The sequence below is a fragment of the Nerophis ophidion genome, linkage group LG19, assembly GCF_033978795.1.
Source record: "Nerophis ophidion isolate RoL-2023_Sa linkage group LG19, RoL_Noph_v1.0, whole genome shotgun sequence".
Taxonomy (NCBI): domain Eukaryota; kingdom Metazoa; phylum Chordata; class Actinopteri; order Syngnathiformes; family Syngnathidae; genus Nerophis; species Nerophis ophidion.
Window position 1 is genome coordinate 3,782,119 of NC_084629.1, and position 72,089 is coordinate 3,854,207.

At 39.9% G+C, this 72,089-nt stretch overlaps 3 protein-coding genes across 6 annotated transcripts in view; 1 reads left to right on the top strand and 2 right to left on the bottom strand.

Moving 5' to 3' along the window:
- The first annotated feature begins 29,168 nt into the window (after positions 1-29,168).
- Positions 29,169-49,156, top strand: LOC133537881 (polypeptide N-acetylgalactosaminyltransferase 5). 2 transcript variants are annotated; one of them, XM_061879000.1, is made up of 11 exons: positions 29,169-29,595; positions 29,692-30,279; positions 31,779-31,945; positions 37,160-37,279; positions 38,372-38,507; positions 38,584-38,703; positions 38,788-38,905; positions 41,784-42,113; positions 42,192-42,272; positions 43,525-43,677; positions 48,391-49,156. In XM_061879000.1, the coding sequence occupies exons 1-11, from the start codon at positions 29,585-29,587 to the stop codon at positions 48,529-48,531; spliced, it is 1,965 nt and encodes a 654-aa protein (XP_061734984.1). In that variant the 5' UTR covers positions 29,169-29,584; the 3' UTR covers positions 48,532-49,156. The 2 variants fall into 2 exon arrangements, with proteins under 2 accessions (XP_061734984.1, XP_061734983.1); XM_061878999.1 differs by having other exon boundaries at positions 29,169-30,279.
- Positions 49,157-52,620: 3,464 nt separating this feature from the next.
- Positions 52,621-55,411, bottom strand: LOC133537882 (uncharacterized). The gene is made up of 2 exons (XM_061879002.1): positions 54,231-55,411; positions 52,621-54,161 (listed from the first exon to the last, which is right to left on the bottom strand). The coding sequence occupies exons 1-2, from the start codon at positions 54,625-54,627 to the stop codon at positions 53,854-53,856; spliced, it is 705 nt and encodes a 234-aa protein (XP_061734986.1). The 5' UTR covers positions 54,628-55,411; the 3' UTR covers positions 52,621-53,853.
- A 10,726-nt stretch (positions 55,412-66,137) lies between these two features.
- cytip (cytohesin 1 interacting protein) overlaps positions 66,138-72,089 on the bottom strand; it is a 32,530-nt gene continuing 26,578 nt past the window's right edge. Inside the window, exons 8-9 of one of the 3 annotated variants that reach the window (XR_009802877.1) lie at positions 70,132-71,437; positions 66,138-69,796 (exon numbers count right to left, since the gene is read on the bottom strand). Coding sequence is in view for 2 of the 3 variants with exons in the window: in XM_061879004.1 (XP_061734988.1) it covers positions 70,998-71,437 (440 nt within the window). In the remaining variant the exon portion in view is untranslated. Of the gene's footprint in view, positions 69,797-69,816; positions 71,438-72,089 lie in introns of those variants that run through there. The other 2 variants (XM_061879004.1, XM_061879003.1) reach the window with 2 other exon arrangements.

Consider the following 72,089-nt stretch of genomic DNA (forward strand, 5'->3'; position numbering starts at 1 on the left):
TCAACTTTTATTACGTTGAAAATCTACTTTTGTCTAGAAAATCAACTTTTGTCTTGAAAATAATTTTTACCGTGAAAATCAGTTTTTGTCTTGAAAATCAACTTTTGCCGTAAAAATCAACTTTTGTCTTAAAAATAAACTTTTACCTTCAATAATTTTTTTGTCTTGATAATCAACTTTTACCTTGAAAATAATGTTTTGTCTTTAAAAATCAACTTTCACCTTGAATATTATTTTGTCTTGAAAATCAACTTTTGCCGTAAAAATCTACTTTTGTCTTAAAAATAAACTTTCACCTTCAATAATTTTTTTGTCTTGATAATCAACTTTTACCTTGAAAATATTTTTTTGTCTTTAAAAATTAACTTTCACCTTGAATATTATTTTGTCTTGAAAATCAACTTTTGATGTAAAAATCAACTTTTGTCTTGTAAATCAACTTTTGTTTTGAAAATAATTTTTTGCTGTAAAAATCAACTTTTGCCGTAAAAATCAACTTTTGCCTTGAAAATCAACTTTTATTACATTGAAAATCTACTTTTATTACGTTGAAAATCTACTTTTGTCTAGAAAATCAACTTTTGTCTTGAAAATAATTTTTACCGTGAAAATCAGTTTTTGTCTTGAAAATCAACTTGTACCTTGAAAATCAGTTTTTGTCTTGAAAATCAACTTTTGCCGTAAAAATCAACTTTTGTCTTAAAAATAAACTTTTGCATTCAATAATTTTTTTGTCTTGATAATCAACTTTTACCTTGAAAATAATTTTTTGTCTTTAAAAATCAACTTTCACCTTGAATATTATTTTGGCTTGAAAATCAACTTTTGCCGTAAAAATCAACTTCTGTCTTGTAAATAAACTTTTGTCTTGAAAATAATTTTTTGCCGTAAAAATCAACTTTTGCCATAAAAATCAACTTTTGCCTTGAAAATCAACTTTTGCCGTAAAAATCAACTTTTGCCGTAAAAATCAACTTCTGTCTTGTAAATCAACTTTTGTCTTGAAAATAATTTTTTGCCGTAAAAATCAACTTTTGCCTTGAAAATCAACTTTTGCCGTAAAAATCAACTTTTGCCTTGAAAATCAACTTTTGCCTTGAAAATCAACTTTTGCCTTGAAAATCAACTTTTGCCTTGAAAATCAACTTTTGCCGTACTAATAAACTTTTGCCGTAAAAATCAACTTTTGCCTTGAAAATCAACTTTTATTACCTTGAAAATCAACTTTTGTCTTGAAAATCAACTTTTGCCGTAAAAATCAACTTTTGCCTTGAAAATCAACTTTTGCCTTGAAAATCAACTTTGGCCGTAAAAATCAACTTATGCCTTGAAAATCAACTTTTATTACCTTGAAAATTTACTTTTGTCTTGAAAATCTACTTTTATTACCTTGAAAATCTACTTTTGTCTAGAAAATCAACTTATGTCTTGAAAATAATTTTTACCTTGAAAATAATTTTTTGGTTGAAAATCAACTTTTATCTTGAAAGTAATGTTTTTGGCCGGAAAAATCATCTTTTAGCTTGAAAGTCATGTTGAAATATATGTTTCATATTGCAAGTGTGTCCTTAAATAAAATAGTGAACATACAAGACAACTTGACTTTTAGTAGTAAGTAAACAAACAAAAGCTCCTAATTAGTCTGCTGACATATGCAGTAACATATTGTGTCATTGTTATACCTATTATTTTGTTAACATTATTAAGTTATTATGAAGTAATTATGAATCTACTTGTTCATTTACTGTTAATATCTGCTTACTTTTTCTTTTAACATGTTCTATCTACACTTCTGTTAAAATGTAATAATCACTTATTCTTCTGTTTGGATGCTTTACATTAGTTTTGTATGATACCACAAATTTGGGTATCAATCTGATACAAAGTAGTTACAAAACAAAAGATGATACCAAAAAAATAACATAATCATTGTAGTATTGCCTTGATAGGCTCCTGTACTTATTACAGTGGATGTGAGGTGTAGATCCACCATGGGGCAGGGGTGGCGGACCTGAATTTTTCAAATGTGGTATAGTACCGAATAAGATTCATTAGTATCGCGATACTATACTAATACTTGTATACTGTACAACTCTACTCATAGCACAACATTAAAAACACTTGCACAGTCTAATAATACCAGCCGATAGTATAGTATTGTAATACCCAAACTTATACTCTTACTTCTAAATTTTGAAGGATGATTCCGCCACAGTCGAAATCAATGTTTGTGTTTATGGATCCCGAAAAACTCTCCTTCTGGGAGTGGTCATCTATATCTGTCTGTCTGCTCTTTGGTTGACTGGCTTTCTGTCCGCAGTGTGACCCTTAATCAGCGGGAATTCATTTTCAGGCTTTCGGTTATTTTTAAATCAAGAAGCTTAAACATGCTACAGCAACTGCTTTACTTCTACATTTTAAATTTGATTCTAAATATAAAGGAGAGGTTTTCACTATTATGTTAGATCCACTATGGACTGGACTCTCACAATATGTTAGATCCACTATGGACTGGACTCTCACAATAGTAGGTTAGATCCACTATGGACTGGACTCTCACTATTATGTTAGATCCACTATGGACTGGACTCTCACTATTATGTTAGATCCACTATGGACTGGACTCTCACAATAGTAGGTTAGATCCACTATGGACTGGACTCTCACTATTATGTTAGATCCACTATGGACTGGACTCTCACTATTATGTTAGATCCACTATGGACTGGACTCTGACAATATAATGTTAGATCCACTTTGGACTGGACTCACACACTATTATGTAAGAGTCAAGTGTTGTCTTCATTATAACACTTATATATGACTTTTAGTCATTTTGATAGTAGGCTAATAAGACACCTACATCACGTGTTGTCGTCATCATAACACTTAAGACTTTTAGTTATTCATTACAACTGCTTCATAAGACTTTTAGTCATTTTGATAGTAGGCTTGTGTATTACATCATCTGTTGTCTTCATTATAACACTTCTAGAAGACTTTTAGTCATTTTGATAGTAGGCATGTGTATTACAAACGTACATCATCTGTTGTCTTCATTATAACACTTATTGAAAACTGTCATTTTGATAGTAGGCTAATATAGACACTTACATCATGTGTTGCCTTCATTATAACACTTATATAAGACTTTTAAAGTCATTTTGATAGTAGGCTAATATAACTAATATAGACGCTTACGTCATGTGTTGTCTTCATTATAACACTTATATAAGACTTTTAAAGTCACTGTGATAGTAGGCTAATATAGACACATCATGTGTTGTCTTCATTATAATGCTTAGACAAGACTTTTAAAGTCATTTTGATAGTAGGCTAATATAACCAATATATAGACTTAAATCATGTGTTATCTTCATTATAACACTTATATAAGATTTTAAAGTCATTTTGATAATATAGACACTTACATCATGTGTTGTCTTCATTATAACACTCATATAAGACTTTTAGTCATTTAGATAGTAGGCTTGTGTAGTCCATCATCTGTTGCCTTCATTATAACACTTATATAAGACTGTCATTTTGATAGTAGGCTAATATTGACACATCACATTTTGTCGTATAACACTTATATAAGAATTTTTGTCATTTTGATAGTAGGCATGTGTATTACAAACATACATCATCTGTTGTCTTCATTATAACACTTATAGAAGACTGTCATTTTGATAGTAGGCTAATATAGACACTTACATCATGTATTGTCTTCATTATAACACTTATAAAACACTTAGTCATTTTGATAGTAGGCTAATATTGACACATCACATTTTGTCGTACAACACTTATATAAGAATTCTAGTCATTTTGATAGTAGGCATGTGTATTACAAACGTACATCATCTGTTGTCTTCATTATAACACTTATAGAAGACTCATTTTGATAGTAGGCTAATATAGACACTTACATTATGGGTTGTCTTCATTATAACACTTATATAAGACTTTTAGTCATTTTGATAGTAGGCTTGTGTAATACAAACATACATCATCTGTTGTCTTCATTATAACACTTATAGAAGACTATCATTTTGATAGTAGGCTAATATAGACACTTACATTATGGGTTGTCTTCATTATAACACTTATATAAGACTTTTAGTCATTTTGATAGTAGGCATGTGTATTACAAACATACATCATCTGTTGTCTTCATTATAACACTTATAGAAGACTATCATTTTGATAGTAGGCTAATATAGACACATCATGTATTGTCTTCATTATAACACTTATAGAAGACTATCATTTTGATAGTAGGCTAATATAGACACATCATGTATTGTCTTCATTATAACACTTATAGAAGACTATCATTTTGATAGTAGGCTAATATAGACACATCACGTGTTTTCTTCATTACAACACTTATAGAAGACTCATTTTGATAGTAGGCTTTTGTATTACATCATCCGTTGTCTTCATTATAACACTTATAGAAGACTTTTAGTCATTTTGATAGTAGGCTAATGTAGACACTTACATCATGTGTTGTCTTCATTATAACACTTATAAAACACTTAGTCATTTTGATAGTAGGCTAACATAGCTAATACGGACACTTACATAATGTGTCGTCTTCATTATGACTCGTATATAAGACTTTTAAAGGCATTTTGATAGTAGGCTAATATAGACACTTACATCATGTGTTGTCTTCATTTTAAGACTTAATTTGTGGCTCTGGACTGATTTTGATCATATTTATATTTTGGTCCATTATGGCTCTTTCAACATATTGGGTGGCGACCCCTGCCCTAGGGTAAGACGCTCTCTGGTGTCTTTTCCGGTCTGAATTAGAACACACCTCAACTTTAGGTGTGCTAATAGATGCAAATGGCGTCCACAAGAGCAAAGTGGGTGTGTCCAAATGGCTGTGGGCTACGGAGCCAGCCAGTGGGCATCCCAGGTGCCAGCGGGCACGGTCCTGACTGTGTACCTTTGGCCAGAACTCATTACAGGCTGACATTTAGGCCGGCTGCTGTCCGTGCCAAGTCAGCCTTCTGGACGCAGACAAATTATGTAGTTTTTTTTTTTATTTTTTATGTCGGACATTAAGTCGTGTCCGGTGGGGAAGCAAATTAGTATCACCTTCATGTCACCTGAAAGGAAAGTGACAAATGCGAGGGTGGGTTTTTTTTTTTTTACATTTATTTTTATTTATTTTTTTTGCTTACTGTGTAAAACATCTTCATCCTGCAAAAATGAGAAAAGTGCACTAAGAACCATAACATATTCCAACAATGCTCACTTTTTGTTAATGTTGTCATTGCAGAGTGCGGTCATGCACTTCATGAGGAAGACTTTGAGGAGGGGGTTCTGTTTAGTGTCTCACAATAAATGGGATCCGCATTTTAGTATGAGTACTTTAGAGTAGTCAGGGTACAGCTTGCATGGCAGTTTTCATGTACAGTCCAACAACACTTATATTAATAAATCAATGTTTATTCATATAGCCCTAAATCAAGCGTGTCTCAAAGGGCTGCACAAGCCACGACGACATCCTCGGCTCAGATTACACATCAGGGCAAAGAAAAACTCAACCCAATGGGATGGCAATGAGAAACCTTGGAGAGGACCGCAGATGTGGAGACCCCCCCAACTCTAGGGTAACTGGTGCAATGGACGTTGAGTGGATCTAACATAATAATGTGAGAGTCCGGTCCATAGTGGATCTAACATAATAGTGTGAGAGTCCGGTCCATAGTGGATCTAACATAATAGTGAGAGAGTCCAGTCCATAGTGGATCTAACATAATAGTGTGAGAGTCCAGTCCATAGTGGATCTAACATAATAGTGTGAGAGTCCAGTCTATAGTGGATCTAACATAATAATGTGAGAGTCCGGTCCATAGTGGATCTAACATAATAGTGTGAGAGTCCGGTCCATAGTGGATCTAACATAATGTGAGAGTCCGGTCCATAGTGGATCTAACCTAATAGTATGAGAGTCCAGTCCATAGTGGATCTAGCATAATAGTATGAGAGTCCAGTCCATAGTGGATCTAGCATAATAGTGAGAGAGTCCAGTCCATAGTGGATCTAACATAATAGTGTGAGAGTCCAGTCCATAGTGGATCTAACATAATAGTGTGAGAGTCCAGTCTATAGTGGATCTAACATAATAGTGTGAGAGTTCAGTCCATAGTGGATCTAACATAATAGTGTGAGATTCCAGTCCATATTGGATCTAACATAATAGTGAGAGTCCAGTCCATAGTGGATCTAACATAATATTGTGAAAGTCCAGTCCATAGTGGATCTAACGTAATAGTGTGAGAGTCCAGTCCTTAGTGGATCTAATAGTGAGAGTCCAGTCCATAGTGGATCTAACATAATAGTGTGAGTCCAGTCCATAGTGGATCTAACATAATAGTGTGAGAGTCCAGTCCATAGTGGATCTAACATAATAGTATGAGAGTCCAGTCCATAGTGGATCTAACATAATAGTGTGAGTCCAGTCCATAGTGGATCCAACAGTGTGAGAGTCCAGTCCTTAGTGGATCTAATAGTGAGAGTCCAGTCCATAGTGGATCTAACATAATAGTGTGAGTCCAGTCCATAGTGGATCTAACGTAATAGTGTGAGAGTCCAGTCCATAGTGGATCTAAAATAATAGTGGGAGAGTTCAGTCCATAGTGGATCTAACGTAATAGTGTGAAAGTCCAGACCATAGTGGAGCTAACAATAGTGTGAGAGTCTAGTCCTTAGTGGATCTAATAGTGAGAGTCCAGTCCATAGTGGATCTAACATAATAGTGGCTGTCCAGTCCATAGTGGATCCAACATAATAGTAAGAGTCCAGTCCATAATGGATCCAACAGTGTGAGAGTCCAGTCCTTAGTGGATCTAATAGTGAGAGTCCAGTCCATAGTGGATCTAACATAATAGTGTGAGAGTCCAGTCCATAGCTGATCTAACATAATAGTGTGAGAGTCCAGTCCATAGTGGATCTAACATAATAGTAAGAGTTCCCCACTCATTTTATGAGTGGGGAACCTTTCGGATCTCAAATATATTTAGTAGGATTATATTCAACTTTTGACTGTGATTACTCAAAAATATTAAATCATTAAAATCAATGGTGTCCTGCATTATTGATCTTTTAGGGCTCTAACAACTAAATACTGCATATTTCGTTTTACTTTTAAAAAAACAAAGATGTTTTTGACAGAAAAGCCATAAAAGCTTCTTTTTTTATTTTGAGTTAGAGATTTACTGTAAGCCTTAAATAAAAAATAATACATATTTTACTTAACATTTTAAGAATTTTTATGGTCCCCTGGAGCCCTAAAAGGTAAAATACATTTTAAAAATATATTTTGTTAGGGTTTGAAAATGAAAAATATCAAAAGAGCGCCCGCGTGCTTTAATAATTTCTATGTGCGGCCCTCAGTGGAAAAAGTTTGGACACCCCTGCATTAACAAGTGTCCTTGAATTAATGTAAGCAATTAAAAAAAATGTAAAATTAAAATATTGTTTATATTATATGTCACACAGAAATTGCTCTTTCCTGCTATTAAAAAAAGGTTGTTTTCATCATTTTATAGAAAAAAAAAAAGGGTTTGCCTTATGTGGCCACTGCAGCTTGACCAAAACAGGAATAGAGCTAAAGCGCCATCTGGTGGAGAGTGAAAAGCACAACAGCAGCTTTGTATTTTTTTAATTTTTTTTTTATGTGGCCTCTTGCTGGCCATGGAAATGATGAGCCTGTAGAAAAAGTTTGTTCAACTATCAGTGCGAGGGAGCGATAAAAGCAAGACGTTAAATAAAAACGTGTCACAATCAAAGTCGCAGTAAAGGACTTACGACGTCGGGAGATGTTGGAGCCCATTAGGGGGACAATTAACGTCGGAAGGGACTAATAAGCGAGCGGACCCCGTTTGCTCGCAGGTACCGACTAAACGAATCAAAAAGTTGTTTGTCCCTTTTGCTTTATTGGCTGTGTTAGGGATAATTGCTCATTTGAAGTGCGCCGCGTTCTTATATTTTCTAACTTTGATGACACAAACAAACAGGATGTCATCGATTAGAAGTTAATTGTGCAAAGGTCTGCCTGGTGGGAGGGGGGAACCATCTGTCAAATTCCACATTCCCTAATTCTAAATCATATTTCATTAAAAGTGCTAACAAATTGCATGCATCATAGTTAGAAGGGAACTGTTAGGAAACAAATTAGATTTTTTTTTTTTTTTTTTTTTTACAATGAATGGAAATTACATCACTAAAATATCATAGTCGCCTCCCCCCCAGCCGTGTTTCTTAATGAATCCTCTAATGAATTTAATTTGCACATTGTGCATAATTTGGAGAGGAAAATGTCAGTGGGTCAGACTTAACCGTGTTGTTGCTGGCCGTCCGTATCCACGGCAGAGGCGGAAACATGACCCCGGTGCAAATGACAACCTTGTGAACGTGATCGCGGGATCTAATTAGCATGTTGTAAAAAGGTATCTTATGAGTACATTTAGCTCCGTTTAGCATCAATGCACCATTTGCCGCCACCTTTTAATATACAAGCCCCGTTTCCATATGAGTTGGGAAATTGTGTTAGATGTAAATATAAACAGAATACAATGATTTGCAAATCTTTTCCAACCCACATTCAGTTGAATGCACTACAAAGACAAGATATTGGATGTGCAAATAATTAACTTTGAATTTCATGCCAAAGTAGTTAGGAAAGGGCATGTTCACCACTGTGTTGCATCACCTTTTCTTTTAACAACACGCAATAAACGTTTGGGAACTGAGGAAACTAATTGTTGAAGCTTTGAAAGTGGAATTCTTTCCAATTCTTGTTTTATGTAGACCTTCAGTCCTTCAACAGTCCGGGGTCTCCGCTGTAGTATTTTAAGCTTCATAATGCGCCACACATTTTCCATGGGAGACAGGTCTGGACTGCAGGCGGGCCGGGAATCTACCCGCACTCTTTTACTACGAAACCACGCTGTTGTAACACGTGGCTTGGCATTGTCTTGCTGAAATAAGCAGGGGCGTTCTGGATAACATTGCTTGGATGACAATATATGTAGCTCCAAAACCTGTAAAGACCATTCAGCATTTATGGTGCCTTCACAGATGTGTAAGTTAACATAAATTTGGGGTTCTAGCTTTGACAAAAGTCTGTATTTTTGTAAATGTGAGTTGTTTTTGATGACTGTTTGTTTCCCAAATACAAAACCTGTTTCCATATGAGTTGGGAAATTGTGTTAGATGTAAATATAAACGGAATACAATGATTTGCAAATCCTTTTCAACCCATATTCAGTTGAATGCACTACAAAGACAAGATATTTGATGTTCAAACTCATAAACTTGTTTTTTTTTTGCAAATAATTAACTTAGAATTTCATGGCTGCAACACGTGCCAAAGTAGTTGGGAAAGGGCATGTTCACCACTGTGTTACATCACCTTTTCTTTTAACAACACTCAATAAACGTTTGGGAACTGAGGAAACTAATTGTTGAAGCTTTGAAAGTGGAATTCTTTCCCATTCTTGTTTTATGTAGAGCTTCAGTCGTTCAACAGTCCGGGGTCTCCGCTGTCGTATTTTACGCTTCATAATGCGCCACACATTTTCGATGGGAGACAGGTCTGGACTGCAGGCGGGCCGGGAATCTACCCGCACTATTTTACTACGAAACCACGCTGTTGTAACACGTGGCTTGGCATTGTCTTGCTGAAATAAGCAGGGGCGTCCTGGATAACATTGCTTGGATGACAATATACTGTATGTTGCTCCAAAACCTGTAAAGACCATTCAGCATTTATGGTGCCTTCACAGATGTGTAAGTTAACATAAATTAGGGGTTCCAGCTTTGACAAAAGTCTGTATTTTTGTAAATGTGAGTTGTTTTTGATGACTGTTTGTTTCCCAAATACAAAACCTGTTTCCATATGAGTTGGGAAATTGTGTTAGATGTAAATATAAACGGAATACAATGATTTGCAAATCCTTTTCAACCCATATTCAGTTGAATGCACTACAAAGACAAGATATTTGATGTTCAAACTCATAAACTTGTTTTTTTTTTGCAAATAATTAACTTAGAATTTCATGGCTGCAACACGTGCCAAAGTAGTTGGGAAAGGGCATGTTCACCACTGTGTTACATCACCTTTTCTTTTAACAACACTCAATAAACGTTTGGGAACTGAGGAAACTAATTGTTGAAGCTTTGAAAGTGGAATTCTTTCCCATTCTTGTTTTATGTAGAGCTTCAGTCGTTCAACAGTCCGGGGTCTCCGCTGTCGTATTTTACGCTTCATAATGCGCCACACATTTTCGATGGGAGACAGGTCTGGACTGCAGGCGGGCCGGGAATCTACCCGCACTATTTTACTACGAAACCACGCTGTTGTAACACGTGGCTTGGCATTGTCTTGCTGAAATAAGCAGGGGCGTCCTGGATAACATTGCTTGGATGACAATATACTGTATGTTGCTCCAAAACCTGTAAAGACCATTCAGCATTTATGGTGCCTTCACAGATGTGTAAGTTAACATAAATTAGGGGTTCCAGCTTTGACAAAAGTCTGTATTTTTGTAAATGTGAGTTGTTTTTGATGACTGTTTGTTTCCCAAATACAAAACCTGTTTCCATATGAGTTGGGAAATTGTGTTAGATGTAAATATAAACGGAATACAATGATTTGCAAATCTTTTCCAACCCACATTCAGTTGAATGCACTACAAAGACAAGATATTGGATGTGCAAATAATTAACTTAGAATTTCATGCCAAAGTAGTTAGGAAAGGGCATGTTCACCACTGTGTTGCATCACCTTTTCTTTTAACAACACGCAATAAACGTTTGGGAACTGAAGAAACTAATTGTTGAAGCTTTGAAAGTGGAATTATTTCCCATTCTTGTTTTATGTAGAGCTTCAGTCCTTCAACAGTCCGGGGTCTCCGCTGTCGTATTTTACGCTTCATAATCCGCCACACATTTTCCATGGGAGACAGGTCTGGACTGCAGGCGGGCCGGGAATCTACCCGCACTCTTTTACTACGAAACCACGCTGTTGGCATTGTCTTGCTGAAATAAACAGGGGCGTCCTGGATAACATTGCTTGGATGACAATATATGTTGCTCCAAAACCTGTAAAGACCATTCAGCATTTATGGTGCCTTCACAGATGTGTAAGTTAACATAAATTAGGGGTTCCAGCTTTGACAAAAGTCTGTATTTTTGTAAATGTGAGTTGTTTTTGATGACTGTTTGTTTCCCAAATACAAAACCTGTTTCCATATGAGTTGGGAAATTGTGTTGGATGTAAATATAAACGGAATACAATGATTTGTAAATCTTTTCCAACCCACATTCAGTTGAATGCACTACAAAGACAAGATATTGGATGTGCAAATAATTAAGTTAGAATTTCATGCCAAAGTAGTTGGGAAAGGGCATGTTCACCACTGTGTTACATCACCTTTTCTTTTAACAACACTCAATAAACGTTTGGGAACTGAGGAAACTAATTGTTGAAGCTTTGAAAGTGGAATTCTTTCCCATTCTTGTTTTATGTAGAGCTTCAGTCGTTCAACAGTCCGGGGTCTCCGCTGTCGTATTTTACGCTTCATAATGCGCCACACATTTTCGATGGGAGACAGGTCTGGACTGCAGGCGGGCAGGGAATCTACCCGCACTATTTTACTACGAAACCACGCTGTTGTAACACGTGGCTTGGCATTGTCTTGCTGAAATAAGCAGGGGCGTCCTGGATAACATTGCTTGGATGACAATATATGTTGCTCCAAAACCTGTAAAGACCATTCAGCATTTATGGTGCCTTCACAGATGTGTAAGTTAACATAAATTAGGGGTTCCAGCTTTGACAAAAGTCTGTATTTTTGTAAATGTGAGTTGTTTTTGATGACTGTTTGTTTCCCAAATACAAACCCCGTTTCCATATGAGTTGGGAAATTGTGTTAGATGTAAATATAAACGGAATACAATGATTTGCAAATCCTTTTCAAGCCATATTCAATTGAATGCACTACAAAGACAAGATATTTGATGTTCAAACTCATAAACTTGTTTTTTTTTTTGCAAATAATTAACTTAGAATTTCATGGCTGCAACACGTGCCAAAGTAGTTAGGAAAGGGCATGTTCACCACTGTGTTACATCACCTTTTCTTTTAACACTCAATAAATGTTTGTGAACTGAGGAAACTAATTGTTGAATCTTTGAAAGTGGAATTTTTTCCCATTCTTGTTTCATGTAGAGCTTCAGTCCTTCAACAGTCCGGGGTCTCCGCTGTCGTATTTTACGCTTCATAATGCACCACACATTTTCCATGGGAGACATGTCTGGACTGCAGGCGGGCCAGGAAAGTACCCGCACTCTTTTACTATGAAACCACGCTGTTGTAACACGTGCTGAATGTGGCTTGGCATTGTCTTGCTGAAATAAGCAGGGGCGTCCTTGAAAAAGAAGGCAGCATATGTTGTTCCAAAACCTGTATGAACCTTTCAGCATTAATGGTGCCTTCACAGATGTGTAAGTTACCCATGCCTTGGGCACTAATGCACCCCCATACCATCACAGAGGCTGGCTTTTGAACTTTGCGTCGATAACAGTCTGGATGGTTCGCTTCCCCTTTGGTCCGGATGACACGATGTCGAATATTTCCAAAAACTCGTTAGACCACAGAACACTTTTCCACTTTGTATCAGTCCATCTTAGACAATCTCGGGCCCAGAAAAGCCGGCGGAGTTTCTGGATGTTGTTGATAAATGGCATTTGCTTTGCATAGTAGAGCTTTAACTTGCACTTACAGATGTAGCGACAAACTGTATTTAGTGACAGTGGTTTTCTGAAGTGTTCCTGAGCCCATGTGGTGATATCCTTTAGAGATTGATGTTGGTTTTTGATACAGTGCCGAAGGTCACAGTCATTCAATGTTGGTTTCCGGCCATGCCGCTTACGTGGAGTGATTTCTCCAGATTCTCTGAACCTTTTGATGATATTATGGAGCGTAGATGTTGAAATCCCTAAATTTCTTGCAATTGCACTTTGAGAAAGGTTGTTCTTAAACTGTTTGACTATTTGCTCACGCAGTTGTGGACAAAGGGGTGTACCTCGCCTCATCCTTTCTTGTGAAAGACTGAGCATTTTTTGGGAGGCTGTTTTTATACCCAATCATGGCACCCACCTGTTCCCAAATAGCCTGCACACCTGTGGGATGTTCCAAATAAGCGTTTGATGAGCATTCCTCAACTTTATCAGTATTTATTGCCACCTTTCCCAACTTCTTTGTCACGTGTTGCTGGCATCAAATTCTAAAGTTAATGATTATTTGCAAAAAAAAAAATGTTTATGAGTTTGAACATCAAATATGTTGTCTTTGTAGCATATTTAACTGAATATGGGTTGAAAATGATTTGTAAATCATTGTATTCTGTTTATATTTACATCTAACACAATTTCCCAACTCGTATGGAAACAGGGTTTGTACACTATATTGCCAAAAGTATTTGGCCACCCATCCAAATGATGAGAATCAGGTGGCCCGGCCTCAGGTGTATAAAATCAAGCACTTCGCCATAGAGACCGTTTTTTACTAACATTTGTGAAAGAATGGGTTGCACTCAATGATTTCCCAGCGTGGAACTGTCATAGGATGCCACCTGAAATTTGGTGGAGGAGGAATTATGGTGCGGGGTTGTTTTGTCACGAGTTGGGCTTTGACCCCTTAGTTCCAGTGAAAGGAACTTTGAATGCTCCAGGATACCAAAAACATTTCGGACAATTCCATGCTCCCAACCTTGTGGGAAGAGTTTGGAATGGGCTCCTTTATCTCTTCATTCCACCCCATTTATTTATTTATTTCAGGCAATGACATAAAGATTTTTTTGTTTTTTTTCAAGTACAAAGTTGACAACACATATCAATATAAATTGATATAGTGCTAAAGGTAATGTGTAGTATGTAATAGGGTTGTCCCGATCCGATATTTGGATCGGATCGGCCGCCGATATTTGCCAGATCCAGTTTTAATTAAAAAAAACTCCCGTCCGTGTTTTCCAACGCACCAATTTAAATAATACATTCCACTCTTCTGCTGCTCCCTATACTCCGTTCCGCATTTTCCAGAACACCTTCAAAACATCTACAAGTCTGTGTTCTAACCGTTCAGACGGCCATGCGAATTAAAAGTTACGGTAAAAATGTCAGCTGTGTGGGATTATTTTACTTTACAAAATGAAAAAGATGAAGAGGTGGAGTGCAAAACATGCCACAATGAAGTCAAGTGTGCTGGTAAAGTTGTAAGACATTTTAATGACTCTTGCGAGTGAGAGGCTTTTTAGCACTCATCAGGAGCAGGCTAACACCTGGGCATCTTTAAGTGATCGTCTTTGTTGGAAAGAATCTCCCCATTATGCTTGGACTTCAATTGTTTGCCCCCCCCCCTGACTGGGGCAAACAATTGAATGGAGTGTGTAGATATATATATATATTTTTTTAAGTTTACCCTTGTTCAAGAGCAAGTATTGATGCTGAGTTATAGATATTTTATCCCACTCAGGTTGTTTGTGTGTTTTGCTTTTTTAAATAATGTTTACAGCATTATTTGCACTTTATACTGTTCTCTTTTTTACTGTTTAATGGTGCCAATTCTGTTTTAATTTGTGATATTTTGTGTTTATCCTTGAATACCAACTATTGTGTATTATTCAAACTCACCTAATTCAGCTGGCTAGTTGTTATCAAGAGTACTAAAATCCTTTTCAGCATGAATCTGACAACTAAGTAGGCTAAATAACTTTAGACTTTAATACATGCTCGGATAGGCCAGTATCGGATCGGAAGCGCTAAAACAATATCGGTATCGAATCGGAAGTGCAAAAAACTGGATCGGGACATCCCTAGTATGTAATACATGATTGTCCAGTTTTGGCTGAAAGGGAGTGGGAAGAAGATAATTTATTTAATCCCACCCCCAATTCTCTAATCAGTGATTAGTCAAATGAGTTTCACTGTTACTTTCTTCAAGGATTATAATACAAATATCATACTGGCATTACCACAGGTAACAATAATTATTACACTCTAACAATACATTTAATCAACAATGTAGGAATAATTAATATACCAACAATGGTAATAGACAACATAGCAATAATGGTAAAGTAAACATTAAGCACAAGTTAACACTTTGAGACAGAGTACAACAGCAGGTCAAATTAAAGACCCTCATCTCTATATTTGAGTCTACAAAACATGACTATGCACCAGTGCACAAAGCAAGGTCCATAAAGACATGGATGACAGAGTCTGGTGTGGATTAACTTGACTGGCCTGCACAGAGTCCTGACCTGAACCCGATAGAACAATGTTGGGATGAATTTTGGGATGTGCAACAAATCCAGTAGTGAAATTTCCTCGCTCCTAAATATTCCAAAGTCAACTTTATTATCAGAAAAATGAAGAATTTGGGAACAACAGCAACTCAGCCACCAAGTGGTAGGCCAGGTAAACTGACATAGAGGGGTCAGCGGATGCTGAAGAGCATAGTGCAAAGACTTTCTGCACGGTCAGTTGCTACAGAGCGCCAAACGTCATGTGACCTTCCAATTAGCCCACGTACAGTACGCAGAGAGCTTCATGGAATGGGTTTCCATGGCCGAGCAGCTTCATCTAAGCCATACATCACCCGAGTCCTTTTTTCCCGTTTTCCTGTGTGTGGTGTATGTTCTCGTCTTGCGCTCCTATTTTGGTGGCTTTTTCTCTTTTTTTTGGTATCTTCCTGTAGCAGTTTCATGTCTTCCTTTGAGCAATATTTCCCGCATCTACTTTGTTTTTGTCACGGCCAGGGAACTTAGTTTCTGGATGGTAAACCCGTTTTTCTTTCCGTTGCCCTGGATCTCGACTGCCTCCCTCGATCCTCGACCCCCACCTGGACACGGACCTTGTCGCCTCTCTTTCTGCCCCACGGACCTCACTTGGATCACGGACCCCTTTCGCCGAGCTCCTATTTTCGTGGCTTTTTCTCTTGTTTTTGTATTTTCCTGTAGCACTATCATGTCTTCCTTTGAGCGATGTTTCCCGCATCTACTTTGTTTTTGTCACGGCCAGGGAACTTAGCTTCTGGATGGTGAACCCATTTTCCTTCCGTTGCTCTGGATCTCGACTGCCTCCCTCGATCCTCGACCCCCGCCTGGACACGGACCTCGTCGCCTCTCTCTCTGCCCCACGGACCTCACTTGGATCATAGACCCCTTTCGCCAAGCTCCTATTTTCGTGGCTTTTTCTCTTGTTTTTGTATTTTCCTGTAGCACTATCATGTCTTCCTTTGAGCGATGTTTCCCGCATCTACTTTGTTTTTGTCACGGCCAGGGAACTTAGCTTCTGGATGGTGAACCCATTTTCCTTCCGTTGCTCTGGATCTCGACTGCCTCCCTCGATCCTCGACCCCCGCCTGGACACGGACCTCGTCGCCTCTCTCTCTGCCCCACGGACCTCACTTGGATCATAGACCCCTTTCGCCCAGCTCCTATTTTCGTGGCTTTTTCTCTTGTTTTTGTATTTTCCTGTAGCACTATCATGTCTTCCTTTGAGCGATGTTTCCCGCATCTACTTTTTTTTTGTCACGGCCAGGGAACTTAGCTTCTGGATGGTGAACCCATTTTCCTTCCGTTGCTCTGGATCTCGACTGCCTCCCTCGATCCTCGACCCCCGCCTGGACACGGACCTTGTCACCTCTCTTTCTGCCCCACGGACCTCACTTGGATCACGGACCCCTTTCGCCGAGCTCCTATTTTCGTGGCTTTTTCTCTTGTTTTTGTATTTTCCTGTAGCACTATCATGTCTTCCTTTGAGCGATGTTTCCCGCATCTACTTTGTTTTTGTCACGGCCAGGGAACTTAGCTTCTGGATGGTGAACCCATTTTCCTTCCGTTGCTCTGGATCTCGACTGCCTCCCTCGATCCTCGACCCCCGCCTGGACACGGACCTCGTCGCCTCTCTCTCTGCCCCACGGACCTCACTTGGATCATAGACCCCTTTCGCCGAGCTCCTATTTTCGTGGCTTTTTCTCTTGTTTTTGTATTTTCCTGTAGCACTATCATGTCTTCCTTTGAGCGATGTTTCCCGCATCTACTTTGTTTTTGTCACGGCCAGGGAACTTAGCTTCTGGATGGTGAACCCATTTTCCTTCCGTTGCTCTGGATCTCGACTGCCTCCCTCGATCCTCGACCCCCGCCTGGACACGGACCTCGTCGCCTCTCTCTCTGCCCCACGGACCTCACTTGGATCATAGACCCCTTTCGCCCAGCTCCTATTTTCGTGGCTTTTTCTCTTGTTTTTGTATTTTCCTGTAGCACTATCATGTCTTCCTTTGAGCGATGTTTCCCGCATCTACTTTTTTTTTGTCACGGCCAAGGAACTTAGCTTCTGGATGGTGAACCCATTTTCCTTCCGTTGCTCTGGATCTCGACTGCCTCCCTCGATCCTCGACCCCCGCCTGGACACGGACCTCGTCGCCTCTCTCTCTGCCCCACGGACCTCACTTGGATCACGGACCCCTTTCGCCGAGCTCCTATTTTCCTGGCTTTTTCTCTTGTTTTTGTATTTTCCTGTAGCACTATCATGTCTTCCTTTGAGCGATGTTTCCCGCATCTACTTTGTTTTTGTCACGGCCAGGGAACTTAGCTTCTGGATGGTGAACCCATTTTCCTTCCGTTGCTCTGGATCTCGACTGCCTCCCTCGATCCTCGACCCCCGCCTGGACACGGACCTCGTCGCCTCTCTCTCTGCCCCACGGACCTCACTTGGATCATAGACCCCTTTCGCCGAGCTCCTATTTTCGTGGCTTTTTCTCTTGTTTTTGTATTTTCCTGTAGCACTATCATGTCTTCCTTTGAGCGATGTTTCCCGCATCTACTTTGTTTTTGTCACGGCCAGGGAACTTAGCTTCTGGATGGTGAACCCATTTTCCTTCCGTTGCTCTGGATCTCGACTGCCTCCCTCGATCCTCGACCCCCGCCTGGACACGGACCTCGTCGCCTCTCTCTCTGCCCCACGGACCTCACTTGGATCATAGACCCCTTTCGCCCAGCTCCTATTTTCGTGGCTTTTTCTCTTGTTTTTGTATTTTCCTGTAGCACTATCATGTCTTCCTTTGAGCGATGTTTCCCGCATCTACTTTTTTTTTGTCACGGCCAGGGAACTTAGCTTCTGGATGGTGAACCCATTTTCCTTCCGTTGCTCTGGATCTCGACTGCCTCCCTCGATCCTCGACCCCCGCCTGGACACGGACCTCGTCGCCTCTCTCTCTGCCCCACGGACCTCACTTGGATCATAGACCCCTTTCGCCGAGCTCCTATTTTTGTGGCTTTTTCTCGTTTTTGTATTTTCCTGTAGCACTATCATGTCTTCCTTTGAGCGATGTTTCCCGCATCTACTTTGTTTTTGTCACGGCCAGGGAACTTAGTTTCTGGATGGTGAACCCATTTTCCTTCCGTTGCTCTGGATCTCGACTGCCTCCCTCGATCCTCGACCCCCGCCTGGACACGGACCTTGTCGCCTCTCTTTCTGCCCCACGGACCTCACTTGGATCACGGACCCCTTTCGCCGAGCTCCTATTTTCGTGGCTTTTTCTCTTGTTTTTGTATTTTCCTGTAGCACTATCATGTCTTCCTTTGAGCGATGTTTCCCGCATCTACTTTGTTTTTGTCACGGCCAGGGAACTTAGCTTCTGGATGGTGAACCCATTTTCCTTCCGTTGCTCTGGATCTCGACTGCCTCCCTCGATCCTCGACCCCCGCCTGGACACGGACCTCGTCGCCTCTCTCTCTGCCCCACGGACCTCACTTGGATCATAGACCCCTTTCGCCCAGCTCCTATTTTTGTGGCTTTTTCTCTTGTTTTATATTAAAAATTATCAAAATGGTCCCAGCTTGCTTTGTTTTTTTCAGTGTGCGGCCCTCAGTGGAAAAAGTTTGGACACCCCTGCTCTAAGAGCATACAAAAGCTGTACACTTCAGTTAACTGTACACTCCGTAATGCATGCATGCATTAGTGGGGGTCGCCATGAATTAACCGTTGTGTAATTCTAATCAGCCCATGCCTTTTCTCTGCTATAGGCAGAGAAAAGGTTCCTTCCCAAAGTTTAACCTGTTCAATTTAGACCAAATTCCAAATTCAACTAATGATGCCATCATGGGTTTGCACGTAAAAAAAAAAAAAAAAGTGTGAATATATGAATAAACTGTGCAGTGAATGAAACCTTCTAAGAACCTAACACATGCATTGCGGGGCCCGGGGGTTGTCCTGAGGCAAATCATCTAGCTAACACACTAATGAAAGCTTGTGTAGTGCGGCGAAGGGCAGCCACCATGGGAGCTGCTACTCCCCTCCCTCCTCGTGGTGATGGTGTTGTTAATAGTCTGCATGGAGCCAATGGGGACTCCCTGGAGAGGCACGCTGATAAAGAGGGAAAAACCTGTGCCCGCCTTCACTAATCACTGCCTAATGGCTGCACTAACATGGCTTTTACAAATGGGATTGTGCATGTGTGCCTGCATATATCTGATATGTGTATGCTTATTGCACACATTTCCTAATAAGGAATATTAGCCGTCTTTTTCCCCGCTGTTTTAGTGTTCCCATACCCGTAGATCAGTGTTTCTTAACCACTGGTGGGCCGTGAGCGCCCCCTAGAGCAGTGGTTCTCAAATGGGGGTACTTGAAGGTATGCCAGGGGGTATGTGAAATTTTCAAAAAATATTCCAAAAAGTAGCAACAATTCAAAAATCCTTTAATATATTTCAATCAATCAATGTTTACTTATATAGCCCTAAATCACTAGTGTCTCAAAGGGCTGCACAAACCACTACGACATCCTCGGTAGGCCCACATAAGGGCAAGGAAAACTCACACCCAGTGGGACGTCGGTGACAATGATGACTATGAGAACCTTGGAGAGGAGGAAAGCAATGGATGTCGAGCGGGTCTAACATGATACTGTGAAAGTTCAATCCACAATGGATCCAACACAGTCGCGAGAGTCCAGTCCAAAGCGGATCCGACACAGCAGCGAGAGTCCCGTTCACAGCGGAGCCAGCAGGAAACCATCCCAAGCGGAGGCGGATCAGCAGCGCAGAGATGTCCCCAGCCGATACACAGGCGAGCATTTATTAAAAAAATACTTCAAAATATGATTGTAAGTTCATATATTGTGAAAAGAAATGCAACAATGCAATATTCAGTGTTGACAGCTAGATTTTTTTTAAATATTGATGTCACAGATTTCTTTTTTTGTGAAGAAATGTTTAGAATTAAGTTCATGAATCCAGATGGATCTCTATTACAATCCCCAAAGAGGGTACTTTAAGTTGATGATTACTTCTATGTGAGAAATATTTATTCATAATTGAATCACGTGTTTATTTTTAAACAAGTTTTTAGTTATTTGTTGTGAAGAGACGGAGCCGACGGGCTGACGGCAGGGAAGGACACGCTGTAGCCCTGCTCAAGATGGCGGCAAGTGTCAGGGCTGTGACACGGCTTTATTTCGCTTCTCCTACGCAAAGGATGATTCGAACGGGCGAGACGTGAATGTATGTACATGGTTTTTATTTATTCACTATAATACAAAAAGGCAAAACAAAAAGCACGCTCGATGGCGGATACTAATTTATGCTAAAACTTTGAACAAAAACAGCACAATGACAATACTATATACAAAACAAACAGAAGATACTATAAAAGGCACATGGCAAACCAAAAAACTAGCACTGAGGCATATAAACAAGGAAGTCTTACGTGGCGTGGTCAAACAAACAGCGTGGCAAAGCATGAGGGTCCGGCAAGGACTGTCAGGAGGATTCAACACAGTCCAGTAGGTAAAGAAGCCAGGCCGAGGAAAGGAAAACAAATGACTTAAATACTGCTGTGGTAATTAGGAACAGGTGCGGGATTGAGGGCAGGGGCGTGACTAGGAGGGCAAGGTGAAAACTAATAGGTTGGCATGGAAAAAACAAAACCAGGAAGTGCAAAACGTGACGGATTGTCCAAAACCAAAACAAAACATGATCCCTAGGTGTGACAGCAAGGAGGCGGAGAATGCAGCGGGGCGTGCCGGGAGCAACGCCGCTGCAATCGAGATCAGGTGCGTGGCTCACACACCGGTAATGATTCTACGTATCTCCTCGCAGAGTATAGAAGGGGGAGAAGGAGGAAAGATCAGGGAAAGGAGGTGGAGTGTCCGCAGCAGATGCAGTGCAGTAAGAAGCAAGAGCGAGCAAAGAGGGACAGAGATCAGCACACGAGAGACGATGACGCGGCAGCTGAAAAGCAGACCGGAACGAGCAGCGGAGGAGGAGCTGAAAGAGCGATCCGAGCTGCAGAGAAAAACTTTATTGAAAAATAAAGAGTCAAACCTGTGCTAAAGCGATGTCCTTCCTGGGTGGTCCACGCAACCCACACGACGACGGCAAGAATCCGTCACATTTGTATATCTTTTTTTCCAAATAGTTCAAGAAAGACCACTACAAATTAGCAAAATTTGGCACTGTTATACAATTTCATACATCAGAAACTGATGACATAGTGCTGTATTTTACTACTTCCATCCATCCATTTTCTACCGCTTATTCCCTTTCGGGGTCGCGGGGGGCGCTGGCGCCTATCTCAGCTACAATCGGGCGGAAGGCGGGGTACACCCTGGACAAGTCGCCACCTCATCGCAGGGCCAACACAGATAGACAGACAACATTCACACTCACATTCACACACTAGGGCCAATTTAGTGTTGCCAATCAACCTATCCCCAGGTGCATGTCTTTGGAAGTGGGAGGAAGCCGTAGTACGCGGAGGGAACCCACGCATTCACGGGTAAAGAGTCAAACCTGTGCTAAAGCGATGTCCTTCCTGGGTGGTCCACGCAACCCACACGACGACGGCAAGAATCCGTCACATTTGTATATCTTTTTTTCCAAATAGTTCAAGAAAGACCACTACAAATTAGCAAAATTTGGCACTGTTATACAATTTCATAAATCAGAAACTGATGACATAGTGCTGTATTTTACTACTTTATCTCTTTTTTTCAACCAAAAATGCTTTGCTTTGATTAGGGGGTACATGAATTTAAAAAATGTTCACAGGGGGTACGTGACTGAAAAAATGTTAAGAACCACTGCCCTGGAGGGTCACCAAAATAATCAGTTTTTCAGTTGTGGTCTGAGGCGCACGCTGTTGTAATGCACTTTTCTACCACTTGTGGCAGTAATGACAATCACCATCAAACAGAAGAAGTCTTGAGCTGAAATCTATTTTCTAATTTCTTAAGCGCAAAAAATTATGACCAAAGTGATTTCATTTCCACTGCAGTTTTTCAACCTTTTTTGAGCCAAGGCGCTTTTTTTATTTTTTATTGAAAAAAATCCGGAGGTACACCACCAGCAGAAATCATAAAAAATGAAACTCAGTTGACAGTAAAAAGTAGTTGTCGCAATTGTTGGATATGACTTTAAACCAGGGGTCTCAAACTCACTTTACCATGGGGGCCACTGGATGCAAAGTCTGAGTGAGGCTGGGCCGCAAGAAAAGATTTCCTAAAAAAAAAAATGTGCATACTCCTCAGCATGGAATATATTTGTATTCAGCCGACGCACGGAGGATAATGTTATTTCCGCAACGTGTGTTGTTCCACTTTCCCTCCCTTACAGCAACACGGCGGTCAGCGCATAATAGCCCAGAAAGTACCTGGATAGCGAGCGAAAAAAAGTGACTCCCATATAGAAATATGTAGAGTTCATCGTGTGAGGTAATGCAAATTAAACAATAAAGAAAAAAAAAGAATTTGGAATTGGTCCAGGTTATCGGGGACTTTTATTACTGACGGACAGGTGTCGCAGTGTGACTGCAGCCAGGCACGTAAGAAAACCCTCGTCTCCATGACAACGTCTTTGTCGCTTTCACTCACTTGCCGCTTTTCCACTAATGCAAGGGTAGGCAACCCAGAACATTGAAAGAGCCATTTTGGACCCAAATAACAACGCTGTCAGGCACCATTCATATAAAACCTGTGGGCCGCACTGAAATTAACCTTTCATATTAAGGTGGGGGCTGCAAAATAACGTCTCGCGGGCCGCGTGTCTGAGACCACTGCTTTAAACCATAACCAAGCATGCATCACTATAGCTCTTGTCTCAAAGTAGGTGTAACGTCACTACTTGTCACTTCACGCCCTGACTTATTTTTAGTTTTTTGCTGTTTTCCTGTGTAGTGTTTTAATTATTGTCTTGCGCTCCTATTTGGTGGCTTTTTCTCTTTTTTTGGTATTTTCCTGTAGCAGTTACATGTCTTCCTTTGAGCGATATTTCCCACATCTACTTTGTTTTAGCAATCAAGAATATTTCAGTCGTTTTTATCCATCTTTGCGGTGGACATTGTTGATTGTCATGTCATGTTCGGATGTAAATTGCGGACGCCGTCTTTCCTCCACAGTAAGTCTTTGCTGTCGTCCAGCATTCTGTTTTTGTAGACTTTGTAGCCAGTTCAGTTTTAGTTTGGTTCTGCATAGCCTTCCTTAAGCTTCAATGCCTTTTCTTAGCGGCACTTACCTTCTGTTTATTTCTGGTTTAAGCATTAGTTACCTTTTTACCTGCACCCTGCCTCCCGCTGTTTCTCACATCTACGAAGCATTTAGCTACCTGCTGCCACCTACTGATATGGAAGAGTATTACACGGTTACATTGCCGAGCTCTAGACAGCACCGACACATCATTTGCAGACCATAAATACTGGTTTGCAAAAAATATTTTTAACCCAAATAGGTGAAATTAGATAATCTCACGGCACAGTTGTTGAAAAACACCGGTTTAGTTAAAAGGTTTAAGAATTGCATGTCAAGTCATCATGAAATGGCCCTCGTATGTCAAAAGGCATTTATAAAATCATGTTCTTTTGAAATACTTTTATAACTGATAACAATATTGGATATGCTCATTTCGAAATTAGATTTACAGCCCCGAAATGTTATCGTTTTCATTTCAATGACCCGCCCTCCACCGCTTTAACCAATTTGAAAATCCGTGAGTGTGTCACATCCAGATTGCCAGTTAACGCATCGCCATCTTTGTCTAGCTACTGCCACTGGTAAAGTTACTAAACATTTAAAAAGGCCTCGTTACGATTCTCAACTTATTCACGACAAAGCCAGGAACAAAACAAGGATTTGTATCAGGGATGCCTTTGATAGATGGAGACGATTGAAGGCGGGGACGATTTTTTCAATCTGACGCCAAACTTGCTCATATCCTCCTTGATTTGAATGAAATGACCTTATTTCGGTCATTTATTCAACCATTTTGTGTGATCAATTTAAACAGTAAAATGGCACATATTAAGAATCGTACAGATTTACACAAAAAAAGGAAAGAAAAAGAATGACCGAAAAAGGAATAGGATGAAGGCGAGGCTTATAAAGCGGCCTGGTAGTAAGAGTGTATACATAAACAGCATAGAAATAAAATAAACACTGTCCCTAATGAAGACCAGTAAATGAAATTGATACAATAAACATGGAGACAATCCATTACTTAAAAACATTTGTCCAAAACCGGTGACAGTACAAAACCAGGTTAGACTAGTTTTGAAAAGGTTTCAGGTGTGAAGAAACAGGTTTTACCTGAAAAGGTCAATGACTCAACCTGTGATGCATTACTGACATTGCCACATAATTTTTACTAAATACTACTGATACTACTGCGTTCAAAAGACTCCGGCTTATTAGTGATTCCTAGAGCCCAAAAAAAGTCTGCGGGCTATAGAGCGTTTTCCGTTCGGGCTCCAGTACTCTGGAATGCCCTCCCGGTAACAGTTCGAGATGCTACCTCAGTAGAAGCATTTAAGTCTCACCTTAAAACTCATTTGTATACTCTAGCCTTTAAATAGACCTCCTTTTTAGACCAGTTGATCTGCCGCTTCTTTTCTTTTTCTCCTATGTCCCTTGTGGAGGGGGTCCGGTCCGATGACCATGGATGAAGTACTGGCTGTCCAGAGTCGAGACCCAGGATGGACCGCTCGTCGGGACCCAGGATGGACCGCTCGCCTGTATCGGTTGGGGACATCTCTACGCTGCTGATCCGCCTCCGCTTGAGATGGTCTCCTGTGGACGGGACTCTCGCTGCTGTCTTGGATCCGCTTTGAACTGAACTCTCGCGGCTGTGTTGGAGCCACTATGGATTGAACTTTCACAGTATCATGTTAGACCCGCTCGACATCCATTGCTTTCGGTCCCCTAGAGGGGGGGGGGTTGCCCACATCTGAGGTCCTCTCCAAGGTTTCTCATAGTCAGCATTGTCACTGGCGTCCCACTGAATGTGAATTCTCCCTGCCCACTGGGTGTGAGTTTTCCTTGCCCTTTTGTGGGTTCTTCCGAGGATGTTGTAGTCGTAATGATTTGTGCAGTCCTTTGAGACATTTGTGATTTGGGGCTATATAAATAATCATTGATTGATTGATTGAGCTACATACAAAAGAGATCAACATTACATAAACTTGCATTCGCAAGATAAATCACTATCGATATTTTGCCAAAACTGGTAAAGGTCTTATTTTGAAAACTGCCTTTTTTCGTTTTTTCAGTCTTATTTTGAAAGTTCTTATTAATTTCCTGTTGTGCGCCGCTGCTTACGTACAGCGTGTAGTAGAGATGCGCGGTTTGCGGTCTCATCCGCGGATAAATCGTGGGTTGGGCGGTTGACATGACGAAAAAATAGATTTGAATTAGATTCGGGCGGGTGGCGGTTGAACCATCTGGAAATATTTGATATGCATGGTTCTGGGATCGGTATCCTTTGCCATTCAAAGAGCCATTTAAGACCCGTGTCATAAAGCGAAGAAGACAATAAGAGATGCTATTATTCTCCTGAATGACTGCCGGCAGTCACCCAGATAAGTATTTGTGCGTGCTATGAAGCCATTATCTTTGTCGCCTGCTACAACATGTACGATCTGCTTGTCAGTCCAGCATCATAAGTGTGGCTTCCGTGGCAACACGCACACGACTGCAAGGCATACTGGGTGACACAGAGTACACGAATGGTTGTGATATAAACAATTTTAACACTCTTAGTAATATGCGCCACGCTGTGAAGCCACACCAATTAAGAACGACAAACACATTTCGACAGAACATCCTCACAGTAACACAACATAAACGCAACACAACAAATACCCACAATCCTTTGTATTCATGACACTACCTGACTATTTTAAACACCCCGCTAGCAGCAAACCCCACCACCCCCGTGAGTCGGTAAGGTGGGCTGTAAAATATATTTAGGAAATATCACGGATACAAAGGATTATGGGTATCTATTGGTACAAAATGCGGCTGCTAGACTTTTGACAAGAACAAGAAAGTTTGATCACATTACGCCTGTACTGGCTCACCTGCACTGGCTTCCTGTGCACTTAAGATGTGACTTTAAGGTTTTACTACTTACGTATAAAATACTACACGGTCTAGCTCCATCCTATCTTGCCGATTGTATTGTACCATATGTCCCGGCAAGAAATCTGCGTTCAAAGGACTCCGGCTTATTAGTGATTCCCAAAGCCCAAAAAAAGTCTGCGGGCTATAGAGCGTTTTCATTTCGGGCTCCAGTACTCTGGAATGCCCTCCCGGTAAAAGTTCGAGATGCCACCTCAGTAGAAGCATTTAAGTCTCACCTTAAAACTCATTTGTATACTCTAGCCTTTAAATAGACTCCCTTTTTAGACCAGTTGATCTGCCGCTTCTTTTCTTTCTCTTATGTCCCACTCTCCCTTGTGGAGGGGGTCTGGTCCGACCCGGTGGCCATGTACTGCTCGCCTGTGTATCGGCTGGGGACATCTCTGCGCTGCTGATCCGCCTCCGCTTGGGATGGTTTCCTGCTGGCTCCGCTGTGAACGGGACTCTCGCTGCTGTGTTGGATCCGCTTTGGACTGGACTCTTACGACTGTGTTGGATCCATTATGGATTGAACTTTCACAGTATCATGTTAGACCCGCTCGACATCCATTGCTTTCCTCCTCTCTAAGGTTCTCATAGTCATTATTGTCACCGACGTCCCACTGGGTGTGAGTTTTCCTTGCCCTTATGTGGGCCTACCAAGGATGTCGTAGTGGTTTGTGCAGCCCTTTGAGACACTAGTGATTTAGGGCTATATAAGTAAACATTGATTGATTGATTGATTGAATATTGCATTGTTGCATTTCTTTACACAGTTTATGAACCTACACTCATATTTTGTTGAAGTTTTATTCAATAAATATATTTTTAAGGATTTTATCATTTTTGCTGATTTTAGAATTAAAAAAAAAAAATCTCATGTACCCCTTGGCATACCTTCAAGTACCCCCAGGGGTACACGTACCCCCATTTTCATTTAATTTAATTTTTTATTTTTCTCCTTCATTGATGTGCATTTTGAACGATACATAATTATACCTCAATTATACAATTTAAATTCACACAACAATGCCTGAGAAGCTGAGATGAGGTGGCGACTTGTTCAGGGTGTACCCCGCCTTCCGCCCGATTGTAGCTGAGATAGGCGCCAGTGCCCCCCGTGACCCCAAAAGGGAATAAGCGGTAGGAAATGGATGGATGCCTGAGAAGGAGCAGGATGAAGAAAATCTTATAATTTCCTATACCACCTTTGACATAATACATCATCTTACTTCATGAATATCATTTACACTAACACATATATCCAAATGTAATGAAAATATTAAAAAAAAACAAGTGCAAAACTTCATAAAGTATAAACCAAACAGAGAAAATAATAATAATATACACCTCACAGAATGATACAGAGCAAATACAAAACCAGACAAAAAAATAAGTATCCATCCAGCCATCCATTTTCTACCACTTATTCCCTTTGGGGTCGTATGGGGCGCTGGCGCCTATCTCAGCTACAATCGGGCAGAAAGCGGTGTACACCCTGGACAAGTCGCCAACACAGATAAACATTCATATTTTGTTGAAGTTTTATTCAATAAATATACTTATAAGGATTTTAGAATTGTTGCTGATTTTAGAATTAAAAAAAAAAAAATCTCACGTACTCTTCGGTACAAATGTAAACACTTATGGCTATCCATATGATCTCATTGTTCTATCTTTACATGCATCCATTTTCTACCACTTATTCCCTTTTGGGGTCGCTGGCGCCTATATCAGGTACAATCGGGCGGAAGGCGGTGTACACCCTGGACAAGCCGCCACCTCAGCGCAGGGCCAACACAGATAAACATTCATATTTTGTTGACGTTTCATTCAATATATTTGTAAGGATTTTAGAATTGTTGCTGATTTTAGAATTAAAAAAAATAAATCTCAAGTACTATTTGGTACAAATGTAAACACTTATGGCTATCCATATGATCTCATTGTTCTATCTTTACATCCATCCATCCATTTTCTACCACTTATTCCCTTTTGGGGTCGCTGGCGCCTATGTCAGGTACAATCGGGCGGAAGGCGGCATACACCCTGGACAAGTCGCCACCTCAGCGCAGGGCCAACACGGATAAACATTCATATTTTGTTGACGTTTCATTCAATATATTTGTAAGGATTTTAGAATTGTTGCTGATTTTAGAATTAAAAAAAAAATCTCACGTACTCTTTGGTACAAATGTAAACACTTATGGCTATCCATATGATCTCATTGTTCTATCTTTACATCCATCCATCCATTTTTCTACCACTTATTCCCTTTTGGGGTCGCGGGGGGCGCTGGCGCCTATATCAGGTACAATCGGGCGGAAGGCGGTGTACACCCTGGACAAGTCGCCACCTCAGCGCAGGGCCAACACAGATAAACATTCATATTTTGTTGAAGTTTCATTCAATAAATATATTTATAAGGATTTTAGAATTGTTGCTGATTTTAGAATTAAAAAAAAAAAATCTCACGTACATATGTAAACACTTATGGCTATCCACATGATCTCATTGTTCTATATTTACATATTGTTTCCAATTGGAATTTATTTTAACAGTTTTTGAGAACCACTGCTGTAAATAACAGCTCGTTCGGTATCATTTTGAAATTCACCAGCCGTTTCCGGTTGTGCTCCTCAAATAAATAGCTCTATCGGTATTATTTTGAAATTCACCAGTCGTTTCCGGTTTGTGCTCTTCGGTTATTTGTCCAATCGGAGTCGGCGTGAGGGGAGAAAAAAAAAATCCCACGGTAGGAAACATTAGCGCGGAATGACACGACACGGATTATATGACACGGTAATGTCCAAATAAGTTGGTATAATGAGCGAATTGAATGAACTATTCGTCATATTCTACGTGTACCGTAGTTCCGCGTCGTATTAATAGCATGCCACGCAGGCAGCTAACCGCTCCGTGGGAGGGGAACTTTAACGTCGGACACTTGTTCAAAAAGCTGCTTTGATAGTTACCGCGTTATCCATCCATCCATTTTTTTTCTTTTACTGCTTATTCCATTTGGGTTCGCTGGTGCTTATCTCAGCCACAATCGGGCGGAAGGCGGTGTACACCCTGGACAAGTCGCCTTATTAAAACAGGATGATCCGCAGGTACTTGCGGGGCAGCGGGAGGGTTCTGGTGTTTGTGTTCGTGGCTTCTGTCATTTGGCTCCTGTTGGACATTGCTGTGCTCCGCCTGTCCCTCAGCGACACCAACCTTCACCTGCTGAAGGAGCGAGTCATGCGGGAGAGGGAGCTCCTCAAGCAGCGGGCCCAGGTCAACCAGTCCACCAAAAGGGACCACGGGTATCCTTTGCTCAGGACGGGGGACAGAGGCTCGGTCAGTCCAGACATGGCCACGGTCTACAGACGCAACTCCATTTTGCTAAAAAGTGCAGGATTGCAGGAGGCTCCTGCTAAAAAGCCTGTGGATTTACCTGTAAATCAGAGCTCCAATGTTGAGGGTGCGGAAATTAAACCCACGAACACGACAGGGAAAGTTAAAGGGGAACCCGAGCCGCAGCAGCAGGATACGAGAACTGAACCTTCTGCCAGTGTAATTGAGGAGAACCACGTTACGAAGTTCTCAACGGGAGGTGTCCACCAGGTGCTGTCCCTCGACGTGACCAGCGCCCCCAGAGACCCCGCCGCCGTCGGCCAGTTCGGCCAAGCGGCCGTGGTTCCCGGCGACAAGGACGCCGAGGTGAAGGAGCGATGGGACGAGGGCTTTTTCAACGTCTTCCTGAGCGACCGGATTCCGGTGGACCGAGGTGTTCCCGACACCAGGCCTGAGATGTGAGTCACGCCCCGAACACTACCTGTCAGGTACAGTGGGGGCAAAAAAAAGTATTTAGTCAGCCACCGATTGTGCAAGTTCTCCCACTTAAAATGATGACAGAGGTCTGTAATTTTCATCATAGGTACACTTCAACTGTGAGGGACAGAATGTGGAAAATAAATCCAGGAATTCACATTGTAGGAATTTTTAAGAATGTATTTGTAAATTATGGTGGAAAATAAGTATTTGGTCCCTTAAAACAAGAAAGATGTCTGGCTCTCACAGACCTGTAACTTCTTTAAGAAGCTCTTCTGTCCTCCACTCGTTACCTGTATTAATAGCCTGTGTTTGAACTCGTTATCTGTATAAAAGACACCTGTCCACAGCCTCAAACAGTCACACTCCACTATGGCCAAGACCAAAGAGCTGTCGAAGGACACCAGGAAAAGAATTGTAGACCTGCACCAGACTGGGAAGAGTGAATCTACAATAAGCAAGCAGCTTGGTGTGAGAAAATCAACTGTGGGAGCTATTTTTAGAAAATGGAAGACATACAAGATCTGGGGCTCCACACAAGATCAAAATGATCATGAGAACGGTGAACAAAAATCCCAGAGCCACACAGGGGGACCTGGTGAATGACCTGCAGAGAGCTGGGACCAAAGTAACAAAAGGTTACCATCAGAGCGCACCACGCCGACAAGGAATCGAATCCTGCAGTTCCAGACGTGTCCCCCTGCAAAAGCCAGTGCATGTCCAGGCCCGTCTGAAGTTTGCCTGAGAGCACGCCAGTGAGTAAAAGTGGGGCACTGCAATAATTAAGTTATTTTAACTGTTGGGTTCAAGTTGTGGTACTTTATGGTCTTGTCTTTGGAGATTAAAAATAGATATTTTAAAAAAGTACCACAACTTGAACCCAACAGTTAAAATAACTTAATTATTGCAGTGCCCCACTTTTACTCACTGGCGTGGAATTCTTCCAAATCAGGTTTAGTTGCGGACGTCTGAGCAAAGGATTGGGAGAATGTCATGTGGTCAGATGAAACCAAAATAAAACTTTTTGGTACAAACTCAACTCATCGTGTTTGGAGGAAGAATGAGTTGCATCCCAAGAACACCAGACCTACTGTGAAGCATGGGGGTGGAAACATCATGCTTTGGGGCTGTTTTTCTGCTAAGGGGACAGGACGATTGATCCGTGTTAAGGAAAGAATGAATGGGGCCATGTATCGTGAGAATTTGAGCCAAAAACCTTCTTCCATCAGTGAGAGTTTTGAATGGTTGACCAAATACTTATTTTCCACCATAATTTACAAATTTAAAATTCCTACAACGTGAATTCCTGGATTTTTTTTTCACATTCTGTCTCTCACAGTTGAAGTGTACCTATGATGAAAATTACAGACCTCTGTCATCATTTTAAGTGGGAGAACTTGGACAATCGGTGGCTGACTAAATACTTTTTTGCCCCACTGTGCCCCTGCCTGCCATCTATGTAACTCCCTCTTGTCCCTAGCTGTGCCCACAACCTGGTCCACGACAACCTGCCTTCCACCAGTGTGATCTTCTGCTTCGTGGATGAGGTGTGGTCCACCCTGCTGCGCTCCGTGCACAGCGTCATCAATCGATCGCCGCCACACCTCCTTAAGGAGATCATTCTCGTGGACGACTTCAGCGCCAAAGGTAAAGGTGGCTCACTTGTAGCCTACAATCTGATGTCATCAAGAGCTATGATTGTTTGGTTACGGTTATTTATTTTAAGTCATGTTACATAAAAGTCCTACTGAAAGCCACTACTACCGACCACGCAGTCTGATAGTTTATATATCAATGATGAAATCTTAACATTGCAACACATGCCAATACGGCCGGTTTAGTTTACTAAATTACAATATTAAATTTTCAACAACTTTCTTGTTGAAAACGTCGCGTGTTTGTGACGTCTCGGGTTGTAGCGGACATATTAGCCCAGCACCACTTTTGGCTAAAAGTCGTCTCTTTTCATCGCATAATTACACAGTAATTTGGACATCTGTGTTGCTGAATCTTTTGCCATTTGTTCATTTAATAATGGAGACGTCAAAGAAGAATGCTGTTTGTGGAAAGCGGTGGATTGCAAATGCCTTTAGCACCGAAACACAGCCGGTGTTTGTTTGTAGTGAAGCTTTAACACAGAGCGGTCAAGCGAACATGTTTCTCTATGTCAACCAGCAAGTTTTTGGATGGGAAAATTGTGATATTAAGTCGGCTCTTACCGGAGACTTCAGTGGATTATGGGACCTCCTCCTGTAGCTGTCAAAAAAGGAGCTCTGATTTTGGCTCCTCGGCTTCTCTGAGACACTGGCGTTCACCGCAGCCATCCGACTTTGGAGGTATGACTTTATAATCTCACTAAAATACTATTAACACAATAAGCAGATAATGGATTTTCCAGAATTGTCCTAGTAAATGTGTTTAAATACATCTGAAACGCTCCCACTGCCGCCGCCTGGAGCCGTCACTTATTTTTTATAGTTCTTCACTCTAACTTTCCTCATCCACGAATCTTTCATCTTCGCTCAAATTAATGGGGAAATTGTCGCTTTGTTGGTCCGAATAGCTCTTGCTGCTGGAGGCTATGATTATAAACAATGTTCGGATGTGAGGAGCCCTACAACCCGTGACGTCACGTGCACATCTTCTGCTACTTAAAAGGGAAGGCATTTTTATCAGCGATCAAAAGTTGCAAACTTTATCGTCAATATTCTCTACTAAATCCTTTCAGCAAATATATGGCAACATCGCGAAATTATCAAGTATGACACGTAGAATGGACCTTCTATCCCCGTTTAAAGAAAGTCTCATTTCAGTAGGCCTTTAAAAAGGAACCTCCTGTGGTTGCATTTGAACATTTCAACACATCTGAAAAGGAGTAAGAAGAAACAAAGTTTATACTGTATTTAATCTTAATCTTTCAACCTGTATTTTACTAATAGCTAATTTACACCATGCAACTACACAACAACAAAGCACTTAGTAGCACACAAGTTATATACAATGCGCAGTAAGTGTCCTTAATTAATAATATTGCTAAAACTTTTTTCATTATAAACTAATATCCAATAATTCTAGTTGCATATTTGTATCTGTTATTTAAAAAAATATATACATATATATATATATATATATATCTTGATTGGATTATCCAGATAATAGTGCTCGATACCGTGGTAGAGCGCAATATGTAGGTACACAATACAAGACAACAGCAAACAATAAAACCAGAACCTTCTCCCTCAAAGCCCGGCAACAAAAAAAGTTTTTAAAAACGAGAGTCATTCACATGTGAATGCTTCCATTAAAATCTGATGATTGAGGGAACCCCTCATGAAACAGTTCTGTAGAGATGTAGTCCTGTGATTTTTCCCACACACACACACACACACACACACACACACACATACATACATACATACATACATATATATATATATATATATATATATATATATATAAAATAAATAAATGGGTTGTACTTGTATAGCGCTTTTCTACCTTCAAGGTACTCAAAGCGCTTTGACACTATTTCCACATTTACCCATTCACACACACTCACACACTGATGCAAGGCGCCAACCAGCACCCATCAGGAGCAAGGGTGAAGTGTCTAGCTCTGGATACAACGGACGTGACGAAGTTGGTACTAGGTGGGATTTGAACCAGGGACCCTGGTTCAAATATATATATATATCTCCAATAATTCTAGTAGCTTATTTGTATCTGTTATTTAAATATACATATACACACCTCCATCCCATCCATTTTACCGCTTGTCCCTTTTGGGGTCGCTGGAGCATATCTCGGCTGCATTTGGGCAGAAGGCAGGCTAAACTCTGGACAAGTTGCCACCCCCACAGACACTTTAACTATTAGAAATTATCCAGTATCAAATGTGTCCACATTATTAAATCTACTGCTTCAACCTGAATGAATTGTAATTTGTTTCCAAAAAAACTAATTACCACCTCATTTCAATTTAAAGATATTGTAAATCTGTTCCAGACAGTTCATGACAAATACATTAGAGATGTTTATACGTAGCATTGTTTTCTGTTTGACTCATTTCACTTGATCAAGCATTTTCTTTACATTCTACACAACAAAATAAAAGCAAGCAATGATTCCTGCTTAAAATGAATCAGATCGATATTGGTATCGGCCAATACTCAAGGTTACAATATCGGTATCCAATCGCAAGGGGAAAAGTTGTATCGGGAGTCGGACACTTCTAACAAAAATGATCCATGAACTTTGAATTCAAAATTAGTTTCAGTCGCTTTTCATTCCACCTTTCCTCAAAAGAAGTGACATTATAAAAAGGTGTTGATTTTGTTATAAGACTTATTTCTCAACTTAAAAACATGAATTGATTAACGTGGACCCCGAATTAAACAAGTTGAAAAACTTATTCGGGTGTTATCATTTAGTGGTCAATTGTACGGAATATGTACTGTGCATTCTACTAATAAAAGTTTCAATCAATCAAAGTCTGAAAAGGTCCACAGATTCATGCATGGAAACCAACAGGTGGCACCAACAGGTTAGAGCTCTTTTGCCCGTCACTCACACTGGCGAGCCATTGGAGGAAAAACATGGCTCAAAGTTAGTTTTTTTGCTTACAAAGGGGTAGTTTGAATATTTAAAAGATAATAGTGATCAACAAAGCATCAAATTGCAGTTGGAGCGGCAAATACATTTTTTTATTACAATCCAAAGGGAAAATGTCACTGATTTTGACATTGATTTTAAAACGTGTGTACTATGTGTGTATATAAACTATACGGTAAGTTTGAGGGTTTTAAATTGTATTCCTGGATGTCTTACATTCATGTTAATGTAGTGTTTATTTACAGTATGATTAGTAGTTGTAGTAATGTAAAAGGGCAGTGTGATAGGCAACGTTCCCTCTAATTTTTCATGTGTGTGAGCAAACGCACAAATTCCCTGAGTGTTCAGTGGAGCACATGTGAGCAACAGACGTGCACACTGTGGCCACACCTGTCCCAAACCTGAAATAACAATTTAAATGTTCTATTAAAACAATTTTCTGATATAAGTGATCTTGCCTTCTTACAATGACAATAACAAAAAAACGTGTTTTTCATGAACTATGTGCTAGTATTCTCTGTCTGGCTGCGGGTCCTGCCTTTAAAAGAAATGTCACCCCTTTCAGAGATTACATTTACAGGGTATCCGCGGATCCTTAAAAAGTCTTAAATTCATGTATCTAAAATTAAGGCCTTAAAAAGTATTAAATTTATTAAAAATTCCTAAAATGGTCTTAAATTCAGTACTCAATGGTCTTAAATTGTCCGGCCAGTTTTTTTTTGTGTTTTTTTTTCGGGGCACGTCTGAGTAAAAGTTACAGCACGTCTTTGAGTAAAAGTGAGTGATTTCAACTCACTCATTTTTGTCTTTGTATCTCTTAAAGAGATACAAAGACAAAATAAGTGATGTAAAAAATAGAGGCAGAACTCGTGAATGAGAACAGCCAGCTGAAGCTCAACTGAGGCTCATTTGAGTGTGTGTTCAGTGTTTTGTTGTTGTTATAATACTGTTTTGCACTATTATTGCACTATTATTGACCAAATGTAATGTATTTTTACGCTCACCTCGGTTACTATGTTTTTATTGGTGTTGGTTTGTTTGTTTTGGATGTCAAAGTTTTTGGATCTCTCAAGATTTTTGATAAGCACCACTCTGCCAAACAGCTTATCAGTTTGTTTATTAATAAACATACAAAAAGTAAACTTGACTGATTGTCATTGAGGTTGTAGTACAGTGGGATCCCCAACCATCGCTTATATTCATAGATTTTTTTTTTTTTTCGGTCTTAAATTTAATTCAAGGTGGCATTAAAAAGGTCTTAAAAAGTCTTAAATTTGACTTGCTGAACCCTGCAGATACCCTGATTTAGTTTCTGTAACTTTCTGTCTGTAAAATACATATTTTTATTAGCATTTATGAAATCTAGTGACAATATTTCATGAATAACATCCTTAGATTAACATTCTTAATAAATGGCAGTAAAATAAGCACACATCTGATTGAGGAGTCAGAATGTTACAACCTGGCATTTACACATTGTGTGGCGTTAGGGTTGTCCGACTTTTTGTGTGGCCATAAACGCAACACTGGCTAAGTGCCAGGAGTGCTTGTGTTGGTGCATGTGAGAGAGCGAGCGGCTTCTGTTGAAATGACGGAAGACAAAGTTGGTTTAAGCCTGGTTTGTATGGTAGAAAATTACCAGTTTTTAATAGATAAAAGTTGTTTTTACACATGTTTTTGGTGTGGTTACAAACAGTTTTGCTCAATAAAGTGATTGATGGAATTCCTGCCAGTAAAGTGTCTCGACAGATGATAATTGAACTGTGTTGACAAAGATTGTTTTATTCACCGGGGCCACTCTTGTTGTCACTCATAGAGTTGCATTGCAAAATCATACAGAATAAATTGCAATGTGTTTATTTTGTTTAAAGTTCAGATGGGATTTTTGATTTTCTGCGCACAGAGGACACGTGAGCAGTGCGCTACTGCGCAGGCGCGCACCTTAGAGGGAACATTGGTGATAGGTATTTGTAGTATTCTGCTGCTGTTGTGTCACTATTCAGTATGAGGAAGTGCAGTTCTACAACAATACATTTTGATCAACCGCAAGCACAATAATAGACATGCGGTATTTTTGCACAAATACCTCTGACATTGGGTGGCAAAACTTAAACTAATTTACATTACTGTGTGCATGTACATATACTGTTCCAATCATTCCATCTCTATGTAACTTGCTCTAACTATTTTTTTCTCCAAGTACAGTATGCTGGAGTTGACCTTTCTACAAACTTGTTTTAACTGGTGCAGATAACCTAAAGGACGCGCTTGACAAGTACATGTCCCAGTTTCCCAAAGTCCGAATCATTCGTCTGAAGGAACGTCAAGGCCTGATCAGGGCTCGGCTGGCTGGAGCAGCCGTTGCCAAAGGTGTGTTCTGGTTTTGGCCTTGTACATGGAAGAGATCTCCATTACATATTATAATGTGGTTTAATTAAGAACTATATTAACTGTCTCCTTCATAGGGAATCTTTTTTTAAAACGTAACATACACCCAGATAGTAGTACATGTTGTAAATAGTCATATTTTGTGTGTAATTGACTAACTTTCCCACTATTTGGTAGGGGTGTAACGGTACACAAAAATTTCGGTTCGGTACGTACCTCGGTTTAGAGGTCACGGTACAGTAAGAAAACAACAAAATATACATTTTTTGGTTATTTATTTACCAAATTTGTAAACAATGGCTTTATCTTTTTAACATTGGGAACATTATAATAATTCTACCCACGTTAATCCACATTAAACTGCCTCAAGTTGTTGCTTTGATTAAATAAGATGTCAAAACCTTTCTACATTACAACAAGTGAAACATTAAACAGTTTCAAGTCAACTCATCATGCTTAATTTATTACAGCATTTGGGAAGTCTGTAGTTGACTTTTATTATACACACACACATAGCAAAATGAGCTAAAGTAACGCTAAAAGCTAATTAGCCTTCACCTCAACTATGAGCAAGCTGAGCTGCAGTTTAAAGTTTCTAGAAGGTCAACGGGCTCATAGTGATGTTCATAATAGTTGTGACTGGGAAGTGTTTTTTATAATTTGGGGAGTGTACGATATCCACTGCTCACCTGCTAAACACATATCTGCTCATCTCGACGCCGGAGCACAGACTCCATGCTTTCTGAATACGCACTGCTGATTGGCTTTGTATGTAACCAATCAGATGGTTGTGTGGGCGGGACAATGCTGGGTACTCACTGCTCAGACAGAGGCAGAAAGCAGAGCAGCTTGCTAAGACTTTAGTTTACAAACTCGTTCGACACACCCTCGTACCGAACCGAAACCCCCGAAGCGAAACGGTTCAATACAAATACCGTTACACCCCTACTATGTGGGGAAAAACTGCAAACTAAACACAAGCATGTGTCTGTTAAAAGCCAACATAATTTATATGTACTGCAGCTGTCCACGTGTGGTTATTTCAGAGTAACAGGATGTTTGCTTTGCTCTTAGGCGAGGTTCTTACCTTCCTCGACTCGCACGTTGAATGCAACGTGGGCTGGCTGGAGCCTCTGCTGGAGCGAGTCTACATGGATCGCAGGAAGGTGCCCTGTCCAGTTATAGATGTCATCAGTGACCAGGACCTGAGGTGGCACCAGTCAGAAAAATATGTTATGGATGTCTTTCATTTTTACTGTACAGTTCTATTTTCCTTTCACCTCTAGTTATAAGATGGTTGACAACTTCCAGAGGGGCATTTTCAAATGGCCTTTGGTGTTTGGTTGGAATGCCCTATCAAACGAGTATGTTAAGAAGAAGAATATGACCACAGCCGACCCCATCCGGTACCCAGACACCCTCGGGCTCACCCTTGTTATTTTATGTGTTTCATGATCATCATTATATGAGGTTTTGTTTCAATCTCACAGATGTCCCGTTATGGCTGGAGGACTCTTTTCCATTGACCGGAAATACTTCTACGAACTCGGTGCCTATGATCCAGGATTGGATGTGTGGGGTGGAGAGAACATGGAGATTTCATTTAAGGTAAAGAACAGACACACATTAACTACGGCTGGACGATTAAGACAATTTTGATTTCGAATATAGCTTCCAATGTATGAAATTTGCATGCAACGTGCATGCAAATTTGTGAGTTTGTACTTTGAAACAAACAGATAAGGAGCAAAGTTTGGGATCATACCATGGTTGCTACTTTTTGACACGGCGCCAGTATGCTTAATCAACAATCACTAAACTCAACAAATAAAGTACCGTATTTTTCGGAGTATAAGTCGCACCGGCCGAAAATGCATAATAAAGAAGAAAAAAAACATAAGTCGCACTAGAGCACTGTTTTTCAACTTTTTCTGAACCAAGGCACATTTTTTGCGTCGAAAAAATGCGGAGGCACACCACCAGCAGAAATCATTAAAAAACGAAATCCAGTTGACAGTAAAAAGTCGTTGTGGCAATTGTTGGATATGACTTTAAAGCATAACCAAGCATGCATGACTATAGCTCGTCTCAAAGTAGGTGTACTGTCACAGCATACCCTGACTTATTTTCACTTTTTTGCTCTTTTCCTGTGTAGTTTTTACTTCTTGTCTTGCGCTCCTATTTCGGTGGCATTTTCTCTTTTTTTGGTATTTTCCTGTAGCAGTTTCATGTCTTCCTTTGAGCGATATTTCCCGCATCGTTTTAGCGATCAAGAATATTTCAGTTGTTTTTATCCTCCTTTGTGGGGATATTGTTGATTGTCATGTCATGTTTGGATGTACTTTGTGGACGCCGTCTTTGCTCCACAGCAAGTCTTTGCTGTCATCCAGCATTCTGTTTTTGTTTACTTTGTAGCCAGTTAGGTTTTAGTTTCGTTCTGCATAGCCTTCCCTAAGCTTCAATGCCTTTTTTGAGCGGCACTCACCTCTTGTTTATTTTTGGTTTAAGCATTAGACACCTTTTTACCTGCACTGTGCCTCCCGCTGTTTCCGACATCTACAAAGCTATTCACAACCTGCCGCCATCTACTGATATGGAAGAGTATTACACGGTTTCTCTGCCGAGCTCTAGACAGCAGCGACACTCAACTACACATCATTTGCAGACTATTATTACTGGTTTGCAAAAAATATTTTTAACCCAAATAGGTGGAATTAGATCATCTCCCACGGCACACAGGACTGTATCTCACGGCACAGCGATTAAAAAACACAGCACTAGAGTATAAGTCGCATTTTGGGGGGAATTTATTTTATGAAATCAAACACCAAGAATAGACATTTGAAAGGCAATTTAAAATGAAGAGTGAACAGGCTGAATAAGCGTACGTTATATGACGCATAAATAAACTGAGAAGGTGCCTGGTATTTAAACGTAACATATTATGGTAAGTCATTCAAATAACATAAAGAGCATGTTATACGTTTACCAAACAATCTGTCACTCTTAATCGCTAAATCCGATAAAAACGTTTTCCTCTGTGTCGCTTCTAAACAATCTATGCCAACTCCAAAGCATCTTTTTTTCCCACAATTGTTTATGTATTTTAATTGTGATTATGGAGTATTGAGAACAATGCACTTCTGTTATGACCCGCCCTTGCCAAATTTTTATTGGTTGACGTGTGTGTGTGTGTGACGTTTGCTGATGTACGCCTAGTCTCTTACGTGACTGAGATAAATAATATTTGATATTTTACGGTAATGTGTTAATTTCACACAAATCGCACTCTATACTATGAAAAAAACTGCGACTTATAATCCGAAAAATACGGTAATGCATTTCCACGTGGACAGTTACAGAATTGGCCAGTAAAACGAAATCCATTGTTAAACGCATATCCCGGAAATTGACACACATTTGCCTTGAAATGCTGTCACCGTGAGGCGAAAGAACATTATTTTGCGCTTAGTCACTCGCCCCGTGCTAAACTAAACAGTAGAGACGGCCGCTTGAAACCACGAATAAACAACGTGGCTGAAGCTAGCAAGAACCATCTATTTTTTCCTCTAGTCCTTCACTCTCACTTTCCTCATCCACAAATCTTTCATCCTCGCTCAAATTAATGGGGAAATCGTCGCTTTCTCGGTCCGAACCGCTCTCGTTGCTGGTGGCCATGATTGTAAACAATGTTCAGATGTGAGGAGCTCCACAACCCGTGATGTCACGCGCACATCGTCTGCTACTTCCGGTACAGGCAAGGCTTTTTTATCAGCACCAAAAGTTGCAAATTTTATCGTCATGTTCTCTACTAAATCTTTTCAGCAAAAATATGGCAATATCTTAAAATGATCAAGTATGACACATAGAATGGACCTGCTATCCCCGTTTAAATAAGAAAATCTCATTTCTGTAGGCCTTTAACAACCACTTGGCAATTAAAATAAATTAAACATCCATCCATCCATTCATTTTCTGCCACGTGTCCCTTTTGGGGTCGCTGGAGCCTATCTCAGCGGCATTCAGGCAGAAGGCGTGTACACCCTAGACAAGTCGCCACCTCATTCAACATATCAAATCAAACATCAAAATAATGTAAGTCGTCTCACCATCAGCCACCCTGGTCTCTGTAAACATTTGGGCATTACTGCATTTGGCAAATTCTCCTAGAGCAGTGTTTGTTGGCCTGGAGCTGGAGACTTAAAGGAGTGGACTTAATTGCTTCAGGTGAGAGCCTTCCTGATTGCTGGATGGCCTTCTGCTGTTAGGAAATATTGAATGTGATTCCAGTTCTCTCCTCTGGGGGGAAATGGGAGCCAAACTCACATTTGGACACAAGGCACTTCTGTTTGGGTGAAGGTTTTGGCCTTGTATAGAGTTGGCCAAAACAATAGTCCTTCTGACTAAAAGCCCAAATCACTTTTAACAGTCATGACTGTGGTGCGGATTAACTTGAGGAAATCCTATGTGATGACTGCCCGTACAGATCTGGATGTGCGGAGGCGAAATAGAGATCATCCCCTGCTCTCGAGTAGGACACATTTTCCGGGATCAGAACCCATACAAATTCCCAAAGGACAGGCGGAAGACTGTGGAGCGTAACTTGGCCAGAGTTGCCGAGGTCTGGCTGGACGAGTACAAGGAGCTTTTCTACGGCCACGGCTACCACCACCTGCTGGACATCAGCGTCATTGACGTGGGCAACCTCACAGAGCAGATCCAGCTGAGGCACAGACTGAAGTGCAAGAGCTTCAAATGGTACCTGGATAATGTGTACCCAGAGATGGATTCCCCCTTAGTCAAAGCTAAAGGCCTTGTAAGTTGGTTATTATTTTGCAGTGCTGGTATTCTTTTTAGTGTGTATATATACTCTATATATTTTGATTTACTACAGGTCTTCAATCGGGGCCTAAGAGAATGTCTGACTCTGCAAAATTATTCTCTCTCCTTTGAGATGTGTGATCTCAGCAAGCAGGTAGGTTAGACTTTGCTCTACACCAGGGGTCACCAACGCGGTGCCTGCGAGCACCAGGTAACCCGTAAGGACCAGATGAGTAGCCCGCTGGCCTGTTCTAAAAATAGCTCAAATAGCAGCACTTACCAGTGAGCTGCCTCTATTTTTTAAGTTTTATTTATTTACTAGCAAGCTGGTCTCGCTTTGCTCGAAATTTTTAATTCTAAGAGAGAAAAAACTCAAATAGAATTTGAAAATCCAAGAAAACATTTAAGACTTAGTCTTCACTTGTTTAAATAAATTCATTTATTTTTTTAATTTGCTTCATATAACTTTCAGAAAGACAATTTTAGAGAAAAAATAAACCTTAAAAATGATTTTGGGATTTTTAAACACATATACCTTTTTACCTTTTAAATCCCTTCCTCTTCTTTCCTGACAATTTAAATCAATGTTCAAGTATTTTTTTTTCTATTGTAAAGAATAATAAATACATTTTAATTTAATTCTTCATTTTAGCTTTTGTTTTTTCGACGAAGAATATTTGTGAAATATTTCTTCAAACTTATGATTAAAATTCAAAAAAATTATTCTGGCAAATCTAGAAAATCTCTAGAATCAAATTTAAATCTTATTTCAAAGTATTTTGAATTTCTTTTAAAAATTTTCTTCTGGAAAATCTAGAAGAAATAATGATTTGTCTTTGTTAGAAATATAGCTTGGTCCAATTTCTTATATATTCTAAGAAAGTGCAGATTGGATTTTAACCTATTTAAAACATGTCATCAAAATTCTAAAATTAATCTTAATCAGGAAAAATTACTAATGATGTTCCATAAATTATTTTTTTTTATATTTTCAAAAAGATTCTAATTAGCTAGTTTTTCTCTTCATTTTTTTTGGTTGAATTTTAAAGAGTAGAAATTGAAGATAAAGTATGTTTAAAAATGTTATTTTTATTTTTTCGTGTTTTCCCCTCTTTTAAACCGTTCAACAAAGTGTTTTTTCCATCATTTATTCTCCAAAAAAAAATGTAAGACGGAATGACAAACAGAAATACCCATTTTTTTTATACATATATATTTGTTTATTAAAAGGTAAATTAAACAAATTGGCTATTTCTGGCAATTTATTTAAGTGTGTATCAAACTGGTAGCCCTTCGCATTAATCAGAACCCAAGAAGTAGCTCTTGGTTTTAAAAAGGTTGGTGACCCCTGTGTCTTGAAGATGTACATTTTTAATGTCTCACACCGGCTTTGTACTTTCTCAAAGAGTCAGCACTTTAATTACACCTGGTTGAGGAACATCCGCCAGCAGGACCTGTGTGTCGCACCCCAGGCCAAATACAACCGCTTGGTTGTAGAGTCATGTGACCGTGCCAAGGCTGGACAACGCTGGCTACACAAATCGTCCAACTCTGCACTGGTAAGTTCAAGTTCCACTTAGGGTGTGTAGCTCAGCCTTTCAACCACATTTGGTCGTTTCCCGCCAGACTGCAATTTATTTGTGGCGTGCTGGTTTTACGAGGGGTGATGTAATTGTTGAATTTAACACAACACATTTCACACAAATAATTTAAAAAAAAGGCCCCAAATATTAGGTACACCAGCACAGCAAGATGTCCATTATTCTTTTTTCTGGGAGTTGGCAACACACGTAGCGTAAACTAATGCAAGTGAAATGACTGAATTTTGCAACAAATTGCTACAATTTATGTTTTATCCTTGACAAGTGTTGAAGGAAGTGTTGAGGATAATGGAGGTTGAGTTAATTCAACTAAAAAAATGGTTTGATATTAATAAGTAATCATTGAATGATAAGAAAACTAAATTTATGGTGTTTAGTGGTGCAAGGACAAATTGTGAAGCAAAATTAAAGTTAAATCATGTGGAAATTGACAGAGTATATGAAATTAAATTCTTGGGAATAATAGTTGATCATAAACTGTGTTGGAAACCGCATATTGAATATATAAAAGGAAAAATATCCAAATCTATTGCTATTCTTTATAAAGTAAGACACATGCTGAATAACGAGACAATGGTTCCACATTGACAAAACATCGAACAATATTCAGTTATTTACATGTAACTTACACATTTTGTGTAATTATAACAATAAGAAAACATTATAAAATACATTATTTACAAGACATATTTGACCCTGCTACTCTAATATATATTGTTCTTTAGTGCAACAAGAAAAGCCCAATGTGTTTAATGCCTTTTTAATTTTTATTTTAAACTACGAAAATATTTATTTGAGTTCAATAAAAACCAGATGTTTAACGTATCATAAGATGTTGTTCAAATTAAGCCAACATTATTTTTTATTATTATTATTATTTTTTTGGGTCCTCTTTATTTTGAAAAGTATCGAAATACACTTTGGAACCGGTCCGAGTACCAAAATTTGGTATCTGGACAACCCTAAAAGTAATACAAATATTTATCCGAGCAGTTTGTCTATTTTATGGAGGAATGTAGTTAATTATAGAACTGGCATCCACTAAAAAAAAAAAAGTATAGATTTTGAATCGAGAATTGGTTTGATAGATAGATAGTACTTTATTTATTCCGTCAGGAGAGTTCCTTCAGGAAAATTACAATTTTCAGCACAATCCCATTCAAGATCAGACAAACATTACAGGGAGACAGAACAGGATCTATTTCAAATCAAATTGTTACCCCTAAGAATCGAATCGCGTGGTGCTCTAATACAGTGGTTCTCAACCTTTTTTCAGTGACGTACCCCCTAATCAGAGCAAAGCATTTTGGTTGAAAAAGAGATAAAGAAGTAAAATGCAGCACTGTGTCATCAGTTTTCTGATTTATTAAATTGTATAACAGTGCAAAATATTGCTCATTCGTAGTGGTCTTTCTTGAACTATTTGGGAAAAAAAGATATAAAAATACCTAAAAACCTGTTGACAAATAAACAAGTGATTCAATTATAAAGATTTCTCCACATAGAAGTAATCATCAACTTAAAGTGCCCTCTTTGGGGATTGTAATAGAGATCCATCTGGATTCATCAACTTAATTATAAACATTTCTTCACAAAAAAAAGAAATCTTTAACATCAATATTTATGGTACATGACCACAAAATATCTAGCTGTCAACACTGAATGTTGCATTTTTTTTGCACAGTTTATGAAATATTTTGTTGAAGTATTATTCAATAAACATATTTATAAAGGATTTTTGAATTGTTGCTATTTTTAGAATATTTTAAAAAAATCTCACGTACCCCTTGGCATACCTTCAAGTACCCCCAGGGGTACGCGGACCCCCATTTGAGAACCACTGCTTTAGTGCAACAAGAAAATCCCAATGTGTTTAATCCCTTTTAATTTTTATTTTAATCTATTAAAATAGTTCTTTCAGTGCAATTAGAACCAGATGTTTAACGTATCATAAGATTTTGTTCAAATTAAGCCAGCATTTTTTTTATTTTATTTTTTGTGGTCCCTTTTATTTTGAAAAGTATCGATATACACTTTGGTACCGGTCCCAGTACCAAAATGTTGGTATCTGGACAACCCTAAATTAATAAATATTTATCAGAGCAGTTTGTCTATTTTATGGAGTGTAGTTAATTATAGAACTAGCACCCACTAAAAAAAAAAAGTATAGATTTTGAATCAAGAATTGGTTTTATTCTATTTCAAATCAAATTGTTACCCCTAAGAATCGAATGGAATGGTGCCCTGATACAGTGGTTCCCAACCTTTTTTCAGTGACGTACCCCCTGTGAACATTTTTTTACTTCAAGTACCCCCTAATCAGAGCAAATCATTTTTGGTTGAGAAAAAAGAGATAAAGAAGTAAAATACAGCACTATGTCATCAGTTTACTGATTTATTAAATTGTATAACAGTGCAAAATATTGCTCATTTGTAGTGGTCTTTCTTGAACTATTTGGAAAAAAAGATATAAAAATAACTAAACACTTGTTGAAAATAAACAATTGATTCAATTATAAGTAAAGATTTCTACACATAGAAGTAATCATCAACTTAAAGTGCCCTCTTTGGGGATTGTAATAGAGATCCATCTGGATTCATCAACTTAATTCTAAACATCCATCCATCCGTTGTCTACCGCTTATTCCCCTTTTTTTTTTTGGGATCGCGGGGGGCGCTGGCGCCTATCTCAGCTACAATCGGGCGGAAGGCGGGGTACACCCTGGACAAGTCGCCACCTCATCGCAGGGCCAACACAGATAGACAGACAACATTCACACTCACATTCACACCCATCCATCCATCCATTTTCTACCGCTTATTCCCTATCGGGGTCGCGGGGGGCGCTGGCGCCTATCTCAGCTACAATCGGGCGGAAGGCAGGGTACACCCTAGACAAGTCGCCACCTCATCGCAGGGCCAACACAGATAGACAGACAACATTCACACTCACATTCACACCCATCCATCCATCCATTTTCTACCGCTTATTCCCTATCGGGGTCGCGGGGGGCGCTGGCGCCTATCTCAGCTACAATCGGGCGGCAGGCGGGGTACACCCTAGACAAGTCGCCACCTCATCGCAGGGCCAACACAGATAGACAGACAACATTCACACTTACATTCACACACTAGGGCCAATTTAGTGTTGCCAATCAACCTATCCCCAGGTGCATGTCTTTGGAGGTGGGAGGAAGCCGGAGTACCCGGAGGGAACCCACGCATTCACGGGGAGAACATGCAAACTCCACACAGAAAGATCCCGAGCCTGGATTTGAACCCAGGACTGCAGGACCTTCGTATTGTGAGGCAGACGCACTAACTAACCCCTCTGCCACCGTGAAGCCCTAATTCTAAACATTTCTTCGCAAAAAAAGAAATCTTTAACATCAATATTAATGGAACATGTCCTCAAAACAATTTAGCTGTAAACACTGAATATTGCATTGTTGCATTTCATTTTCGCAGTTTATGAACCTAAATTCATGTTTTGTTGAAGTATTATTCAATAAATATATTTATAAAGGATTTTTTAATTGTTGCTATTTTTAGAATATTTTTGAAAAATCTCTAGTACCCCTTGGCATACCTTCAAGTACCCCCAGGGGTACACGTACCCCCATTTGAGAACCATTGCCCTAATATATGCACATTAATCCCGCAGTTTTTTGACCATACATACTCCTTTACCCAAAACCACGGATGGTTATCTGAAAGTTTTTTTATACGGTCAGTGATCAGATCTATGCATACGGGTTTTCCCACTCCTTTGGTCAAAACCGTCCTGAGAAGCAACACAGTTGTGATATATTTTGGAAGCTTTTGTGTTTCTGAAGACCACCCAAACAAAATTATATCCCTGTCCGGGACAAGTTTTCTCTGATATATCCCCCGAATAAAAGATGTCAATCAATCAATCAATGTTTACTTATATAGCCCTAAATCACTAGTGTCTCAAAGGGCTGCACAAACCTCTAAGGGCAAGGAAAACTCACATCGGTGACAATAATGACCCAGTGGGACGTCGGTGACAATGATGACTATGAGAACCTTGGAGAGGAGGAAAGCAATGGATGTCGAGCGGGTCTAACATGATACTGTGAAAGTTCAATCCATAATGGATCCAACACAGTCGCGAGAGTCCAGTCCAAAGCGGATCCAACACAGCAGCGAGAGTCCCGTTCACAGCGGAGCCAGCAGGAAACCATCCCAAGCGGAGGCGGATCAGCAGCGCAGAGATGTCCCCAGCCGATACACAGGCAAGCAGTACATGGCCACCGGATCGGACCGGACTCCCTCCACAAAGGAGAGTGGCACATAGAAGAAAAAGAAAAGAAACGGCAGATCAACTGGTTTAAAAAGGGAGTCTATTTAAAGGCTAGAGTATACAAATGAGTTTTAAGGTGAGACTTAAATGCTTCTACTGAGGTGGCATCTCAAACTGTTATGTGCTCCCTTTTGAGGTGCATTATGTGTCATGTGTGCTATGGCTATGAGTTGTTTTTTCCCCTTGACCTCAGTCTGGACCCCCTCTCCAGGGACCCAGGCTTAGACCGATTTTTTTTTTCTCAAAACCCCAAAACAACCAAAGTAGCTAATGAACTTTTGTGTCAAATGGTCATTGCTACTACTCACCAGACATCACGTGTTTGTCTTCCTACTACTGTCCAGGCCGAGCACTTGCTCGTCGAGGTTTCGCCCAACCAGTTGTGCCTGGAAGCGTCGCCTCAGGGTGACAACCTTCTCTTCGCCCACTGCGCAGCTAAAAATGCCCACCAGAAATGGCAGTTCACAAACAACTTCTCGCCGTGAAAGACCTGACAAGCTGTCAAACCTGCACTAGAAGAAGCCTTCAGCATTTTTGTGCTGCAGGTATTTCCTCTGAGCCGGTGTGTGTGTGTGTGTGTGTGTGTGTGTGTGTGTGTGTGTGTGTGTGTGTGTGTGTGTGTGTGTGTGTGTGTGTGTGTGTGTGTGTGTGTGTGTACGAAGCAGGGGCTGTGTAGATGTGCAATGTTTTCATAACCTTTTTATACATCAGCCTCTGTCCTTTCCTTAAAACTCCATTTCTTTGTATCCTTTTAAAAGTACTTGTGTTGCAGTTAGGTTGCACATTCAAACACACTCCACGTAACACGCAGCTACTGAACACTTACGTGCCTCATGTTCCCTGTGAACGTCTCACACTAAACAAATAACGACGATGGAACTTTTGTATAAAACACGGGTACAGTTTGTGATGTTGTTTTTTTTTTTTTTTTAAAGATGTTTACTTGAGGTAAAACCACTCTGGGTTATTTTAACGCCGCATTGATTGGGCGGGTGACATAGTATGATTCTGTCACTAGAGGGCAGCCTTTAATTGGGATTTTGTAAGAAGGACAATTACACAGAAGATGCAAAAAAAAAAAAACAGGCAAATAAAATGAGTTTAATTTCTCGTTGTGTTTATTTTGCATCCACAATTTAACATTACGACAAATATTTTTTTTTGTGTATATTTGTAGTGAAAGTTATAAGCTGCTTGTCCGTGGATTTAGACATGAGCATTTTCATAAGCAGGAATACATCAAAATATAGCTGCAGTAAACATTGCTCATGATAAAGCAATGCACATTTTAGTCTTTTTTTTTTAAAGGGGAACATTATCACAATTTCAAAAGGGTTAAAAACAATAAAAATCAGTTCCCAGTGGCTTGTTGTATTTTTGGAAGTTTTTTTCAAAATTTTACCGGTCTCGGAATATCCCTAAATAAAGCTTTAAAGTGCCTTATTTTCGCTGTCTTCGAAACCACTATCCATTTCCCTGTGACGTCACACAGTGCTGCCAATGTAAACAAACAATGGGAATACCACAGCAAGATATAGCGACATTAGCTCGGATTCAAACTCGGATTTCAGCGACTTAAGCGATTCAACAGATTGCGCATGTATTGAAACAGATGGTTGGAGTATGAAAATATTGAAGAAGAAACTGAAGCTATTGAGCGAATAGCTATTGACGCTATCCATAGCCATAGCATGGCCGAAATAGCTGCGTTAGCATCGCCGGTAAAATGTGCGGACCAAACTATCAGGACTTTTGCATCTTTTGACACTGGAGCAACTTAAATCCGTCGATTGGTAAGTGTTTGTTTCGCATTAAATGTGGGTGGAAGGAAACGTAATATAGTTGCAAATGCATCTACAGGTTATCCATACATCTCTGTGCCATGTCTGCTTTAGCACCGCCGGTAAATAGCATGTTAGCATCGATTAGCGTAGCATGTTAGCATCGATTAGCTGGCAGTCAACATCAACAAAACTCACCTTTGTGATTTCGTTGACTATAGTTGCAAATGCATCTGCAGGTTATCCATACATCTCTGTGCCATGTCTGCCTTAGCATCGCCGGTCAAATGTGGAGACACTCTGGTACATTCAATGAGGGTCTGGCGGCAGACACTTTGGCATCTTCGGGCCGGTGGTGCAACTTGAATCCCTCCCTGTTAGTGTTGTTACACCCTCCGACAACACACCGACGAGGCATGATGTCTCCAAGGTTCCAAAAAATAGTCGAAAAAACGGAAAATAACAGAGCTGAGACCCGGTGTTTGTAATGTGAAAATGAATATGGCGGCTGTGTTACCTCGGTGACGTCACATTCTGACGTCATCCCCTCTAGAGCGATAAACAGAAAGGCGTTTAATTCGCCAAAATTCACCCATTTAGAGTTCGGAAATCGGTTAAAAAAATAGATGGTCTTTTTTCTGCACCATCAAGGTATATATTGATGCTTACATAGGTCTGGTGATAATGTTCCCCTTTAACCATTCAGATCAGGGGTCTCAGACACGCGGCCCGTGGGCCAATTGCGGCCCATGAGACGTTATTTCGCGGCCCCCACCTTAAAATGAATGTTTAATGTTAGTGCGGCTCGTGAATTTTGTATGAATGGCACTTGACAGCGTTGTGTGCGGAGCTGAAGGAATCTAACAATTACGGTGTGGTATGTGGCTCTCGAGGGCCGAACATTGACGTCACTTGTGTGATGCAAGCAGAGAAAACGCCCCTCCTATTTGCTCCAGACAGAGACGGTTGTTGTTATTTGGGTTCAAAATGGCAACGTTCTGGGTTGCCTACCCCTGCGTTAGTGGAAAAGCGGCAAATGAGAGAAAGCGAAAGAAATGTTGCCATGTCATAGTGCCTGGCTGCAGTCGCACTTTGACACCTGTCCGTCAGTAATAACAGTCCCCGATAACCTGGACCAATTCAAATCGTTATTTGTTTTTTTTTATTATTTAATTTGCATCGTCTCACATTTCTTAATCCTCATTTTGTTCATTTATATTTGTATTTTATTTTGTTTTGACATTAGAAATAAAGTCATTTGAAAATATATATTTTTTTAAGATTTAGAGCACAATACTATATTGACCCAAATATAGGACTGTTGTTTTTTTTTTTTCAGTGAAGATGTCAGGTTACCTTATATTCAATATCTGGTGATGTATACATGCAAACCATGAATTTTACCATGAATTTATTAACGTGGGCCCCGATTTAAACAAGTTGAAAAACTTATTCGGGTGTTACCATTTAGTGGGCAATTGTACGGAATATGTACTATGTACTGTGCAATTTACTAATTAGAGTTTCAATTAATCAATCAACCAACTTGTACCCAACAGTCAGTGCTTTTATGTTCCCTGCATTTATACACGTAACGTGATTGTGTCCTGGGCATGACGTTAAAGTGCATCCAGCAGTGGAGGCTCCTCTATGGGGTCTTGGGCCCCTTTACTACTGTTAACCCAGGAGGCCCTTGGCAAAGGCCTAGTAGTACCTGACTACCCCCTAGCCAATACGGTACGGAGCAGGCGGAAGACGATAGATTTAAGAACTACCACAACGGCTGCAATGGTGGAAGAAGGCTGCAGCAGAAAAGGGTCCCCAGTTGTCTTGAGACTCCATGCCAGTGGACCCTGACCCGATTCTGTCAAGGATCGTGTGGTGACTGTCTGTGCACCAGTATGCCCACGTTAGACTAAGTCACGCACAGGCATCCTCCATAAAGGGATACACCCCAACCAGGAGGATCGTCATATTCGTTTAGAGCAGGGGTGTCCAAAGTGCGGCCCGGGGGGCCATTTTTTTAACGGAGCCACAGCACATTTTAGGAATATAATTGAAAAAAATTAAAAACAGGTGAAATGTAACAAATTATTGCAATGCTTAAAACACAAAGCTGCCATGCAGGCTGTTTCTTTCTTTAAAAAAATAATAATGAATCAAAATCAATGTCATTTTGAATTATTGACCTATTTCAAGGCTTTGATTACGTCACATTAAATATTCCACTTTGAAATATTTTTGGGGGAAATATAAAAAACTGAGCTGTTTTTTTTTAAAGAAGGGCCTAAAACAAACAAAACATAAATAACAATAACACTTAAAATTGACGGATATATCTGAAGTTGATTTCGAGGTTATTGTGCTAAAAGTAAACATCCATCTATCCATTTTCTACCGCTTATTCCCTTTTGGGGTCGCGGGGGGCGCTGGCGCCTATCAGTAAAAAAAAAATTATAATTTATTTTTTAACACTTTAATAAGTAGGAGACTTTTGGATCCCCAATTATTTTAGTGTGATTTGTTTTTAAGTGTCATTGCTCAAAAAATAATGAATCAAAATCCATAATCAAGGCTCCAATTATTATATAATCTCAAATATTCCAATAACTTTGCAAAAAAAAAAACACACAAAATATGCAATATTTACACCCAATAACTTTTTTTTTTTTGGCGGAATATCCATCCATCTTCTACAGATAAGCGGAAGAAGATGGATCGATATTCCACCTAAAAAAGTTACTGGGTGAAAATATTGCATATTTTGTGTTTTTTCCTTTTTTTTCTTTTTAATGTTGATGTAGAGATTTAAAACTTGCATAATAATACAAATTATAATACTGAATAATGACACATTTAATTTTTTTTTTGACCAATACCCTTTGGGGTCACCGGGATCAAAACTGAGTGGAGGCCTAAATGTATATTTTTTATACATATATTGTATTGGTTTTTAAAATTAAAAATTATGAAAATGGCCCCCGCTTGTTTTGATCTTTCAGTGTGCGGCCCTCAGTGGAAAAAGTTTGGACACCCCTCTCATAAACATTACTTAATTCACAAAAGAAATAAACACAAAAGAAAACAATTTTTGAATGCATATGTAAATGCATTCAATTATATATCACTTTTTTCTTTCCTTCATTGATCTAAACTTTACCGCTGCCGGTAGTTTTTTTTTTTAATATATTTTTATTTAGTAAGTTGTAGCTGTATTTATTTCAGTATAGAAGTGTAAAAAAAATTTGCTTCGGTCATAAAATGATGATAATGGTGTGCCAGGGAATACATACTTTATTTATTTAACGCTTAAATCTAGGGGTGTAACGGTACGTGTATTTGTATTGAACCGTTTCGGTACGGGAGTTTCGGTTCCGGTCGGAGGTGTACCGAACGAGATCCACACGGACATATTAAGTAGCGCACCGCACGTTGTGTAAACAATGCACACCGAGGCACCATGAATTGATTTACGTGGACCCCGACTTAAACAAGTTGAAAAACCTTGTACGGAATATGTACTCTACTCTGCAATCTACTAATAAAAGTTTCAATCAGTCAAAAAAATATATATACACGGCATGCTAGCAGCAACTGGGCTAGGATGGACTGACCATACCTCCTCTTTTCACCGGATATGTCCTCTTTTGTGGGGCTGTCCGGGTGGAGTTTCTTAAATGCCTCAAATGTCCGGCATTTTAAGTTAGGGTTGCGTGTATTTTCAATGTACGTTCAGGGTTAAGAAGGGGTTAAAAAGAAAATTAAAAATTCTGCACGCAGCGTCATGCCAATCTTAAAATAATAGTGAGCAATAAAAGCCAAGTAATCAAACAAAGAGAATAATGAATGTATTATTTTTATTGCAACCTATGTCAAGAAGGATTTTTTTCAAAATATGTATTTTGTCTTCTGTTCAGGTCAATATGGTAGTTATGTCCTACAAACTTCTTAAATGGGATTAAACTATACTCTCATACTCTTGTAGATTATCAGGAGGGATCTTTTAACGTTAGTCGCTTTTCTGCACTACAAATTCATCATGATGTACTCAAACTCCTCGATCTTCTGCCGGGTGTTCCCTCGGCGGATCTTGCGGTAGGAGACGGAGCTGAACTTGGAGGCCATGAGGTGGTCGAAGGACTTCTGTTGTCCCGGGTTGTTGGGGCGCTTCTTTGTCAGAGGCAGAGTGGAGTAGCCTGGAACGGGGCCCACCGGTGCCACGTTGGAATCTTTGATGTTAGAGTCCTCCTCCTCTGACTCCGAGCTGGAGCCGAGCTGGTTTGAGAGACTCTCCCCAGGGAACGCTTCAATGCTTGGAGCCTGTCCCTGCTCCTCTTGCATGAAATAAATCATATTTAATTTCTCCTCTTTAAATTTGAACTGCTGAGTTGGATGTTACTTACCTTCATCTGACAAAGCACTGTCCTCCGGCCTTTCGGGCTCATGAGTCTCCACCTCCGAATCTCCATCTGCTTGACACCTTTGCTCCGTTTCTAAAGCCCGGGGCTTCGTTCCTTCCTCACTGCAAAGCACCGGCAGGTCACCTTCATTCCTCTCTGAAGGTGGGGCGTCAACACTGGTGACCTCGCTGTTATAAAGGCGTCTGCATCTGCCGGCATCCCGAGGTCTGTTTGCTTTCAAGTGATCCTCGGCTTGGTCTTCATCGCTGTAGAACACGGAGTCATCCCCATCCTCCGCTGACAAATCATCTCTACCCTCGGGTTCTGGAAACTGCGGAGTCTCGGCGGAAAATCCACATATGATCTCCAGTACCTGCGATGCCATTACGTCTTCCTCCATACTTAAAAACGGTCTATCTTTGCTTAGGTTCTGCCGATTGAGTCACAAGTCCGACATCCTTAGGCTTCCCATTCTTGTAACAATGTGTTGGCTAAATGCTTGCTCTTGTCCCATAAAGGGTGGTGGTGGTGGTGCAGGGCTGCACTAAGCTTGTACAATTGTTTGTGAGTGTTGGATCACCCAATGAACAGACTTGTTGTTGTGGGGCCCAACAAAGCCTCTTTGTGACTCAGGCTCAGGCAACATACAGAGTGATTGATTGTACCCAATCTGTAATCTTTCCTTGGTGACCAACCTTTCTGCCACATTTTCTGCGAGGATTAACATTCTGCCATAAGTTTACTATCGCAGAGTTTTTCAACCTCGAGTGGTGCGAGATTATCTAATTTCGCCTATTTGGGTTAAAAATAATGTTTGCAAACCATTAATTATAGTCTGCAAACTATGTGTTGTTGTTGAGCTCGGCAGAGTTACCGTGTAATACTCTTCCATATCAGTAGGTGGCAGCCGGTAGCTAATTGCTTTGTAGATGTCGGGATCAGCGGGAGGCAGGGTGCAGGTAAAAAGGTGTCTAATGTTTTTACCAAAAATAAACAGGTGAGTGCCGCTAAGAAAAGGCACTGAAGCTCAGGGATGGCTATGCAGAACGAAACTAAAACTGAGCTGGCTACAAAGTAAACAAAAACAGAATGCTGGACGACAGCACAGACTTGCTTTGGAGGAGACGCGGGGCCAAAAAAGTAAATCCGTACATGACCAGTCCTTTAATGTGGGGAAATAGCCAAAATAAACAAGTCTCTTTGATGTACTTTTTACTTTGATGTACAATTGTTTGTATTTTGATTGCCTCTGAGCCAGGTGTGTGAAGAGAGGGAACTTTCTCACACTTGTCCTTGTCACTGTTCTCATGTCATCTCTTTGACAAACTCACCAAAAATGAGCTCCAGAAGGATGACATCTGAGGAGACAAGGACAAGTGTGAGAAAGTTCCCTCTCTTCACACACCTGGCTCTGGGTCTCAGAGACAATCAAAATACAAACAATTGTACATCAAAGTAAAAAGTACATCAAGGAGACATGTTTATTTTTGGATCTGAACAGCTATTTACCTACATTAAAGCGCCTGGGTCAAAATGACTCGCAACATCATCTTTTTATACAAACTCTGCACAAACATTCCACTACACAACAAAGTGTCCAGATTTACACACCAGTTCATCACCCTAGATGAGGAAAAGTCACCAGATTTCAGCAAGAAAAAGAAAAGATAACCAGTACTTTGATCAACACAAAAACTGAAATGGGTCAAATTGACCCTCAACATAATACAATTGGAATAAAAAATGTTTATATAACCTAAAATAAAATTGTTATTGGTTCAACCTGTTTTCTTGACCGTTTTGAGTGCATTTACACAGTACGGGTCAAAACGACCCGCAACATAATCAATGTCATTTTTCCAACATAATACAAGGTTAATATAGTTTGTGTAGGAGGACAAACATGAAACAAACCTCACTAATTGTTATAAAGTGCACTATTTACATTAATATGCCTCACTGATTCGAGTTTTTGGCGAGCGCCGTTTTGTCCTACTAATTTTGCCGGTCCTTGAACTCACCGTGGTTTGTTTACATCGGGGGTTGGCAACCCGCGGCTTAATTCAATTTACATCTCATGACACACGTGTGTAATATGGCTTTTAATTTTTTTGCGGCTCCAGACAGATTTATTTTTGTATTTTTGGTCCAATATGGCTCTTTCAACATTTTAGGTTGCCGACCCCTGGTCTAAGTCATTAAAATGTATTTTTATTTATTTAACGCTTACAGTAAATCTCTACAGTATATCAACTTCAGGTTGATAGAAAGTAAAAAAAAAAAAAGTTATATGACTTTTCTGTCAAAGACAACTTTGTTTTTGATCTGATCTGTGCAGCCCTTTGAGACACTCGTTATTCAAGGCTATATAAATAAACATTGGTTGATTGATTTTCATAATAAAACTCAGATATGCAGTATTTCCTCGACTGCCCAAAGCATTCAGAAAGCAATATTTGATGTGAATTAGAGCCTTGAAATAAATCAATAATGCAGGACACCACTTATTTTAATGTATTATTATTTTTGAGGTATAACAGTGAAAAGATGAATAAAATCTCATTAAATATATTTAGGATCCAAAAGGTGCCCCACTCATAAAGTGATCATTTTTATTATTTTTATTTTTTTTACTTTCAACACTTAAGTGACGAGATCAACTTCAGATATATCTGTCGATTTTACGTTTGAACTATAATTTTGCTTGTTTTATGCTCTTTTGTCAAAGAAAATGATGTATTTGTATGGCAGGACACCACTTATTTTAATTTATTATAATTTTTAAGGTGTAACAGTGAAAAGATGAATAAAATCCCATTCAATATATTTGGGATCCTAAAGGTGCCCCACTCATAAAATGCTAAATTTTTATTAGTTTTTTTTTTTTTTTTTCCAACACTTAAGTGACGAGATCAACTTCAGATATATCTGTCAATTTTACGTTTGAACTATAATTTCTCTTGTTTTATGCTTTTTTGCCAAAGAAAACGATGTATTTGTATGGCAAACACACAATATATGAAATATTTTCCACAGAAAACGTTTTAAAGTGAAATATTTGAAATAACTGGAGCTTTAAATAGGTGAATAATTCATTATAACATTGTTTTTTTGGAGCAACGGCAAAAAAAAAAAAGAAAAATAGACATAAGACGGAAAAAAAAAAACCTGCATGGCAGCTTTCACTTTTTGTAATTTTTTATTTTTATTTTCGCAATCGCATTTCCAGAATGTGTAGCGGGTCGCTAAACAATTAGCTGCGGGCCGCACTTTCGACACCCCTGGTCTAAGTATTCATAAAAAACAAGGCAGAAGAGTTATTTAACAAATATATTGAACATTTTTGGCCGCTGTAACAGTTTGAACGGTAACACTGTGTTTTAATTAGGGTTGTACGGTATACCGATATTAGTATAGTACCGCGATACTAATGAATCATATTCGGTACTATACTGCCTCTAAAAAGTACCGCTCCCGTCGTCGTCTTGTCGTGTCATAGCTGGTTTTACGAGCATGTTCGGCAGCGCGCGCACACAGAGTACTTACAAGCAGACACAGTGTGTAGACAGAAAAGGGAGAACAGACGCTTTTTGGCTTAAAAACTAACGATGAAGGTGAAGTTATAACACTGAAACGCCCTCAGGAAGAGGTGCTTTAAGACATTTAAGTCCAGTTCCAGTCTGCAGTGTGTTTTTTAACGACTTCTAAATCACTAATCCTCGTCTCCATGGCGACAAATAAAGTCGGTTTCTTACGAGTATCATTATCACTGCAGGACGAGGAATAGCTAAACATGCTTCACTACTCACCGGCGTCAAAATGTAAACAAACGCTTTTGGTGGATCTACACCTAACATCCACTGTAATGATACCAAGTACAGGCATGTATCTAGTCGATACTACTATGATTACATCGATATTTTTTATCGTCGTAAAATTTTTTTTTTTTTTTAATTGTATATTATGTTTATAAACTCAGGAAATATGACCCTGGACACATGATAATTTTGAATATGACCAATGTGAGTACTTGGTATCGAATTGATACCCAAATTTGTGGTATATCCAAAACTAATGTAAAGTATCAAACAACAGAAGAATAAGTGATTATTTCATTTTAATCGAAGTGTAGATTGAACATGTTAAAAGAGAAAGTAAGCAGATATTAACAGTAAATGGACAAGTAGATTAATCATAATTTTTTACAGTTTGTCCTTAATAATGTTGACAAAATAACTGAAGATAAATGACACAATATGTTACTGCATATGTCAGCAACTAAATTAGGAGCCTTTCTTTGTTTACTTACTACTAAAAGACAAGTTGTCTTGTATGTTTACTATTTTATTTAAGGACTTAACTGCAATAATAAATATGTTTAATGTACCCTAAGATTTTTTTTGTTAAAATAAAGCCCAATAATGACATTTTTATGGTCCCCTTTATACACAAAGGAACCGAAAAGCATGGAAATAATTTTAGTACCGGTACTAAAATATTGGTATCGGGACAACACTAGTTTGAGTATTGAATTGTGTGATTCTTCGCAGTACAACTAGATCGAGCCCCCCCTCGTCTAAAAGAGATCTACAATTATAACTAAGCAGCGTAGTCGTCTCATTATTCATTATTGTATTAAAAAAAAATATGATGGTGTCTTATGTCTTACATGTGTTCTGTGACTTCAATATTGACTTTGGACTTAAGTGTCGACACACACAAACATTTAAAGGCCTACCGGAATGAGATTTTTTTTATTTAAACGGGGATAGCAGGTCCATTCTATGTGTCATACTTCATCATTTTGTGATATTGCCATATTTTTGCTGAAAGGATTTAGTAGAGAACATCGACGATAAAGTTCGCAACTTTTGGTCGCTAATAAAAAAGCCTTGCCTGTACTGGAAGTAGCAGACGATGTGTGCGTGACGTCACGGGTTGTGGAGCTCCTCACATCTGAACATTGTTTACAATCATGGCCACCAGCAGCGAGAGCGATTCGGACCGAGAAAGCAACGATTTCTCCATTAATTTGAGCGAGGATGAAAGATTTGTGGATGAGGAAAGTTAGAGTGAAGGACTAAAAAAAAAAAAGGCAACGGCTCCAGGCGACAAGATGTAATTAGACACAATTACTAGGATAATTCTGGAAAATCCCTTATCTGCTTATCGTGTTAATAGTGTTTTAGTGGGATCATAAAGTCATACCTGAAAGTCAGAGGGCTGTGGTGACCGCCAGTGTCTCTCAGAGAAGCCAATGGAGGAGCCAAGATCACAGCTGCCTTTTTGACAACTGCAGGACGAAGTCGCATAATCCACTCAAGTCTCCGGTAAGAGCCGACTTAATATCACAATTTTCCCATCCAAAAACTTGCCGGTTGACGTAGAGAAACATGTTCGCTTGACCGCTCTGTGTTAAAGCTTCACAACAAACGAAGAAACACCAGCTGTGTTTCGGTTGCTAAAGGCAGCTGCAATCCACCCCTTTCCACCAACAGCTTTCTTCTTTGACGTCTCTTATTAATTGAACAAATTGCAAAAGATTCAGCAACACAGATGTCCAAATTACTGTGTAATTATGCGATGAAAGGAGACGACTTTTAGCCGTAAGTGGTGCTGGGCTGAAACGTCACAAGCACGTGTCATCATTCCGCGACGTTTTCAACAGGATACCTCGCGGGAAATTAAAAATTGCAATTTAGTAAACTAAAAAGGCCGTATTGGCATGTGTTGCAATGTTAATATTTCATCATTGATATATAAACTATCAGAATGCGTGGTTGGTTTAGTGGGTTTCTGTAGGCCTTTAAGTGTAAAAATAAGTCGCGTGCTTACCCATAACTTGGAAGACACCCGATACGGGAGGATTGGTGTGTGGAGGAAGACATCCTGGCATTCCACCCTTTATAGTCATCACAGGAAATGTCCCCCAAATTAGTCCTCGATTCACTATATTTTTGTAAAAGAATAGAAAAGTGTTTGACTTCAGGATATGTACACTATACTGCCAGAAGTATTTGGCCACCCATCCACATGATGAGAATCAGGTGTCCTAATCACCTGGTCCGACCACAGGTGTATAAAATCAAGCACTTAGGCATGGAGACTGTTTCTACAAACGTTTGTGAAAGAATGGGCCGCTTTCAGCTATTTCCAGCGTGGAACTGTCATAGGATGCCACCTGCGCAACATATCCAGTTGTGACATTTCCTCACTCCTAAATTATCCAAAGTCAACTTTATTAATAGAAAAGTGAGGACTTTTGGGAACAACAGCAACTCAGCCACCAAGTGGTAGGCCAGGTAAACTGACAGAGAGGGGTCGGCGGATGCTGGAGCGCATTGTGCAGAAAGTCTTCGCACTATCTGAACTCCAAATTTCATGTGACCGTCCAATTAGCCCACCTACAGAACGCAGAGAGATGGCCGAGCAGCTGCATCTAAGCCAAGGGTCACCAAAGCAGTGCCCACGGGGACCAGGTCGCCCGTAAGGACCAGATGAGTCGCCCGCTGGCCTGTTCTGAAAATAGCTCAAATAGCAGCACTTACCAGTGAGCCGCCTCTATTTTTTTAATTGTATTTATTTACTAGCTTTGCTCGACATTTTTCCTTCCAAGAGAGACAAAACTCAAATAGAATTTGAAAATCCAAGAAAATATTTAAACTCTTGGTCTTCACTTGTTTAAATAAATTCATTTATTTTTTTACTTTGCTTCTTATAACTTTCAGAAAGACAATTTTAGAGAAAAAAATACAACCTTAAAAATGATTTTAGGATTTTTAAACACATATACCTTTTTACCTTTTAAATTCCTTCCTCTTATTTCTTGACAATTTAAATCAATGTTTAAGTATTTTTTTTATTGTAAAGAATAATCAATAAATTATAATTTAATTCTTCATTTCAGCTTCTGTTTTTTCGACGAAGAATATTTGTGAAATATTTCTTCAAACTTATTATGATTAAAATTCCCCAAAAATATTCTGACAAATCTAGAAAATCTTTAGAATCAAATTTAAAACTAATTTCAAGGTCTTTTGAATTTCTTTTAAAATTTTTGTTCTTGAAAATCTAGAAGAAATAATAATTGTTTGAAATATAGCTTGGTCCAATTTGTTATATATTCTAACAAAGTGCAGATTGGATTTTAACCTATTTAAAACATGTCATCAAAATTCTAAAATTAATCTTAATCAGGAAAAATTACCAATGATGTTCCATAAATTATTTTTTTAATTTTTCCTCGTCCACAAATCTTTCATCCTCGCTCAAATTGATGGGGAAATCGTCGCTTTCTTGGTCCGAATCGCTCTCGCTGCTGGTGGCCATGATTGTAAACAATGTTCAGATGTGAGGAGCTCCACAACCCGTGACGTCACACGCACATCGTCTGCTACTTCCTGTACAGGCAAGGCTTTTTTATTAGCGACTAAAAGTTGTGAACTTTATCGTGGATGTTCTCTACTAAATCCTTTCAGCAAAAATATGGCAATATCACGAAATGATCAAGTATGACACATAGAATGGACCTGCTATTATGCTATTATGTTAGATCCACTATGGACTGGACTTTGACTAATATGTTAGATCCACTATGGACTGGACTCTCACACTATTATGTTAGATCCACCATGGACTGGACTCTCACTATTATGTTAGATCCACTATGGACTGGACTCTCACTATTATGTTAGATCCACTATGGACTGGACTCTCACTCTAGTGTGTGACAATCATTGATACTTTAACTTTTTAATTATGTCAGTTCCACTATGGACTGGACTCTCACCATTGTTAGATTCACTATGGACTGGACTCTCACTATTATGTTAGATCCACTATGGACTGGACTCTCACACTATTATGTTAGATCCACTATGGACTGGACTCTCACTATTATGTTAGATCCACTTTGGACTGGACTCTCACTATCATGTTAGATCCACTATGGACTGGACTCTCACTATTATGTTGGATCCACTATGGACTGGACTCTCACTATCATGTTAGATCCACTATGGACTGGACTCTCACTATTATGTTAGATCCACCATGGACTAGACTCTCAATATTATGTTAGATCCACTATGGACTGGACTCACAATATTTTAGATCCACTATGGACTGGTCTCTCACTATTATGTTAGATCCACTATGGACTGGACTCTCACAATATTAATCCGGATCCACTATGGACTGGACTCTCACTACTATGTTGGATCCACTGTGCACTGGACTCTCACACTATTATGTTAGATCCACTATGGACTGGACTTCCACAATATTATGTTAGATCCACTATGGACTGGACTTCCACAATATTATGTTAGATCCACTATGGACTGGACTCTCACACTATTATGTTAGATCCACTATGGACTGGACTCTCACACTATTATGTTAGATCCACTATGGACTGGACTTCCACAATATTATGTTAGATCCACTATGGACTGGACTCTCACTATTATTATGTTAGATCCACTATGGACTGGACTCTCACACTATTATGTTAGATCCACTATGGACTGGACTCTCACACTATTATGTTAGATCCACTATGGACTGGACTTCCACAATATTATGTTAGATCCACTATGGACTGGACTTCCACAATATTATGTTAGATCCACTATGGACTGGACTTCCACAATATTATGTTAGATCCACTATGGACTGGACTTCCACAATATTATGTTAGACCCACTCGACGTCCATTGCATTTGGTCTCCCCTAGAGGTGGGGGTCACCCACATCTGCGGTCCTCTCCAAGGTTTCTCAATGTCATTCACATTGACATCCCAATGGGTTGCGAGTTTTTCCTTGCCCTGATGTGGGATCTGAGCCGAGGTTGTCGTTGAGGCTTGTGCAGCCCTTTGAGACACTTGTGATTTAGGTCTATATAAACAAACATTGATTTAATGAACGATTGATGTAGCCCTAAATCACGAGTGTCTCAAAGGGCTGCACAACAATTGAAGTCCAATGTAGTCAATATATATTTTTAAAAGGACTCAATAGGCATCAAAAACAGTTAATAACAATCCCTGACAATTTGTGAATTATAATTATATAGCACATTTAGAGACTCAAGTCACTTCACATGCTGAAACCAGTTATCTGCATCTTTTAAGGTTTCTTATTTTGTGCTGACATCATGTTATTTGATTACTGTTATTAGCGGCAGGAATTAACGTCAACATTTATAAGAAATGCCTGTAATTTTGTCAATATTGTGAATTTAATCAATGCACGACAACCGTAAAACCGTGATTACCCGAGACCTTCCATTCGGGAAAAAGTTTGGACGCCTGAAAGTTTGCTGACCAGGACAAGCCTCAAGGTGTCATTTTATGCACTTAAAGGCCTACTGAAATTAGATTAATTTTTTTTAGACAGGGATACTTGATCATGTCGCGATATTACCATATTTTTGCTGAAAGGATTTAATAGAGAACATCAACTTTTGGTCGCTAATAAAAAAGCCTTGCCTGTACAGGAAGTAGCAGACGATGTGCGCGTGACGTCACGGGTTGTGGAGCTCCTCACATCTGAACATTGTTTACAATCATGGCCACCAGCAGCGAGAGCGATTCGGACCGAGAAAGCGACGATTTCCCCATTAATTTGAGCGAGAATGAAAGATTTGTGGATGAGAAAAGTGAGAGTGAAGGACTAGAAGAAAAAAAAAGACTATACAGTGGGAGCGATTTAGATGTTACTAGACAAATTTACTAGCATAATTCTGAAAAATCCCTTATCTGCTTATTGTGTTACTAGTGTTTTAGTGAGATTATATGGTCGTACCTGAAAGTCAGAGGGGTGTAGTAACCAACAGTGTCTCTGAGGGAAGCCACGTTTCTCGACAAGACGAAGCAAAGGCAACCGGTGGGGCCGGGCTGAGCTTTTTTTTCCCCTCTTCCTCCACGGTGGAAGCATCCCACGTTCGGGGGCGGCCGGTCAGAGGAGGCAAGAGAGTCCGTGGCTGCCTCTTTGACAGGTGCAGGAGGAACGACTCAAGCTCCGCTCATGTCTACGGTAAGAGCCGACTTATTACCACCATTTTCTCACCGAAACATGCCGGTTGACATGTGGTCGGGAACCATGTTCGCTTGACCGCTCTGTTCCATAGTAAAGCTTCACCTTCGGGAATGTAAACAAGGAAACACCGGCTGTGTTTGTGTTGCTAAAGGCGGCCGCAATACACCGCTTCCCACCTACAGCTTTCTTCTTTGACGTCTCCATTATTAATTGAAAAAAATTGCAAAAGATTCAGCATCACAGATGTCCAGAATACTGTGTAATTATGCGATTACAGCAGACGACTCATAGCTGGGATCGGGCTGGAACAAAATGTCCGCTACAATCCGTGACGTCACGCGCACGCGTCATCATAGTAACCAACAGTGTCTGAGGGAAGCCACGTTTCTCGACGAGGCAAAGCGAAGGCAGCCGGTGGGGCCGGGCTGAGCTTTTTTTCCCCTTCCTCCACGGTGGAAGCATCCCACGTTCGTAGGCGGCCGGTCGGAGGAGGCCAGAGAGTCCGCAGCTGCCTCTTTGACAGGTGCACGAGGAACGACTCAAGCTCCGCTCATGTCTACGGTAAGAGCCGACTTATTACCACCATTTTCTCACCGAAACATGCCGGTTGACATGTGGTAGGGAACCATGTTCGCTTGACCGCCCTGTTCCCTAGTAAAGCTTCACCTTCGGGAATGTAAACAAGGAAACACCGGCTGTGTTTGTGTTGCTAAAGGCAGCCGCAATACACCGCTTCCCACCTACAGCGTTCTTCTTTGACGTCTCCATTATTAATTGAAAAAATTGCAAAAGATTCAGCATCACAGATGTCCAGAATACTGTGTAATTATGCGATTACAGCAGACGACTCATAGCTGGGATCGGGCTGGAACAAAATGTCTGCTACAATCCGTGACGTCACGCGCACGCGTCATCATAGTAACTAACAGTGTCTGAGGGAAGCCACGTTTCTCGACGAGGCAAAGCGAAGGCAGCCGGTGGGGCCGGGCTGAGCTTTTTTTCCCCCTTCCTCCAGGGTGGAAGCATCCCACGTTCGTGGGCGGCCGGTCGGAGGAGGCCAGAGAGTCCGCAGCTGCCTCTTTGACAGGTGCACGAGGAACGACTCAAGCTCCGCTCATGTCTACGGTAAGAGCCGACTTATTACCACCATTTTCTCACCGAAACATGCCGGTTGACATGTGTTAGGGAACCATGTTCGCTTGACCGCTCTGTTCCCTAGTAAAGCTTCACCTTCGGGAATGTAAACAAGGAAACACCGGCTGTGTTTGTGTGGCTAAAGGCAGCTGCAATACACCGCTTCCCACCTACAGCTTTCTTCTTTGACGTCTCCATTATTAATTGAACAAATTGCAAAAGATTCAGCAACACAGACGTCCAGAATACTGTGGAATTATGCGATTAAAGCAGACAACTCATAGCTGGGATCGGGCCGGAACAAAATGTCCGCTACAATCCGTGACGGCACGCGCACGCATCATCATAACGCGACGTTTTTAACAGGATACTTTGCGCGAAATTTAAAATTGCAATTTAGTAAACTAAACCGGCTGTGTTGGCATGTGTTGCAATGCTAATATTTCATCATTGATATATAAACTATCAGACTGCGTGGTTGGTAGTAGTGGCTTTCAGTCGGCCTTTAAGGTTATTTTGCACTGTATTTCCAAAAAGGTTGGCAACATTTCTTTTGGCAAAAATAATAAAACGTTCTAAATCAAACTAAGCAACAAGCCAATGTAAAACGGCGTACCTTTTGGAACGTGAAGCAGTAACCACATCCTGTTAAAGCTCAGCAGCTATGTATAACACGCCGAGGTCTGTTTGCGCTTATAAATAACATCCAGGTTGTGAACACAACCGCACAATAAGTCACGGGCAGGAAATGTTTTATTTCAATTTCTCAAGCTCGCACGATATTTTACAAATGAAGTTATATTCGGTGCACATTCCAAGTGAAGTGAATTGTATTTACATAGCGTTTTACAGAGTGAAACCCCAGATCTAAGTTACATTTAAAACTCTGTTTGGCCCTAAAGTGTCTTGCCCGAGTTCACGACGGCAGTGACTAGCGTGGCGGGGGCGGGAATCGAACCTGGAACCCTCAAGTTGCTGGCACGGCCTCCTACCCAACCCTCCGATTCAAATTGAACGTATTTGTAACACTTAGTGACAAAAACTTGGCAAATCTTCACTACGGTGGTGAGTGCTTGGTGTGGCTCATGTGGATGCATGACATGTAATGTGCATGCCGGCCCAGGAGATGGCGATGTCACTTTTGTCCAGAAACAACGAACGCACGCGAGTCCTTCCCACCAGTCTCACAGAAACTGTCTTCAGAAGGCAGTATGTGTACATACTGTGATGACACGTCATCCACTCTTTAGGATTTGCATGCAATAACGTCCAGAAAACAGACTTTTAACCCCTTTTAGGGCTCCTCTTCTTCTTAGAATTGAAATATAATAACGTCCAGAAAACAGACTTTTATCCGCCTTTAAAGCTCCTCTTCTTCTTAGAATTGACATGTAATAACATCCAGAAAACAGACTTTTAGCCCTTTTTAAGGCTCCTCTTCTTCTTAAAATTGACATGCAATAACATCCAGAAAATATACTTTTTTATCCTCCTTTAAGGCTCTTCTTCTTCTTAGAATTGACATGTAATAACGTCCAGAAAACAGACTTTTAACCCCCTTTAAGGCTCCTCTTCTTAGAAATGACATGTTTAATTACATCCACAGAACAGACTTTAGGGCTCCTCTTTTTCTTAAATTGACTTTTAACCCCTTTAAGGCTCCTCTTTTTCTTAGAATTGACATGTAAGAACATCCAGAAAACCGACTTCTTGCCCCCTTTAAGGCTCCTCTTCTTCTTAAGTAAAAACGTCCAGAAAACAGACTTTTAACCCCTTTAAGGCTCCTCTTCTTCTTAGAATTGACATGTAATAACGTCCAGAAAACAGACTTTTAACCCCCTTTAGGGCTCTTCTTCTTAGAATTGACATGTAAGAACGTCCAGAAAACAGACTTTTAGCCCCCTTTAAGGCTCCTCTTCTTAGAAATGACATGTTAATTACATCCACAGAACAGACTTTAGGGCTCCTCTTTTTCTTAAATTGACTTTTAACCCCTATAAGGCTCCTCTTTTTCTTAGAATTGACATGTAAAAACATCCAGAAAACAGACATTTAGCCCCCTTTAAGGCTCCTCTTCTTCTTAAGTAAAAACGTCCAGAAAACAGACTTTTAACCATCTTTAAGGCTCCTCTTCTTCTTAGAATTGACATGTAATAACATCCAGAAAACAGACTTTTAGCACCTTTTAAGGCTCCTCTTCTTTTTAGAAATTACAAGCAATAACATCCAGAAAATATACTTTTTTTTATATCCTCCTTTAAGGCTCCTCTTCTTCTTAGAATTGACATGTAATAACGTCCAGAAAACAGACTTTCAACCCCCTTTAAGGCTCTTCTTCTTCTTAGAATTGACATGTAATAACATCCAGAAAACACTTTTAACCCCCTTTAAGGCTCCTCTTCTTAGAATTGACATGTTAATTACATCCAGAGAACAGACTAAGGCTCCTCTTTTTTTTAAATCTGACATGTAATAACGTCCAGAAAACAGACTTTTAACCCCCTTTAAGGCTCCTCTTCTTAGAATTGACATGTAATAACATCCAGAGAACATACTTTTAACCCCCTTTAAGGCTCCTCTTAGAATTGACATGTAACAACATCCAGAAAACAGACTTTCTTAAATTTGACATGTAATAACATCCAGAAAACAGACTTTTAGCCCCCTGTAAGGCTTCTCTTCTTTTTAGAAATGACAAGCAATAACATCCAGAAAAAAATACTTTTTTTATGTCCTCCTTTAAGGCTCCTCTTCTTCTTAGAATTGACATGTAATAACATCCAGAAAACAGACTTTTAACCTCTTTGAAGTCTCCTCTTCTTCTTAGATTTGGCAAGTAAAAACGTCCAGAAAACAGACTTTTTACTCCTTCAAAGCTCCTCTTCTTCTTATACTTGACATGTAATAACATCCAGAAAACAGACTTTTAGCCCTCTTTAAGGCTCCTCTTCTTAGAATTGAAATATAATAACGTCCAGAAAACAGAATTTTAACCCCCTTGAAGTCTCCTCTTCTTAGATTTGGCAAGTAAAAACGTCCAGAAAACAGACTTTTTACTTCTTTAAAGCTCCTCTTCTTCTTAGAATTGACATGTAATAACATCCAGAAAACAGACTTTGAGCCCTCTTTAAGGCTCCTCTTCTTCTTAGAATTGACATGTAATAACGTCCAGAAAGACTCTTAGCCCCGTTTAGGGCTCCCCTTCTTCTTAGAATCTACATGTAATAATGTCCAGAAAACCGACTTTTAGCCCCCTTTAAGGCTCCTCTTCTTAAAAATGACATGTTAATTACATCCACAGAACAGACTTTAAGGCTCCTCTTTTTCTTAAATTGACTTTTAACCCCCTTTAAGGCTCCTCTTCTTAGAAATGACATGTTAATTACATCCACAGAACAGACTTTAGGGCTCCTCTTTTTCTTAAATTGACTTTGGACCCCTATAAGGCTCCTTTTCTTCTTAGAATTGACATATAACAACATCCAGAAAACAGACTTTTAGCCCCTTTTAAGGCTCCTCTTCTTTTTAGAAATGACAAGCAATAACATCCACAAAATATACTTTTTTTTATCCTCCTTTAGGGCTCCTCTTCTTAGAATTGACATGTAATAACGTCCAGAAAACAGACTTTTAGCCCCCTTTAAGGCTCCTCTTCTTCTTAGAATTGACATATAACAACATCCAGAAAACAGACTTTTAGCCCCTTTTAAGGCTCCTCTTCTTAGAATTAAACATGGAAAAACATCCAGAAAAACACTTTCAGCACCATTAAAGGCTCCTCTTCTTAAATTTGACATGTAATAACATCCAGAAAACAGACTTTTAGCCCACTTTAAGGCTCCTCTTCTTCTTAGAATTGACATATAACAACATCCAGAAAACAGACTTTTAGCCCCTTTTAAGGCTCCTCTTCTTTTTAGAAATGACAAGCAATAACATCCACAAAATATACTTTTTTTATCCTCCTTTAGGGCTCCTCTTCTTAGAATTGACACGTAATAACGTCCAGAAAAAACACTTTTAGCACCATTAAAGGCTCCTCTTCTTATACTTAACATGTAATAACATCCAGAAAACAGACTTTTAACCCCCTTGAAGTCTCCTCTTCTTCTTAGATTTGGCAAGGAAAAACGTCCAGAAAACAGACTTTTAGCCCCCTTTAAGGCTCCTCTTCTTAGAATTGACATGTTAATTACACCCAGAGAACTAACTTTAAGGCTCCTCTTTTTCTTAAATGTGACATGTAATAACATCCAGAAAACAGACTTTTTGCCCCCTTTAAAGCTCCTCTTCTTAGAATTGACATATAACAACATCCAGAAAACAGACTTTTAGCCCCTTTTAAGGCTCCTCTTCTTTTTAGAAATGACAAGCAATAACATCCAGAAAATTTACTTTTTTTATCCTGTTTTAAGGCTCCTCTTCTTCTTAGAATTGACATGTAATAACATCCAGAAAACATACTTTTAGCCCCCTTTTAAGACTCCTCTTCTTTTTAGAAATGACAAGCAATAACATCCACAAAATATACTTTTTTTTAGCTCCCTTAAAGGCTCCTCTTCTTAGAATTAAACATGGAAAAAAGTCCAGAAAAAACACTTTCAGCACCATTAAAGGCTCCTCTTCTTATATTTGACATGTAATAACGTCCAGAAAACAGACTTTTTGCCCCCTTTTAAGACTCCTCTTCTTTTTAGAAATGACAAGCAATAACATCCACAAAATATACTTTTTTTTATCCTCCTTTAGGGCTCCTCTTCTTAGAATTGACATGTAATAACGTCCAGAAAACAGACTTTTAGCCCCCTTTAAGGCTCCTCTTCTTAGAATTAAACATGGAAAAACGTCCAGAAAAAACACTTTCAGCACCATTAAAGGCTCCTCTTCTTATATTTGACATGTAATAACATCCAGAAAACAGACTTTTAGCCCACTTTAAGGCTCCTCTTCTTCTTAGAATTGACATGTAATAACGTCCAGAAAACAGACTTTTTGCCCCCTTTTAAGACTCCTCTTCTTTTTAGAAATGACAAGCAATAACATCCAGAAAATATACTTTTTTTATATCCTCCTTTAAGGCTCCTCTTCTTCTTAGAATTGACATGTAATAACGTCCAGAAAACAGACTTTTAGCCCCCTTTAAGGCTCCTCTTCTTAGAATTAAACATGGAAAAACGTCCAGAAAAAACACTTTCAGCACCATTAAAGGCTCCTCTTCTTATATTTGACATGTAATAACATCCAGAAAACAGACTTTTAGCCCACTTTAAGGCTCCTCTTCTTCTTAGAATTGACATGTAATAACGTCTAGAAAACAGACTTTTAGCCCCCTTTAAGGCTCCTCTTCTTCTTAGAATTGACATGTAATAACATCCAGAAAACAGACTTTTAACCCCCTTGAAGTCTTCTCTTCTTCTTAGATTTGGCAAGTAAAAACGTCCAGAAAACAGACTTTTTACTTCTTTAAAGCTCCTCTTCTTCTTAGAATTGACATGTAATAACATCCAGAAAACAGACTTTTAGCCCTCTCTAAGGCTCCTCTTCTTCTTAGAATCTACATGTAATAATGTCCAGAAAACCAACATTTAGCCCCCTTTAAGGCTCCTCTTCTTCAACCGATCCCTGTTGCAGTCCGGGGATCAACTTAAGGATGTTTTTCCGAACGTTGGTCCGTCTGCCTTTCCTGGGCAGGGTGCCGAACAAAGAAAAGATCCTGGTTTCGTTCCACGTTGGCGACTGGGAGCTGAGGCTGCTGTTGCTGCTGCTGGCCAGGCTGGAGCTGCTGGAATGGCCGGCGATGTGTTGCGAATGGTTGCCGCTGGTTACCGAGAACTTCCGGGAGAAGAAGTGCTCCTCCTGGCTGCCGCTGGCTGCGCTGCAGGGGCTGGGCGAGCTGGGATCGCCGAAGACGCTGCCCTGGTCGCTGTCGTCCGTCAGCCCGCTCCTGCAGCTGCTGTCGCTGGAGAAGCGGAGGCTGAGGAAGTCTGCGGGGACTTCGGAGGAATCGGTTGAGAGGTTGTTTTCTTTCGGGTGACCTGCGGACAAAAGAGTCCCTGTGAGTAAAAACGCAACAGGGGGAACTCCATCTCACATATCGTGAATACAGACAGCGCTTCACTTTTTCCACATTTTGTTGTGTTACTACCAGTGTTGTAACCATACTAAAATTATTTTTATACTTTTTAGTACCGTATTTTTCGGACTATAAGTCGACGTTTTTTTCATAGTTTGGTTCAAATCCAGGCTCGGGATCTTTCTGTGTGGAGTTTGCATGTTCTCCCCGTGAATGCGTGGGTTCCCTCCGGGTACTCCGGCTTCCTCCCACTTCCAAAGACATGCACCTGGGGATAGGTTGATTGGCAACACTAAATTGGCCCTAGTGTGTGAATGTGAGTGTGAATGTTGTCTGTCTATTTGTGTTGGCCCTGCGATGAGGTGGCGACTCGTCCAGGGTGTACCCCGCCTTCCGCCCGATTGTAGCTGACATAGGCGCCAGCGCCCCCCGCGACCCCGAAAGGGAATAAGCGGTAGAAAATGGATGGATGGATGGACTTTTTAGTACCGTATTTTTCGGACTATAAGTCGACGTTTTTTTCATAGTTTGGCCGTGGGTGCGACGTATACTCCGGAGCGACTTAGGTGTGAAATTATTTACACATTACCGTAAAATATCAAATAATATCATCT

What these genes read in the sequence shown, in the direction of transcription:
- LOC133537881 (XM_061878999.1), top strand. Translation starts at nt 29,585, where the DNA reads ATGATCCGCAGGTACTTGCGGGGCAGCGGGAGGGTTCTGGTGTTTGTG. An exon ending in TGTGTGATCTCAGCAAGCAG is followed by an intron (nt 42,273 to 43,524) that starts GTAGGTTAGACT and finishes ACTTTCTCAAAG; the next exon opens with AGTCAGCACTTTAATTACAC. An exon ending in AATCGTCCAACTCTGCACTG is followed by an intron (nt 43,678 to 48,390) that starts GTAAGTTCAAGT and finishes ACTACTGTCCAG; the next exon opens with GCCGAGCACTTGCTCGTCGA.
- LOC133537882 (XM_061879002.1), bottom strand. Translation starts at nt 54,627, where the DNA reads ATGGAGGAAGACGTAATGGCATCGCAGGTACTGGAGATCATATGTGGA. An exon ending in CAGTGCTTTGTCAGATGAAG is followed by an intron (nt 54,162 to 54,230) that starts GTAAGTAACATC and finishes ATTTCATGCAAG; the next exon opens with AGGAGCAGGGACAGGCTCCA.